Consider the following 61,089-nt stretch of genomic DNA (forward strand, 5'->3'; position numbering starts at 1 on the left):
TTTACAGTGGAATTGCCGCTCTATATTTGCTGCTAGCTTACTGATTTACATTGTCTTTGTTCACAGTTAATGAATCCCCTGATTTAATTTTATTACAAGAATCTTGGCTTGCTCCAGATAACAATTTTCATACTTTAGGAAATTATCGTTCGTTTAGATTAGACCGCCCCTCGAGAGGCGGTGGAGTAATCACAATGCTATCAAACAGAATTTGCCATAAAGCAAAACTGACGTTAATAGCTGATCTCCCCAGAATGTGAAATATTAGTTATAGAACATAACTCTTCCGACTGGTCAGGCTTTTTCGATAGCAAATGCGTACTTTCCTTCAGGCGTACATGACACTCGGTCATTGAGATACTATAATTGCGACTTGTGGAAGAGAATATTTATTAGCAGGAGGACTTCAATTCGCCATCATGTTGCATGGGGTGTAAAACAGACTGATGCGTGCGGCAGCCGCTTGTGGGATTTGGTTTCTCAAGATAATCATTTTACATGCTTAAATTCAGGAAGCCCCCACGCTACGTATGTGAGAGGTCGTACTTCTGTCATCGTTAGGATTTGACTTTTGCAAGTTCCAGCCTCTAATATTTCGGCTTGGTCAGTGGTGGATTGAACTCAGCTACAAATAGCGACCACTTGCCTATATTGATTACTTTCGAAATAGTATGTCCATTGTAGCCCCATCAGTTTTAATGCACGTACGTATATAATTTTACACTACAATTTAAAGATGCTACATTGTGTTCTTCATTGGCTTCGAAACTAACAGATACAAGCATGATGAGAGTCGAAGGCTTTGAGCATATGTTCTGTTTAAAGAGTGCTCGCGAGAAATCTGAATTTGTGGTCTCCTCAGTTAACGCAGAACTCTAAATTCCATTGGTGGAACTGATGATTGTTCGACGTGGATTACAGGCTAAGAAAAGGCTGGCGTGGCGAAAATGTGGCTTTACAACCAATGTCCTCAGAAATTGGATGGATTACCAGTAAATATGCGGCTGCAGTGCTTTAAACGAGGACAGTCGCTACTGCGAAGGCGAGAAGGTTATGATAGCCAACGTTCAGGAGATTCTCTTTCGAAGCCTGGCAAACAATAAAACCGCCTTTATAGATTTCTACGTAGATCCAAAAAGGTAATTCCTGACTCCGCCCATGAACATCCGAATCGGTAGTTTCAACGCCAGAATGAAATGATGCTAGTTTTCTTGGAAGCAATATTGCTAAAGGACTTGAAATCGCTTCAAGACTGCTTGTTCAACTATCCTCTCACGGTCCCCTTGTTACATTAAAGTGATGACTTTGAAGAGGTCACTGGCTTCAGAACTATCACAAGGTTGTTAGCAAATCCTTACCTAATTCTGCGGCCAGGTCCCTGATGGAGTCACATTACTGGCATCAGTAATAAAAATCATACATAAGGTTTCGCCCCAAGATTTACTTGAAATCGTTAACCACTCTGTTAGAAATGCTTGGATCCCACCTGATTGGAGAATTGCGAAAATAATTCCTTTATTAAAAAAGCAAGGATCTGGATATACTTTAGATAACATCAGGCCTATTTCGCTCACTTCTAATCTGGTAAAATTAATCGAACGAATATTGCACATTCGGATAGATAATTGGTTGAATGAACACATGATCTTGAGCCCATGCCAAATTGGATTCAGGCGGGGTTGTTCCATTTGGTGTGCCCATGTTGACTTAGAAAGCAGGATACAACTAGCCCGTGATCAGAAATACTTTGCCGCTTTAGTACTCTGGATATTGCAAAAGCTTATGACAGTGTAGAACATGTTAAATTAATAAATTCACTTACATACGTAGGTCTACCACATTACTTCGTTGCATGGGTACACTCCTTTTTGAAAGACAGAAAGTTTTATTGCTCTCAATCTGGTATATCTTCTTTAAATTATAAACAAACTAGAGGTCTTCCCCAAGGATCGGTATTGTCTCCATTACTATTTAATATTTTATTAAGTACCATTCCTATTCAACAGGCGTACAGGTATATGTATACGCCGACGATATTGCATTTTTTGCTACAGCTGCAGATATACATACATTGTATCAAAACTTACAGATGTATATGAACACTCTTGAAACGTGGTTGGAAGGCATTAATCTGTCCTTGACATTAGAAAAAGCGCATTGTAATTTTCCCGCTCAGCGTTCCCGTGCAAATTTCGTTACTTTATCGCCAAGACGTTATCCCGCGAGGTGGAAATCGATTAGAGTATTTAGGGGTTATTTTACTGAAAAACTTAATTGGCGTCCGCATATACCCGAACACTATGGCAGCTAAAGGAGCTCGGTGCGCGTAGGGATGCTTCGTAGGCTCAGCAATAAGCGGACAGGATTACGACGTGATGTTGCTTCCTTATGATTTATTGCATGTATATTCGCCCGATATTGGAGTTCGGCCTGCGTCTTGTTTTCTGGGGCACCTGCCTACAAACTTCGGCCATTAGTTCTTCTAGAACGCGAATCACTACGTTTATGTCTTGGGCTTCCTAAATTTGTTGCGAATAATATTTTATACAAAGAAGCGCGCCTGCCTTCTCTTCTTACACGCTTTCACATCCTGACAGTACGTACCTTCCTAAAGATATATGCATCACCCCTGAGGATGGTCGCAGTATGTTTTTATTAATCAGCCGATGTCATTTTTTTAACCATCAGTGGTCTATATTACGGTGTCCACAAGTCATTTTCGCACAAAAACTCTTGGCAACATTCAAGGTGAACCTTCGGGAAGTACTTGTGTCGAACAGATCTGTGCACCCAATTAAAATACAATTCGATGACATATTTCCTAAGAAATGCAAAGACTTACCTAATAGATACATAAAGGACATTTTGGAAGACCATTTGTCAAAATTAGATACAAACATCGTAATAGCTACTGATGCTTCCAGTTTGTGAAGAAAAGGCAGGAGTGGGAATTACATCATTATCTTTGGATTGGTCTTTCTCAATTCGTTTGCCTGATTTTACACCTATTTATCAAGCGGAATTACTTGCAATCATCCTAGCTTTACGTAAATTACCCTTATCTATAACAGAAGTAGTCATTTTAACAGACTGTCTGTCTGTTTGTTCTTCATTGACGGCACCTAACATGTCATGTACCTTAGAAGTATTTTATTCTCTTGTCCCAAGACATTACGTTTTTATTCGCTTGGTGTGGGTACCAGGTCACAAAGGTTTAACCCTCAATGAATGTGCGGACGCGCTTGCAGTTGCATCACGCGATGGTCCCCGTAATTTCCTATTTTACCGACGTTGTCCTTTGTCTCTTCGGCGCGATTTGAAAGTTTGCCACGTCGGTTGACATTGGTAAATCTCCTTTGTCAACATCCGAATTCCTTCACCTTGACTTTTCGTGGAAAAATCGATGGTGCTCAGCAGAAGGGCAGAAATATCTATCACCAGACTACGATGCCGGTTCCCCCACTGAATCTTTACCTGCACAGGTCTGGTCTGTCTCAGACACATTTATGCCACCACTGCAACGAGAGTGAATCTCTGCACCATTTCTTTATAACATGCAGATTGTACAAAAATCAAAGAAAAAGACTGCTAGAGGAACCCCTCCGAAGGATGGGATTAAATTTATCCCTTCCGCTGGTTCTTTCCTTTGGGGCAATTGAATTGGGCCACAGCCACAGGAACGTTTTCGAAGCCGTATGCGATTTTCTACGGGAGACAAAGCGAATTGCTTATTAGGTTATTTAATTTCATTTATTTTTCATTCATACTGGCTTCAAAAAAGAAATATATATATATATTTCTAATGTTTTTCTAGCCTTGAATATTAGTGTGAGTTTTTCCCTACATATCCTTTTTACAAACCATATTTGAAATGTAAAACAATTGTATCTCAAAAATAAGGTGCGCCGCCCGTTTCATGGCCGATCCCCCACAGTGGGTTGCGCCAGGTGCGAAGGTCCAACCAAACCAACCAACATTAATAAACCGCGCTGTGTTTTCGGAACCGCGTTTCAAAGTGCTATATTTATTGGTGACCCGGACTACGAACGCGACCTTCCATGGAGCAGCGTGAGAATCTCGACGGCCTCAGCACTGGTACCGCTGCCACTGCACCCGGCCATGTACCCTCTTTGGGTGTTGTTGGAGGTACTACTACCATAGCGCTACCACAGCTGTGGCTTGCCGATCCCTCCTTGTGGTTCATTCAAGTCGAGAACAAGTTCCGCATTCATCGCATCATGTCAGAAGTTCGCAAGCATGAGCTCCTCGTTGAAGCGTTGCCGCCACGGGCAATGACCGAAATACGCGACATCCTCGTGGGCCCGCCTGGTGGGACACTCCATATACGACAGTCAAACAGGCTCTTCTTCACCGACTCGTTCCGCCTAAGCATCGGCGCATTCAGCAACTTCTGTGCAACGAAGAGCTCGGGGACCGACGTCCCACACAGTTTTCTACGTCACCCTGCAACACCTGCTTGGGGACCAGCCGGACGGCTCGGAAACACCATACTACGTGAGTTGTTTCTACAGCGTCGTCCACCTACCGTGCGAATGGCTCTTGTCCCAGCTCTGTATAAGACTCTGTCGGAGCTGGCAGAAATGGCCGATGACATGATGGGCGTTGCTCCGGCAGTCATAAACGCTACCCACACCTCTCCGATTTCCAAAGCAGATTCCCTTCGAGAAACGGTAAAAGATCTCGCAGCTGAAGTTGCCAACTTGCGTCTGCAATTGCTGAGCATTCGCAACTTAAATGACCAGCCTCGTCCAACACTGACCATCTCTCACGTCGCCTGCTACCGCAACGGCCCCTCCACCAGCCCGAGCCCACTTTTCACCCGCAGACAAACACTGCTACTATCACGGCGTTTTCGTGCCGCGGCTCGCAGATGTGTGACCACCCTGCCTCATAGGCTCATGGGAAACGCTCCGGCCGGATCGTCAATAACAGCGGCGGGCCATCAGGCCAAAGCATCAAGCCGCCTCTTTCCACATCACCGACAGAACCACAGGTCTTCGCTTGCTGGTGGACACTGGAGGCAAAGTCAGCATAATTCCAGCGTCCAAACTGACCGGCGTCTCCGCGAGAAGTCAATTCCTTTACAAGCGATCAATTCTTCGGTCCTCGCAACTTAACGGACAGAAGCCTCTGACCTTGATCTCGTGCTCAAGAGGGAAAACTGCAGGGGTTTATTTTTGGATAGCAGACGTACGCTACAGCAATTTAGGCGCGATTTCTTAAGGCATTTCATCTGCTCGTGAATATGAAACAGCTGTCCGCCTGGTGGATAGCTATACCGAAGTTTATCGGTCAATGGTTTTCTGTCACGCGCTACAGCCCTAAACCCCACTTCGTGAAACCGCCTACGTCACATATACAGCTCTGCTCAACGAGTTTCCGGAGATTACAACGCAGTCTCCAATGGATAAGACCCCCAAGCCACTGTGACCCACTGCATCGTTACCACAGGCCCACCGGTTCACTGTCGCCCTCGCCGACTTGGCCCTGAGAAACTTCGAATTGCTCGCAACGAGTTTGAGCATATGTGTTACAGCTGCAGATCATTCGGTCCCTCATCAAGCTCGTGGGTCGTCGGCGCTACACATGGTTCCCAAGAAGAACAATTGGGCTGGCGGCCCTGTGGTGATTATCGGGCTCTCAATGAAGTCACCGTTCCAGATCGATACCCGTTACCCACACTCTAAGAAAAAGAGAGTCAAAAGAGGGTCATGGAACCGTGACTCTCTTCGGGTGTCCATCTGACCCCTTTTGGAAGGTACAGGCAGAGAAAAAGAGTTAGCATATTGAAAGGAGTCACAGGACCCTCCTGAAGCGCGTTTCGATTGGCTTCGGTATTCGCAATGCCCATAGACTGTCGCGCCACCGAGCGGAATTCAGGAGCGTCCTCTCGAGGAGGGTTAGTAGACGACAAAATGGCGGCACTATGCAGTCGCTTCCTTGTTCGGCTGTGCTAGCCTCAGTATTAACGCGTTGGCAAGAAAGGAACACTACGACTTTGCATGTTCCCTGCATCAGTGAATAAACCGGGCCCTCCGCGACACGAGAAATCTGATTCGTTCTTGCGAGACGCGAAGTTTTCGTGAAAATGCGTGGCAACTCGCGCTTTCAATGCTAGCCCACAGTGTACGCATACTATCAGCTTCGCGAGGCTTTCTGTAGCCACGTAGGTAAGTTAAATGTTATCGTCTGACATATTCAGTTGAAGCTCACCCTGTTTACTTGCATATATAATTGGTCAGTGTTTCTTGTAGTGCATGAGTCCCATAACACTGTACGCGGAAGGGAGGTCGCGCGGGCTCGCGATGTGCTCAGCCTCATGTATAACCGAGCGATCTCATGTTGACTCGGAAAACACAAGCGGTGAGAGAGAGAAGGGCTCTCGAATGTCTGAGCACCTATGCGATGCTAAAACACCGCCGCTGACTTAACACCATTGAGATTCGAGCGTTGCGATGGCGTGGGAAACGAAAACGAGAAAGCACTTGCCTCTTTAGGTTTCACAGATCTCAGCGAAGAGAGACAGCGAAGGAAAAAAAAATATATTCTCAGCCACCGAGCGATTAATGGTAGAGAGGAGGGGTAGCCCCCTGGCCGGATACGAAACCCGACGAAGCGTCCCGCTCGCGCGCTTAGGAGAGAAGCGCGCGGCTGCCTAAGTTTTTTAAAATAGGGCCTCTATCCTTTGTCAGCAAAGCGCTGTTACGAATCGTGCGAGCGACGTTTCAATCATTCGAGGACGCGTCTGCTCGACGCCTTTCATGGAGCGAACGCTTTCCATCCACGCCGTCCTTCGCCAGTGTGTTGGGTTTCATAGCCACCGCTGCGCCTCTTGTTTTTGTACGTTTGTTGATAGGTGGCAGCACACTGCAAGCGATTTGCTTGTTGACCGGTCTGAGAGCAAAACGTTCTCCGCGCCCAGACGTCTCTGTAATTGTAAACGTGGTGACGCGGAGTGGTCGAAGTCGTTCGGCGGAGGAAATTCTTCAGATTGCTTTCAGCAGTGATGTTGAAGAAACCATCTTGAGGACGAGGATTTTTCACTGGACGTAGAAGACTGTGAAAGCACCGAGAGTGACAGCGACGATGAACCACCAGCTGCTAACTCACGAGCAGCGAGTTGCACTTCACGTCCCCTCGAGCGCTGATGTTCTTTCACGCTCGTAAGTCACTTTGATTGTATTTAATGTATAATATCCTTGAGCGAGATCAAATAAAAGCATTGTTCCTCTTGTGCATTGCATGTATCACAATTATTGTGGATATTATGGAGCGCCGCATGCCGCCAACACGCTCGAGCTCGACCAGCGAAGCGAAATGGTTAGAGCGATGGAACGTGCAGTCACGGCTACAATCCACGCCTCACGGCGAACTTCTTCGACGTTGCGAAAAGCATACGTGTGCGTTCTTTTCGATATTCATGTTTCGATCGTGCTGATCGAACCTGCAACATGCGAGTGAAGTACACACGGCTAGAGTCTCAGCATGGCTGTGACACAAGCGCTACTGAATGGCATGTTAAATGCTTGTGTTCCGTTGAAGACGTAACTCCGCGTTTCCGACTGCGCAAGCAATGACGACGGGGTATTATCACAGAACACTTTTATGTTTGCAAGCCATCATAACGCGCAGCAGCGATGGCGCTACTCGCTGGCGGCCTACTACTGCGGCAAATCCGTCAGGCAGGCTCGGTACGTACTACCTCGGAGTGCCGTTCAGCTCATACGTCAATTCTAGTTCATACATGTTCATGTATATAGCACGCACAGGATTTCGCAAAGCATCGTTATGCACGATAACGGAGCTGAAATATTAGCTTTCACTTCGCAGCAAATAATTAGGTAGCGAGTACTTAGCACTTTCCATGGTTTGGGAAAGTATTTTAGTCTCATATCCATTTCAGAGAAGCTCGTGACTTCATCCGGTGAAAGTGGCACGGTTCGCACGTCCTATCTGTTCCTATGCTAACGAACGGGTTGACCCTCCTCCTGGCGCCATCTTGAAAAGCACGGCGCGCCACCTATTCGCAATGCCCATAGACTGTCGCGCCACCGAGCGGAATTCAGGAGCGTCCTCTCGAGGAGGCAGGCCCCGGAAAGTCGCAAGTTCCAGCGATCGCCGCAGAGGGCGAAAAAAATCGACCGCGGCGAGTTCCAGCTTCAAACACAGGGAGTGGATCTACTAACCTCTGCGTTAGGATAACATGGCGACGTTGTGGTGGCCGCCATTCGCGCTATTGACTTTTTATGTAGGGGCGCCCTCGTCGGGCCCAAACTTCAAATTAAAATATTCTTGAATAAGGAAGTTTAGTTGTTTGCTTACTGTTACACTTCAATAAACAAATTGCTGTTTATACGAAGTGGCCTTGCCTTGCCAGTTACCACGTCATGAATCTTTTGTAATATTTTTTGCTCCAACAGACTCGTAGTTGTCAGCAGCCTATCGGCATCATTATCTTCATTTCAAAATATACGGCGACAGAGGCGACAGAGGCAACGTAACGGCAGGTAACGGTTCACGGTGCATTCGGATGGGTTTCGCGCTCTTTCGTTTCGCTGTAAAAGTTTCCAGCCACTGCCGGCCGAGACACTCGCTTTTGTTGTTTGTTTTGACTCGTTGAAATGCTTTCGCGAAACGCATTCAGCAGACTTCGGGAGAACGAAGGGACCGTTGAAGCGTTCACCGGATGAACACTCGTTTCACGCCCGAGAATATACGAACCGGTGAGTATAAAAACCCACTGCTTCAGCTTTTTACCAATGACCGTGTGGGTGTCACACGGAGGCGACGCACTTCAATATTAAAATTTTCAACGTGTCAAACTCTGTCGATGAGAAAACGTGCGATCCTTGCGGCGTGGCTTCGAGTGGGAGCAAGTTGCTGAGTTTATCGTTCGGTTCACATTAACCAGGCCGCTGCAGTAAAGAAAGGCAACTGCATCACCAACGTCTCGCATGTATCTTCGTAACTAGCCCGCATATCAGTGCAAAAAAGATACCAGTTATATTTTGCCGCAGTCGCATTTGAGAAGCCAGGTTTAGAGGTCTCATTTCTCCTGTTGTCAGTTTAGGTTATTTTTACTACACATTTAGTGCAACGAAAGCTTCACATGATTGTGAGTGCACATTCACTTTATTGTGATAAAGAAACCGGCACTATAATCAGAATATTTTGTTTTTTTTTCTGCCATAGCCTCCTGGTCTGACAAGGAAACAGCTGTGTGCAATGAGCAAGGCACCTGTTACATGACACGCCTGTAAAGAAGCTAGCCCGAGTGAAACGACATGCATTATAAGGTACGTTTACATATATGTATAACAAACCGCTGTTTTTGTTCACTATGTTTATATGTTTATTTTTGCAAAGTTTAATATTCACTGATAATGCTTATCAATATCTGGTGATGTCATTGTTTTTTCCAGGATTGCCGGGCAACGACAGGATGACTACCCCCGCATGTCCACTCTGCAAGTGCGGCGAAACATGTGAACGTCTGCTACAACAGGTCATCTTGAACCTCACGCTTGCAATGCTGTATTTGTGAATGGTTTACCAGGCATCTCATGGAGGTGTGCCTACAATCGTCCACAAGTATTAGCTGTCTACTGTGTCATGCAATCTACACCGCGATAGCGTTGAAATTGAGCACTAGCTCCGTGCATTAGTTACGTTACCTGGCACTGCTGAGCTCAACGACGCAGGTTTTATACCCAGCCACGGTGGTCACATTTCATTGGGGGCGAAATGCAAAAACACTCGTGTGCTTAGATCTGCGTCTGAAGTTCAGGGAAAGACGGAAGCTTGAAGAGACGAAGAATTTGTTAACAAGAGGTGTCGCTGGAGCAAATGTTTCGACAAGCAGTCTTGTCTTCTTCAAGGCTACAACTGCGTTTGTTTAACTCCAGTGAGTTAGAATCAATCTAGAGTTGCCCACTACTGTATGACTCATAATCATATCATGCTTTGCATGTGAATCATCAGAAATTATAATTTAAGGGTAAATATATAGAAGTCTGTCTGGCTGGGCAAGATTATAAGAATAAAAAACACTCTCCAGCCACATTTAATCATTAGTCTTCTTAATTTAAAAAAAAGCTAAGAGACCAAACGGGTCTCGAAACGTAGGGTTAGTTTTTTTTTAAATTATAAATCACATTACAAAACGAACATCACAGCAGTGAGGGGAATTAACAGTCTTTCCAACATCTAATAATATCTAGGGTTTAACGTCCCAAAATCACGATACGCCGTAGTGGAGGGCTCCGCAAATTTCGACCACCTGGGGTTCTTTGACCTGCACCTAAACCTAAGTACACGGGCCTCAAACATTTTCGCCTCCATCGAAAATACAGCTGCCGCGCAACGTAAATGCAACATTTAGTTGTGCCTTATGAGACTGTTTACACACTATGCTCAAACCTGTTTTGCCTTAATTAACTGTGTTTAGATCATAGAAGTTTACAAAAAGATACGACAAAGCTTTACAAGGCTGTGCTCAATTACATTAGCATTTGCACATATGTTCAATGGGCTCCTTCAAATTATTTACAGCTAATAAACAAATTATAAGTGTGACGAGCACTTCTTCCAGCACAGCTTCACCAAGCACGTTTACGTTGTCGTGATGAGTGAGATTGTGTTCAGTGAGTATGGTAGTGTTTTCTTTTTTACATAGCAGAGAAACGTGCCAAATTTGTTTGAACACACCTACTTCTGCTGTTTGATTAAATTAACATGCCGCAGTTGTAGCACCTACCACTATGAAGTGAAAGTCTGTAAACTACTGTCACGAAAAAAAACCTAGGAAATCGAAGAGGTAATTTAAACACACATGAACTTGGACTTATCCACAGCCACACTACAAGATTTTACGTATTGTCACGGGGTCGTGACGTCGACGAAAGCAGCAGTCGGTGTGTCCAAGACGAAACTTTTTATTCGGCCGAACTTGTGGCCGGGAAACGAAAAGTCAAACTACAGCAATACACACTGCACACTGATAGCGGCGAACAGGTGTCAGCCGTCGATAAACTTATCTGTGGCAAGGCGCGTCGGCATTTATACCTGCGGCATCGAACATTCCAGCATTATCACTGGTGGTTGCGTTTGTTCGACAATAAACTGAGCTGTTTGCAATTGCACGCTCCAGCCTAACAGAAGATCCTAAAATAATCTGGAATGTTCCCAGACATTCTGGCACGGTTTGCGCAACGCAGTAACTACACGTGCAATTGGCCAATAACATAAAACATAGAAAGAAAGGTGCGCATGTGGAAGTATTTCAAGCCGGAGCTTCTAAAAGTAGCAGGGAGAATACATACTTGAGCTCTCAAGCCCAAATATATTGAAAAAGTAAATAACACAATAACAAGTATGCAATATATATATGACCTTTATTTATCCAGCATTGGCGCAGGTTCACATCATGCCCCACAGCTTGATTTCGTGAGTCTGCTTGCAATAGAGTGCTCAAGTTCTATCGACATGTCTATGTGATACAAAGATTGTGCTTACGGCTGAGCAGTTGTTTAGTGTTCTGTGCGAACACCAACAAAGATGTACACTGCATGCCTAAAGCTTATTTTCTTAGAATTGTGCTTCTATAATCTGTAAGCACTCGCCTTATATCTCTGTTTCTTTAGCATTCATCTACGCTGCATACTCAGCAGTCCGATTACTAGCGCCAAGAAATTCTAGCTGTAGAAACTGTGTAACTGAACTATATCGAGGAACAAAACGAGCCTGAAATATTTTCTTCCACCTATTACCTGAATACGTAATACCTATGGTATGGCTTCACGGCCGAGAATTTAGCCGAGAAATTCGTGCCTGCCCTGTAGACACAACGCGATATTCTTTATTTGTAACGCATTCAAGGTGACATCGCAGAGCGAGAAGGATGCAGAACTGTACGCATCCGCGATTGTTTACGTAAAAGATTAATCAAAACTACATTGCTCTCACTGCGCCAACTATCTGTCGGCGTAGCGCACGTTTCGTTTCCGACTCCACACCATGCACTCGAAGATCAACACAACCTGGCAAGCGCCGCATAACTAACGGAAGGATAAGACCCTTGTCCTAAAGCTATGCTGTTAAAACTCGGACGCTGCGACACAACGAGAGCAACGTTCTTTCAGCGATCTCGGTGTTCAGTTATATGCACATATTTGTCAGCTTTCAGACTGATTACACGCGTACGGGTTGAAAGCTTTCGACGTGTATGAGTGACTTGTTTTGCTTGGACCTGACTGTATACATTGCTTGTACCAGCTTGGGCACTCACAATAAACGATGCAAACCTTACTTGATTGACGTTGTTTTTGCCAGTCGAGGCCAGTTTGGTCACCTGGCGATAAATATTACACACGCGAGCAGCGATTTAGCAACGACAAAGAACAAAATACCACAGGGAACAAAAAGCGCAGTAGCGCGACCAGGGCGAACCAACCGTAAAAACGCGTTTTTCTAATGATGATGATAGTACTTGCAGCGCCATCTCGCCTCGCTTTATTGCAGTTCAGTACGCCGCCGCTACCCTTATTTCCGTACTACAGTTACAGTGTACTAGAAGGGGGCAGTGGAACGAACGAAGCGGCCGCGCCGCATCTCGGGTGATGCTCCGACGGGCGACCGTAGCGGCGGCGCTGTAGTCACTTTGTACTGAAGCTGTGGAGAGTGTCTGCATTTGGCGCGCGCTCGTCGCAGCCTACGAAAGCGTGTAATTGCGCGTTTTGAGCGCGTTTAATGCATTACTGAGCTTCAATCGGTGACTCAACGCCGGCTACGCGCCATGGTGCATGAGTGAATATGCAGGCGTGCCAAAATTGCGCCGAGATATTCCCTGTTCTTGGAGCCTGCCGACCCCCAAAGAAGGTGACAATCGGATTTTGCGCACATGCATCTAGCTGCTCACTGATTGCTGTGCGGTTTGCAAGCAGCGCTTCAAGCCGCGCTACACTATAAGTGACGAACACTGACTACGAAGAACTAACGAACCAGCGACGAAAAAAAGCCTACAATTCTTCTTCCGGCAGTCTCTACGATATATCCAGAGCATTGATCTCTGTATGAGCTCCAATGCGCTCGACTGTTTCATGAGTAACCTGAGTACAAATGACTCTATCGCAACATTTATATTAGTGACGGCTGAGTTCTGCCAGTTTTGCGCTGTTTCTTTAATGCCGAAAGGCTATCTTGTTTCAACAGCATGCTTCCGCGGTTACGATGCATCGATTATGCGACCTCTGAGGGCTTAAAATACCAGGAAGGCGAGCCAGGAAGCCGAGCCGAAGGCGCGTGTTCACCTCCGAGGCACAAACTTCATGCATCAGGGCTTATCTCAAGCATATTAAAATGCGCAGATGTAAATGTAGCCCGTCGGTTATTCTGCCTAAATTCATTACAGCCAGTTCTCATTTTCAATGGACAGCTTATATTGCACTTTTCCTGATCTTCTATCGATGCCATAGAAAAACTTGTTTTGACAACGTTTTGTATTATAATTTTATTGCTTATCTGTAAAGTGTCAAAAGTGAAGCCAGGAGGGCGGTGGTGCTCTGTTTTGCGAGATTATATATATATATATATATATATATATATATATATATATATATATATATATATATATATATATATATATATATATATATATATATATATATATATATATATATATCTGTGTGTGTGTGTGTGTGTGTGTGTGTGTGTGTGTGTGTGTGTGTGTGTGTGTGTGTGTGTGTGTGTGTGTGTGTGTGTGTGTGTGTGTGTGGTGTGTGTGTGTGTGTGGATATATATTTACAGCGCATTTGTAAAGATACGCACCGTACACGCAGCTTCGCCAACGCGCGGTAAATGTTCGGTGTGCTTTCGGCACAATATCAGCACACAGCTTACTGAGCACAGTTAAATTCCATTAGAGCAGCTCAGTTACTCTGAATAAACTAGACGCCGAATCACCACCAAAGAAAGCATTAAGTCAGAAGAAATCAGAATAAGACACGCCCTTTTTGTTTCCTCTGTCTTTCTTCTGGCGGTCGTTCGGCGTCTAGTTAATTGAGAGTAATTGTTCTAAATAGCCCAGCAATGAGTTCGGCTCAATTACACTGAGATCGTGAATATTCACGGTCGGTGTCAGCCCGTTTTCATTTTTATATTTTGCGTACTTTCCAGCAGTCACTTCGGCTACAAGAACTGATTTGCAGAATCTCTCAAAGGCATATATGAAGCACGCATTCATTAAAAGCTTTGAAGTGTCGTCCATCAAGGCTTAAGACGACGATTCCTACGCTTAATAATGATAGACGCGCAACGAAAGCCACATCAGTGCCGATTAGCCGGGTGCCGCCGACGCGTCCAGCAGTTCTAGCGGCCCGTTCTAGCGCGCGGCGCCGCGCGCCTTCAGTACCGAGCGACTGCAGCGCCGCCGCTACGGTCGACGCGGAAGGCATCAGGCGGCGAGGCGCGTTCACGCCACTCGACAGTTCTAGTACACTCTACTACAGTCAAAGGTACAGTTTCCGTTCTCTAAAGTGGTAGATATTCGGATATTCTCTGGCAAAACGTTCTCCGCGCCCAGTCTCTCTAATTGTAAACGTGGTGACGCGGAGTGGTCGAAGTCGTTCGGCGGAGGAAATTCTTCAGATTGCCTTCAGCAGTGATGTTGAAAGAAACCATCTTGACGACGAGGATTTTTCACTGGACGTAGAAGACTGTGAAAGCACCGAGAGTGACAGCGACGATGAACCACCAGCTGCTAACTCACGAGGAGCGAGTTGCACTTCACGTCCCCTCGAGCGCTAATGTTCTTTCACGCTCGTAAGTCACTTTGATTGTATTTAATGTATAATATCCTTGAGCGAGATCAAAATAAAAGCAATGTTCCTCTTGTGCATTGCATGTATCACAATTATTGTGGATATTATGGAGCGCCGCATGCCGCCAACACGCTCGAGCTCGACCAGCGAAGCGAAATGGTTAGAGCGATGGAACGTGCAGTCACGGCCACAATCCACGCCTCTCGGCGAACTTCTTCGACGTTGCGAAAAGCATACGTGTGCGTTCTTTTCGATATTCATGTTTCGATCGTGCTGATCGAACCTGCAACATGCGAGTGAAGTACACACGGCTAGAGTCTCAGCATGGCTGAGACACAAGCGCTACTGAATGGCATGTTAAATGCTTGTGTTCCGTTGAAGACGTAACTCCACGTTTCCGACTGCGCAAGTAATGACGACGGGGTATTATCACAGAACACTTTTATGTTTGCAAGCCATCATCACGCGCAGCAGCGATGGCGCTACTCGCTGGCGGCCTACTGCTGCGGCAAATCCGTCAGGCAGGCTCGGTACGTACTACCTCGGAGTGCCGTTCAGCTCATACGTCAATTCTAGTTCATACATGTTTATGTATATAGCACGCACAGGATTTCGCAAAGCATCGTTATGCACGATAACGGAGCTGAAATGTAACCTTTCACTTCGCAGCAAATAATTAGGTGGCGAGTACTTAGCACTTTCCATGGTTTGGGAAAGTATTTTAGTCTCATATCCATTTCAGCGCAGCTCGTGACTTCATCCGGTGAAAGTGGCACGGTCCGTACGTCCGCACGTCCTATCTGTTCCTATGCTAAACACTATACCTATGCTAACAAACGGGTTGACCCTCCTCCTGGCGCCATCTTGAAAAGCACGGCGCGCCACCTAGAGTTCGTGGGCATTGCGAATAGTTCGTGGGCATTGCGAATACGGAAGAGCCGCCGTATACGCCATACATATCGCGCGCTTGCCCTTTGGCGCCTTTGTGTCGCTTTGCTCGCCGACGCAGACGGGGTTGGCGCCGGGGTGGCGCGCCGCTCTCCTCTCTCGGTCGTCTCAATCTCTCAATTGTCTCAATCTCTCAGTCTCCTCGTCTATTGGAATGCGTTGCGTGGTTGCGTTGGTTGCGCGTCTTCGGTGGCGTTGACGCCGGCTCCGTGCACGAAGTGACGCTTGGAGGGCGGAATATTCATGGAGCTGCGGATACCAACAACGGGCGCCAGTTAACGGTGAGTGTACTGCTTTCGTAGGTACTAATTATGCAGCTTTAGCTGGGCGTACGCAGCAGCCTTGCTGAAGTTATCTGCCAGCCATTTCCAACAGCAGCCTGCGTCCGCGGGGCTGTTGCGGATGCCCAACTAAAGCTGTCAGTTAACGAGTTACCACCGTTATGCGCGTTGCTGTACAAGCTCCCATAAAGTGAGCTATGCGAACAATTATCGAGGGTCATTTCTTGCTGATCGTACGTTGTGTCTGCACTACTGAAGGTGCAAGATGTCGTTTTGAGATGCACTTTAGTCTACTTCATAATAACATTTCCATCGACCTTGAGTGTGCAGCGTGCTTCCGCGCGTGGGAACGTGAAAAAAAAAAAAAAAAAAGCCTGTGTACAGAACGCTCAGACGCACTATATATATAATGGTTCTTGTTGGCTTAAAGACGGTAGTTTGAGGTGCAGGTATAGTACGGTGGCTTCCAGAACGTACGCGGTAGTCATTCAAGTTGGACACGCCTCGCCGGTAAAGTGAAAGAGCTCTAGACTTTCGACGGCGCGCGTTGTTGCGGCCGCCGCCGTGCACTCTTTTCCCTCGTTTCTGTTTGCTGTCTTCGTGGTTTGCATACACTGCGATGACGTTGGGCGTTATAACAGAATCGAGTGACTGTACGTGATTGTGGGCGTTATGTGCGCTAATTCTAGCATATTACATGTCTGGTCTCAACTTAGACGGCGTACGCACGCGCTGGGTGTCGATCGGGCCCTCGTAGTCGCATCTGTTTATCTGAGTATTTAAGGATGGGTTACGTTTGTAAAACATGCGGTCAATAACCGCTCACGGCATGCCCCTAACTGCCGGAGGATGTGCTTTGTTGTTTTGTTGTTAGCCTTTATTATGTCTGTGTGAACCACTTATTGTGTAGGTTTTGCAAACCTTTGCTGCAGTTTCATTTTCTCATCATAATATCACGTTCTGCTTTTCAGATACCGTTTTTCATGGTGCTCACGCTGGACAGGAGCGACAACCTAGCAAGCCACAAGTCTGATGCCTCAAGCCGTCACCACTTCGATTTATTCTTAATCATAAGGAATAAATATGGAAACATGATGGCGATTTCTGCTGTTTATTTAGCACCATATGACACTGTGCACATCACAGTCACACATTTTAGTTGGCTATACTCGTAGAAGCATGTAAATGAGGAATACCCAAACTTCTTAATTGGAAATCACAGACCACCTTTTTGCGCTTTCCATATAACTTTGCTGGAAAATATGTGTTGTTTTGACGAGTTTTATTAAAATAATGCTAAAACTGAAATATTCTTTTTTTGCAGTCGCTGGGCAGAACGGCAAGTATTGGACTTGTTTAAAATGAATACTCCACCATTTTCAACAGTAGTCGCGCAAAAGTAGGGCAAGGGTCAAATGAGTAGCTTAAAACACTTGTGGAGTCGCTTGATGCGTCGGTGTGGGTTCCTTGACCCCCCTAGGAGCGTTACCGGCAAGAGTCGTCTGACTCCCCTATAAGTGGTAACGTAATCCTCCCGATGAGAGTCTTTCCACTCTTCCTAGAGGATCAGGGGACTCTCCTAGAGCGAGCCGACCCTGACCCACCAAGAGAGTCACCGTGACTATTTAAAGAGAGTCCTATACGTGGCAAGTCAGAACTCTCCGAAAAGAGTCACGCATACTCTTTTTTTTTTCTTAGAGTGCAATACTTAGGACTGTACTGCCTTTTTAACCGGCACAACAGTATACTCGAAGATTGATCTCGTGAAAGCTTATCACCAGATCCCCGTTGAGCCGTCTGACATTCCCAAAACTGCAATAACTACCCCATTTGGGCTCTATGAGTATTTACGAATGCCTTTCGGTTTGAGAAACGCAGCTCAGACATTTCAGCGTTTTATAGACGAAGTCACAAGAGGCTTGCTGTTTTGTTTCGCCTATATCGACGATCCTCTCGTTGCCAGCAAGGACGCTGAAACGCACAAGGCACATCTACGTGAGCTTTTCACTTGACTGCGTGATTACGACCTTGTCATCAATGTAGAAAAGTGTCAGTTTGGAGTCTCGGAGATAGCATTCCTCGGACATCAGATCACTAAAGATGGCATCACTCCTCTACTTGACAAGGTTCAGCTATCCTCGAGTACCCGCCTCCCACGTCCATACGTAGTCTGCGACGTTTTCTCGGACTCGTCAATTTTTATCGCCGCTTCATCCCTACATGCTCTACACTGCTGCAGCCTCTGGAAGCACTACTCCCGACTTCGCAAGCCGAGTCAGCCGCACTTCCCTGGGACACGGTCGCGGATCAAGCTTTTGCCGCCGTTAAGACCAAACTCGCCCAGGCCACCCTCCTCCACCACCCTTCACAAACTGCTCCCACTAGCATCATGGTGGACGCTTCTTCAGAAGCAGTTGGAGCCGCTCTTCATCAATGGATCAATGGTGCATGGGCTCCAATTTCCTTCTTTTCCCGCAAGTTACGCGACACGGAGCGCCGATACAGTACTTTCGGACGGGAGCTCACCGCGGCCTACCTTGCGATGAAGCATTTCAGGTACTTCCTTGAAGGGTGACAATTTGCCATTCTTACCGACCACAAGCCACTTGTTTCGGCTTTACGTTCCCGCAGTGCCACGCACACTCCTAGAGAACTTCGACACCTTCCTTACATTGCCGAATTCACCACAGACATACGTTATGTAAAAGGCAGCTTTAACAGTGCAGCGGACGCTCTCAGTCGTATTACCATCAATGCCACGACAGGCACCACCGTCCTTTCATTTTCTTCGCTCGCGGAGGCACAGGCATTAGACGATGAGCTTCCACGACTCCGATCCTCTACTTCCCTCCGACTGGAATAAGTCAACTTTCCCGACGACGACGTTACGCTCTGGTGCGATGTTTCACACAACTGCACTCGTATCTATGTTCCTTCACAGCTGCGTCGTGCTGTTTTTGACACCCTCCACTCCATCTGCCATCCAGGCGTAAGAGCTACGCAACACCTGGTCACTGAACGCTATGTCGGGCCGCGCATACGCGCTAACATTCGTGACTGGGTTCGCACTTGCACAACGTGTCAGCGTATCAAGGTACAACGACACACCATTCATTTGGACATTGTCGGGCCTTTACCTCCATGTCGGGGAAATACGTATTTGCTTACGTGTATTGACAGGTACACTAGGTGACCTGAAGAAGCTCCAATGCCTTACATCGCGGCACAAACCGTTGCTCGTACCTTTCTTGCTACCTGGATTAGCCGTTTCGGTGTACCCTCAACGGTGACTACTGATCGAGGCAGACAGTTTGAGTCAGCGCTTTTCACCTCTGTCACATCTCTACTGGGTTGTGCGCGTATTCGCACAACTGCGTATCATCCAGCATCAAATGGCCTGGTAGAGAGACTCCATCGTCATCTAAAAGCAGCACTCGCCTCGCAGCCTCACGCCGAAGATTGGGTATCACACCTCCCCATCGTGCTTCTCGGCCTGCGTTCAACACTTCGGCCAGAACTTGCCTGCTCTGTAGCCGAGATGGTTTATGGCTGCACACTCCGTTTCCCTGGTGACCTCGTCAGCCCCGTTACTACGCAGAGTGTTTCGGATCCATCTTCTTTCGTCCAGCGTCTGCGGATCTTCATGCAAAACTTGCGCCCATCACCAACTTCAGCTCACACTAAGAACGACGTTTTTCTGCCGGCAAACCTACAGACATCTTCACACGTTTTTGTTCGTGTCGATGCGTCTCGCCGTGCTCTTCAGCCCCGCTATGACGGTCCTTTCTCAGTCATCAAGCGTTCTGAACATCATTTTACAATCCTGCGTAATGGGATTTTAAAATCCTGCGTAATCCTGCGTAAGTCAGCATTGAAAGGATCAAGCCGGCACCCATTCTGACAAGCTCCGTCTGATCATTTTTTTTCTTCAAGTGCCCACGGCCACTTGTCTGCAGGGGGGGCCAACTGTGGCATACTTTTCTTCTACTTCTGGCACGACACACTTGGGACATAAACTAGTAGTGGGTAGTCTGCTGAGGAGAAGGAAGAGGTAGTTGGAACAATGGCGGAGATATATTAATAAACCGCGCTGTGTTTTCGGAACCGCGTTTCAGAGTGCTATAACGATATTAATAACTATTGCGACTTAACGTCCCGAAACCTTAATATGATTATGAGGGACGCCTAGAGGAATGCTCCAGAAATTTTATGAGCTGCAAAAGCTTTTCGCCTTTAAAAAACGGATCGCAAATCAAAGGTCTACGTTCAATGAAGTCGTTGTAGTAGAACCAGGCCCCGGAAAGTCTCAAGTTCCAGCGATCGCCGCAGAGGGCGAAAAAATCGACCGCGGCGAGTTCCAGCTTCAAACACCGGGAGTGGATCTACTAACCTCTGCGTTAGGACAACATGGCGACGTTGTGGTGGCCGCCATTCGCGCTATTTGACTTTTTAGGTAGGGGCGCCCTCGTCGGGGCCAAACTTCAAATCAAAATATTCTTGAATTAAGGAAGTTTAGTTGTTTGCTTACTGTTGCACTTCAATAAAACAAATTGCTGTTTATACAAAGTGGCCTTGCCTTGCCAGGTACCGCGTCATCAATCTTTTGTAATAGTTTTTGCTCCAACAGACTCGTAGTTGTCAGCAGCCTATCGGCATCATTATCTTCGTTTCAAAATATACGGCGGCAGAGGCAGCGCAACGGCAGGTAACGGTTCGCGGTGCATTCGGATGGTTCTCGCGCTGTTTCGTTTAGCTGTAAATGTTTTGAGACACTGCCGGCTGACACACTCGCTTTCGTTCTATTTGTTTTGATTCGTTAAAATGCTTTCGCGAAGTGCATTGAGCTGACTTCGGGGGAACGAAGGGACCGTTGAAGCTTTCACCAGATGAAATTCGTTTCAAGCCCGAGAATATGCGGACCGGTGAGCAAAAACCCATTGCTTCAGTTCCTTTACCTATGGCTTGTGCGGGTGTCACAAGAAGGCGACGCAGTGAAATATTGAATTTTTCAACGTCATACTCTGTAGATGAGAAAACGTGCGTTCCTTGCGGCGTGGCTTCACGTGGGAGCGAGTTGCTGAGTTATCGTTCGGTTAACATTAACCAGGCCGCTGCAATAAGAAAGGCAACTGCATCACCAACGCCTGGCATTTATATTCGTAACTAGCCCGTATATCAGTGCAAAAAACATATGGGTTATAGTTTGCCGGAGTCGCATTTGAAGAAGCCAGGTTTAGAGGTCTCATTTTTCCTGTTGTCAGTTTAGGTTATTTTTACTACACATTTAGTATAACAAAAGCTTCACATAATTATGAGTGTACTTTCACTTTAGTGTGATAAAAACCGTCACTATAATCAGAATTTTTTTTTCTGCTGTAGCCTCCTGGCCTGACAAGGAAATAGCTGTGTGCAATGAGCAAGGCACCTGTTACATGACCCTTCTAAAGAAGCTAGCACGAGCGATACAACATGCATTAAGGTACGTTTACATATATGTAAAGCAAACCGCTGTTTTTGTTCACTGTGTTTATATGTTTACTTTTGCAAAATTTAATATTCATTGATTATGCTTATCAATATCTGATGTCATTATTTGTTTTTCCAGGATTGCCAAGCAACGACAGGGTGACTACCTCCGAACGTCCACTCTGCAAGTGCGGCGAAACATGTGAACGTCTCCTACAACAGGTCATCTTGAACCTCACGCTTGCAATGCATTATTTGTGAATGGTTTACCAGGCATCTCATGGAGGGGTGCCTACAATCGTCCACAAGTATTAGCTGTCTACTGTGTCATGCAGTCTACACCGCAATAGCGTTGAAATTGAACACTAGCTCCGTGCATTAGTTACGTTACGTGGCACTGCTGAGCTCAACGACGCAGCCAATGTGACCCAGCCACGGTGGTCACATTTCATTGGGAGCGAAATGCAAAGACATTCGTGTGCTTAGATCTGCGTCTGAAGTTCAGGGAAAGACGGAAGCTTGAAGAGACGAAAAATTTGTGAACAAGAGGTGTCGCTGGAGCAAATGTTTCGACCAGCAGTCTTGTCTTCTTCAAGGCTACAACTACATTTGTTTAACTCCAGGCAGTTAGAATCAATCTAGAGTTGCCCACTACTGTATGACTCATAATCATATCATGGTTTGCATGTGAATCATCAGAAATTATAAATTTAAAGGTGAATATATAGAAGTCTGTCTGGCTGGGCAAGATTATAAGAATAAAAAGACTCTCGAGCCACATTTAATCATTAGTCTTCTTAATTTAAAAAAACTAAGAGACCGAACGGGTCTCTAAACATGGGGTGTTTTTTTAAAATTATAAATCACATTACAAAAGGAACATCACGGCAGTGAGGGGAATTAACAGCCTTTCCAACATCTAATAATATCTGGGGTTTAACATCCCAAAACCACGATATGATTATGAGGGACGCCGTAGTGGAGGGCTCCGGAAATTTCGACCACCTGGGGTTCTTTAACGTGCACCTAAATCTAGGTACACGGGCCTCAAACATTTTCGCCTCCATCGAAAATACAGCCACCGCACAAATAAATGCAACATTTAGTTGTGCCTAATGAGACAGTTTACAAACTACGCTCAAAACCGTTTTGCCTTAATTAACTGTGTTTAGATCATAGAAGTTTACAAAAAGATACGACAAAGCTTTACAAGGCTGTGCTCAATTACATTAGCCTTTGCACATATGTTTAATCAGCTCCTTCAAATTATTTACAGCTAATAAAAAAATTATAAGTGTGACGAGCACTTCTTCCAGCACAGCTTCACCAAGCACGTTTACGTTGTCGTGAAGAGTGAGAGTGTGTTCAGTGAATATGGTAGTGTTTTTTTTTTTATATAGCAGAGAAACATCCTACATTTGTTTGAGCACACCTACTTCTGCCGTTTGATTAAATTAACACGTCACAGTTGTAGCACCTAGCACTATGAAGTGAAAGTCTGTGAACTACTGTCGCGAAAAAAACCTAGGAAATCGAAGAGGTAATTTAAAACATACATGAACTTGGACTTATCCACAGCCACACTACAAGATTTTACGTATTGTCACGGGGTCGTGACGTCGACGAAAGCAGCAGTTGGTGTGTCCAAGATGAAACTTTTTATTTGGCCGAGCTTGTGGCCGGGAAACGAAAAGTCAAACTACAGCGATACACACTGCACACTGAAATTGGTGAACAGAGCGTCAATAAACTGATCCGCGGCAAGGTGCGTCGACATTTATACCTGCGGCATCGAACATTCGAGCATTATCACTGGTGGCTGCGTTAGTTGGAGAATACACTCAGCTGTTCGCGATTGCGCGCCAAACAGAAGATCCTAAAATAATCTGGAATGTTCCCAGAAATTCTGGCACGGTTTGCTCAACGCAGTAACTACACGTGCAATTGGCCAATAACATAAAACATAGAAAGAAAGGAGCGCATGTGGCAGTATTTCAAGCCGGAGCTTCTAAAAGTGGCCGGGAGAATACATACTTGAGCTTCCAAGCCCAAATATATTGAAAAAGTAAATAACACAATAACAAGAATGCAATATATATATGAGCTTTATTTATCCAGCATTGGCACAGGTGCACATCATGACCTACCAGTTGATTTCGTGAGTGTTTGCTTGCAATATAGTGCTCAAGTTCTATCGACATGTCTATGTGATACAAAGATTGTGCTCGTGGCTGAGCAGTTGTTTAGTGTTCTGTGAGAACACCAACAAAGATGTACACTGCATGCCTAAAGCTTATTTTCTTAGAATTGTGCTTCTGGAATCTGCAAGCACTCGCCTTGTCTCTTTTTCTTTAGCATTCATCTACGCTGCATACTCAGCAGTCCGATTACTACTAGCGCCAAGAAATTCTAGCTGTAGAAACTGTGTAACTGAACTATAACGAGGAACAAAACGAGCCTGAAATATTTTCTTCCACCTATTACCTGAATGGCTTCACGGCCGAGAATTTCTCTGAGAAATTCGTGCCTACCCTGTGACACAACGCGATATTCCTTATCTGTAGCGCATTCAAGATGACATCGCAGAGGGAGAAAAATGCAGAACTGTACGAATCCGCGATTGTTTACGTAAAAAATTTATCAAAACTACATAGCTCTCACTGCGCTAGCTATCTCTCGGCGTAGCGCATGTTTCGTTTCAAACTACCCCACCATGCACTCACTTAAAGATCAACACAACCTGGCAAGCGCCGCATAACTAACGGCAGGAGAAGACCCTTGTCCTAAAGCTCTGCTGTTAAACTCGGACGCCGCAACACAATGAGAGCAACGTTCTTTCAGCGATCTCGGTGTTCAGTTATATGCAGATATTTGTCAGCTTTGAGACTCATTACACACGCACGGGTTGAAAGCTATCGACGTGTATGAGTGACTTGTTTTGCTTGGACCTGACTGTATACATTGCTTGTACCACCTTGGGGACTCACAATAAACGATGCAAACCTTACTTGATTGACGCTGTTTTTGCCAGTCGAGGCCAGTTTGGTCACCTGGCGATAACTATTACGCAAGCTAGCCGCGATTTAGCAACGACAAAGAACAAAATACCACAGGGAGCAAAAAGCGCAGTAGCGCGACTAGGGCAAACCAGCCGCAAAAATGCGTTTGTTTATTGATGATGATAGTACTTGCAGCGCCATCTCGCCTCGCTCTATGGATGGATGGATGCTATGAGCGTCCCCTTTGTAACGGGGCGGTGACATGTCTGCCACCAGGCCCGAAAAAAAAAAAAAAGCTTCCTTGTTTTATGTTGGCCTAATACCTTATTTACATTGATTAAATCTATGTTATTATACCAAAACAATATAAATTCACGGGCTATCTCTCTGCGTCTTAAGGCAGAATGACCCTATTTTTCCCCCCATTATTTATTTTTGTTCTTTATCTCTACTTTTCTGCCACCAATACTCCAACCGTCTCTTACTTATTTCTATCGCGGACGTGTTCAGCTTTCCATTGTTGTCTCTAAAACCCAAGGCTTCATGTAGACTCGTGCCCACACGTATACCTGGGTGAATATCGCCACATTCAATCAGTACATGTTCCATCGTTTCCTTAGTTCCTCCGCAGCATGTACATTGTTCTTCTTCGTTACTGAATCTCGCTTTATAACTACGCGTTCTAAGGCAGCCCGACCTTGCTTCAAACAGTAAAGCGCTTCCCCTTGAATTATCATAAAACCTTTCCCTCCTTATTTCGTTTTTTCCCTTTCGGTAGTTACTCAGAGCCGGCTTCTTTTCCATCGCTGCCATCCAATAAGTCCTCTCCGCCTCTCTGACCTTCCGCTTAATGCTCCTTGTTGCCATATCGCCCGCACTGCTAGCCGTATATTTACTGGTGAGCCTCCTAGTTTTTTTCTCCACTGCGTGTCAACGCTTTTTCTATACAAATACCTGAAAACCTTCTCTGCCCATCTACTCTTCTTCATTTTCCTCAGCCTCTCTTCGAATCTCATTTTGCTCTGAGCTTCCCGCACTTCAAAGCCTGTCCATCCCATATCACCCTTTACAGCCTCATTTGTCGCCTTCCCGTGAGCGCCCAACGCGAGGCGGCCCACCGTCCTTTGATTTACATCCATTCCTGATTGTACCTCTGACTTCATGCACACCACTGAGTTCCCAAATGTAAGCCCCGGGACCATCACACCCTTCCACAGCCCTCGAAGCACCTCGTACCTATTGTACCCCCATAAAGCTCTGTGCTTCATAATGGCAGCATTCCTCTTTCCCTTTGCTACCGATGCTTTCTCTTGTACCTCCATATATCTATCCCCCTCATTTACCCATACTCCGAGGTACTTGTACTCGCTTACCCTCGGTATTTTTTGGCCCTGTATAAAGACCACATGGTCTTCGTGATCATTGAATACCATCAATCCACATTTTGTTGCACTAAATCCTAGTCCTAGAGCGTCACATTCCCTTCCGCATATATCTGCCAGTCGCTGTATATCATCTTGACTGTCCGCAAATAAGACAATATCATCAGCATAAAATAGACCTGGAAGCTTCTGCTCAACCATCGTGCCGACCTGTTTGTGTGACAAATTAAATCCAATGTTGCTACCTTCTAGCGCTTTTTCCATCCTCACCATGTACAGCATGAATAACAGCGGGGACAAAGGACATCCCTGTCTCAGCCCCTTGCTGATTTCAACGCTGTCCTTGCTACTTATTCCTTCCCATTCTATACAAACTGTATTTTCTCGGTATATTTCCCTCAAAAGCTGTATACAGGCGTCACCTATGCCCCACTTCTTTCAGTATATCCCACAAAATTTCCTGATTAACGTTGTCATACGCCCCGGTAATATCTAGATAAGCTACGTATAAGGGCCTGTTTTCTATTTTCGATATTTCTATACACTGGGTAAGAACAAACAGATTATCGTCTAACCGCCTGTCGATTCGAAATCCATTCTGAAGTTCTCCCAAAATATCATTTTGTTCTACCCACGCTTCTATTTTTAATTTTACTGCCTGCATCGCCAACCTGTATAGCACCGATGTAATGGTTAGCGGTCTATACGAGCGAATGTTATCCTTTTCTCCCCTGCCTTTATAGATTAAGTTCATTCTACTTTTTCGCCAACTGTCTGGTATTTCCCTCTCCTGTAAGCACTTTTCTACGGCTTTCAGCAGTGCTTCTTTAGTGTTATGTCCGAGTTCGTTAATGAGGCTGACGGGAACCCCATCTAAGCCGGTGTAGTGCGCCTAGGAATTTTTCCTTCGGCTTTCTTCCAATTGAAATTCTCTAGTACTACATCTTCGTCGGTTGCACTCCTTTGCGCACTTTTACTCACCGGGGGAATCCCCTGGGCGACCTTTTTAAACGAATCGGCTGTTATCTTTCGGATGTAACCTAGCGCTTCATACCCTTCCAATTGATTTCCTTCATCTACCATATGTTGTTGCATTGTGACAGACTTCCTACCCAGCGCTTTTAGGTGGCTCCAAAATATCCTAGGCGCGGCCTTCTTCTTTTCGCGAATCTCTGTCATCCAGCGTTCACTTTCGCCTTTAATTTTTGCCTCGACTAATTTCTGCACAATGGATTTTTGCTCTAAATATATTTCCCATATTTTGTTGACTTCGTCCTGTGGCCGCTTCTCCTTTTTTGCTTGTCTGTGCTCCCGTGATGCCTCACGTCGCTTCTCGATCGCCCTCCCGGATTTCTTTGTTCCACCAACTTTTTGGCTTCTCTTTCCTTTCCAACAAATAGTTTTCTTCTCTTTTTCCATTTCTTTTGTGATTATATGTAGCAGCTCACTATACTTCCAGTCTTTACCTGGTAGGTCGTCTACTTTTTCCTCGACTCTTGCGGCTATATTTGTTATTTATTTGTCATTTAGATACAAGCTGCCAAACTTTGATTCTATGTTCTTATTATCAGTTTTATATCCCATTTGTAATATTATGCGTTTATGATCACTACCCAAGCTGTTAATGCCTTCCTCGTCTATTCTCATCTCTCTAAGTTTGTCATATATTCCTTCTGTCATGAGACAATAATCAATGCTCGATTGCCGGTTTCCGACTTCCCACGTGATCTGCCCCTCACACTTAGGCCCCACGTTAACTATCCCAAGACTATGTTGCTCGCAGAGATCTAGCAATAACTTGCCATTGGTGTCTGAATATCCGTCAAGGTCATGAATGTGAGCGTTCATGTCCCCTAGAAGGATTATTTCGGCATCAGGACCAAATTCTTTAATATCGGTGCTTATGCATTTCACTATCTCCAGATTCTTTTCTCTGCAGTTATTCCCCGTCCACAAGTAAGCTACACCTAGCCACGTTTTCTTTCCACCTACTGTGCCCGAAACCCACAAGTGCTCTGAACACGTTTGTTTCACTCTATCCAATTTTGTTCTGCTATGGATCAGCATTCCAACACCCCCACCTCTCCTTTCTGATGTGATCCTGTTACATCCTTCCCAAATATAATTGTCAATATGTGGTGGCTCTTCCAAGTCTCTAAGGTGTGTTTCTGTAACCGCATAAACACCTATCTGTTCCTTGCTTAACTGTTCCTCAATCTCTAACCATTTTGCCTTTTTTCTGCCACCCTGCATGTTTATGTAACTAATTGCAACACGCGCCTTCTCCCTTCTTTTACCTTTTCTCTGGTTTTTCGCTATACTGCCTGTCAAAGAGTCCCCCTGGTTGTTTTCCTCATTACAAGCTACCCTGGGCACCGAAGGGCCCGCGTGCCCCCCAAAAAAGCTACTGCGCGACCTGCAAGTCGCCAACCCACCTCATGACCAAGCCTCTTATCGAAGTGAATTTTGTCTCTTTGGAAACCGCCCCACCTGTGCACCTCCCTGTTTATATCCACTACCTCGAAGCCCTTCTCTCGACTAATTCGCCATATCTCTTTGTTTGCGTCGACAACCGCTCTTTGCAAGTTGATATTCCTCACTGGTACTTCCGGTATTGTGCATACCACTATCTGCACCTGAGGGGAAATGGCGCGCATGTCATCGACCCCTTTCGCCAATGTGGGCGCTAGTTCGGCTGATTCTTCATTCAAGACGTCGTTTAGACCTCCCGCGATTATCACGAGGTTACGTCCATTAGCCTTAGTTGCGAGTTTTGCGCTAGCTTGTCTCATCACTGATCCCAGCCTATGTCCCGGGAACTTCCCTATTAAAACTCGTTTGTCGCCTCTCACCCTTTCCTGACTGCTTCTTCGCATCTAACTAAAGTCGAGTCCCGGCGACTATCACGTGCTCCGACTCTTCTGCTGGACCGTCCCGCACCTGGCCACTGCCTCGGTTATTAGCGCGTGTCACTGCTGCTTTGTCCCCCTCCCCTTCCCAAAACTACTTCGCGGAAGCTGGGTCCTGTGACCCTTGCACCTGTCTTTTCCAAACCTGTTTCCCCCTTCGCGTCTACCACTGTGGGGGTCGATGCCCCTCTGTTCCCGCTGTCGCCTGCTTCCTTGTTCGCCATGACTGCCTTTGCTAACCCCTCCTCGGCTGACTTAAGCCTTTCCCCCATAGCCATCGTTTTTTCCCGCTCTGTCGCCAACGCGTTCTCCAGCTCGGCGATTCTTACCATGAGCTCATTCTGGGCAGCCATCATATTTCCATTTTCGCCTCTAACTCGCATTGCTTACACTTGGCGTCAGCTCCCTCTGTCTTCTCATCCGTACAAACCTCTATTTTCCATCCCATTCCGCACCCTGTACACTTTACGGTCTTTTGACCATGGCTAGATCGTTCACACGGCGAATTAGTTACCTTAAAGTCAAATGGTATCACAAAACTCTGCAAGTATGCTATACTTCAAAGCACATGTGTGCCTTTCAGCCACGTGGTACTTCCGCCGCTACCCTTATTTCCGTACTACAGCCAAAGGTACAGTTTCCGTTCTCTAAAGTGGTAGATATTCTCTGGTAGAACTTCATTGTAGGGATCTTTCTTTTAGGAATCAGAGGTTGCACAATTGTCTCACTCACTTTCTGGCGTGCTCATCTAAAGCTACGATCTTTTACGTAAATAGGAAAGTCACAATGCTTTTTTTTTACAAAGAACACGATACCTTATTCGAAATTCTTATATAGATGGACGAGATGTACAAGAATTCCTTCAAAGAGAAAGAATTTTTCTCGTATTGGTAAGCTACCATTTCACAATACCAAAAGTACCACTCTTGCCTCGAGCAGGCACGTAACGTGAGCAAGAACACGCGTAAAAAGAAAAATACAGGAGGTGACGCCAGCTTAAGTTCCCGAAACAGCTCATCGTGACGTCACTGATTTTGACGGCATCTTCTAGGACTTATTCGGCTACAACGAAGCGTATTGCTCTTTAATGGGGTCATAGACCTAGGATACCAAGTTTCAGGAAACTTTGTTGGGCTAATGTCACTAATGTAGGCTCTGTTATTCTCTGGGCGAGCGGTGCTTGCGGTCGGACACATCATGTCGGTGACGCCCCGCCAGGCGCAAGTCCGGCCTCCACTAAAAAAGGCTGTCAATTGCGTGACGTCACGAGTGCATTCAGGTGCATAGTTATCGGCGCGGAAATAATGATACTTTGACCTTGATTTTATCCCAATATAACAAACATATCATCGTGGAGTCAACGACAGTCAAGTACTCAAAGAATAATTTAACAGTCTATGACTCATTGTTTACCCCGCCACGATGGCCCAGTGCTTATGGTGCTCGACTGCTGACCCAAAGATCGTGGGATCAAATTCCGGCCACGGCGGCCGCATTTTCGATGGAGGCGAAAATGCTAGAGACCCGTGTACTTGGATTCAGGTGCACGTTAAAGAACCTCAGGTGGTTCAAATTTCCGGCGCCCTCCACTACGACATCTCTCAATGATGTCGTGGTTTTGGGACGTTAAACCCCGATAATTATTGATTTATTGTTTCACTTTTGTGCTCCTTTAATGCTTGGGGCTCATTTAAAGCTTTAGTGCTCCTTTAATTATTTAATGCTGCTTTATGATGGGTTGCGGGAGTGGCGTGAGGGCAAACCATCTCAGCTGGCATCGTTACTGATCACTCATGTTTCAGCGCTGGGGCCGGAACGTGAGGTCATGCATTCTCATCCAGGCAGCAATCAAATGTGGCAACGTGAAATGACAAGCGACAACGATAAAAGGTGAGATTGTCATAACAAAAACGTCTGATCGCCAGAACCCCACTATCGAGAGAGCATCAATTATCGAAAGACGGCGTATAGAAATACACGTGTAATCGGCGCACATTCGAGGGCCTCATTATGCCTAGGGTTTATCGCGTACAATGCCGCGACCGAAATCTATAACTCAAAGGATGCTTCACCTGGAAAAGAAATCACATTATCGCCGGGAAGGCGAAACAGTTAATGCGATAGCAACGAATTGGAATGTTATACGAAGAAAGGCTAGCAGCTAACTCTTTTGGATCCGATCTGGCGTAAATTTACAAAACGCTTGTTTAAGCGAATACGGCCGTTGCGAGGGGCGAAGCGCCTTTCTTGCACTTTGTCGTTCAGCGCAAAGTAAGGGGCAAAAGCATTGCGCGTCTTGATGTCTGTCGAAATAGCGCGCGTGCCAGCGCTCGCGACCTCACCCTTACGAGCAAAGTTCGCATTTGCGGCTCGAGCGACGCAACAACCGCGAACTTTGCTTTGCGTGTCTGCGAAAGGTTGAATTTGCCAAACGAATTAAAGGACCATAAATCACCACAATATATGCAGATTTCTATGCAAAGTCTCTTTATCTAAGCCACACCCATCAAAGACATGCGCGAAATATTAATGAAGCAAATTAGTAAAAGAATTGAAAATTGACGATGTTTTTGTTTCATTGTATGCTTTGTATGGTATTTTTACTGTCGAATTCAATTTTATCCATTTCCAATTACTCTTTAGCATTCTGAGGTAAGTTGAACAATTATAATATGACCTTGAGAAAGATTCAATAATTTCTGGAATTTGACTTGCCTTAAACAACGGTATGATCAAAAGGCTAGCTATAATAAGTGGCTCCGGATTAATTTGAGCACCTTGAGGTAACTTATCGTGAACATAAATCTAAGTAAACGGGCGTTTATGCATTTTGCCCTTATCGTCTTGGCCGGAAATGGAACCGGGGTCCTTGAGCGCGACACCTCACATGTTAAGCTACTCCGCCGGGTCACCTTGAAGAAGAAACCGCTGTGTAAGTCGATGTACAATGCTATCCAGTAAGGAGGTGTATTACCTTGACGCGAAGAATTAAACGCGATAGCTACGTGTATCTGGACACTTGAGATCTGTGTTGGGTGTTCTAAGAACCCCATATGGCGACTTGCAGTGGGAAACAATTAACCAGCAATAGTTTAACGATTACAGCCAATTTTTCTCAGATAGCTTTAGTGCTCGGAAGTGTTTCTGCCTCAGTTCAGCAATTAATTGCTCGAGCTACGCACTCTCGCACTAAGCGCAGTATTAGCCTTACGTACCAGACTGAAACTTTATTCCGAGATGAGAAGCGAAAATGTAGCGTCTACGTTGGTTCATCAAGGCCAAAGCCTTAGATGCATTGTCAAACGCGAAAAGTGACAGTCGGCAACGGCGGCGTCGGCGTCCGCACGAAGTGCAAGAAAACAGCATGGGCTGACGTCATCACTGGTGTCATATTACGTCACAGATCGCCAAAGTTCGTGACGTCATCATTATCTCATTATGGCGTCACATAATGGAAGTTACGTGATTACATGATTCCATGGCATCGTCGCTTGGTCATAGGTGGGCTGATCCCGGAGGCAATGCAAAATCACATGCGGTACAGATAGCTTGCAATGCCTCCGGTCCCGGAGGCAGTGCGAAACCATATTAGGTGCAGAAAGCATTCGAGGGCATGAATACAATCGACTGCGAAGAGAAAGGACAAGAAAAGATGGCTTTCGCGTTCGAGTACTCTTATCAGTGACTGCATAAGGGACTGTGTCTCTTTCTTTGCTCATGACTGCGCGAAGCAAGAGATCTTAATTTTTCATTGGTTTTTTTTAATTCCAATCATTGAGAAAACAGGAGGATGTCTTCGTCCCCATGTAGAGGAAGACGATGCCACCGAGTTGCATAATCAGGAAAGTGAGGAAAAGAGCGGTGTTTTGATGTCGCATCAGAAGAAAAAGAAAGGGGGGGGGGAGTCGTAAGCATAGAGAACTTCGTGCATGCTATTCCCAGATAGCGGGGGCGTCTTAGATACTACAATGTTCCAGCTACAAGGAACAGGCCAAGAAATGACCACGATGACAAAGCCACAAGGGCTACTCATTAAACGAAACTGTGTGCACCAATAGCTCATACTGATTTCAGTGAAAGGAAATTTTGACGAAAAGCAACTCTTGGGCGAGTGCGTCCTTTCTCATGGTCTCGCGTGCTAGAGCTCACGTGAACGATCTAAACTTGCTATTTGACAGCAACTAGAACAAAAATGTGTGCCTGCGAGGGCGAAATTGAAGCGTCTATGTTGTGTGTGTGTGCGTGGGAGGGGAAGGGGGGGAATTGCGTGTATGCATATGAGTCAGTCTGCGTTACCAACTGTACAACTTCCCAATATTGTGTGAAATAAAATTCACCGTTTCACCGCAAGGCCTAAGCAATGAGTGCGATAGCAACACATTGTAATGTTATAGGAAGAAAGGGTAGCCACTAACTCATTTGGATTCGATCTCGCGTAACTCTACAAAACGCTGGCGTAAGGAAGAACGGCCGCTTCAGGGAAAGAAGCAGTTTTCGTGTAGTCTGTCGTCTCAACACGAAGCAGCGAGAGATCAGCACGTAGAAAGGCATACCAGCCATTTGATGATGTATGCCGAGATAGCGTGTGCGCCAGAGCTAGCAACCGCGCCCTTATTATCAATGTTCGCAGTTTCTGCTCGAGAGACGCTGCCCCCTTCCCTCCCCCGGCGTCTTTTCGTGCTCCTTCGCCCGACGAGAGACGAACAGCGCGTTTCTTCTCTGTTTGAGGAGCAATCGACGACACACCTCGCACGCGGGTTAATATCCCATCCGCCCTCCGTGCGACGGAGATGGCCGGCTCGTTTCATCTCTGCTTCAGCAGCGTTCGTCGACAGCGATCGCGAGGTTTTACTCGCGGGTTCAAGATGCGATGCGTGGAGTGGGGGTGTTATCGATTTGTAGTTTATAAGGAACATGACGGCCAAGGCAAATAACTGTGGGGAATGTCCATATAATTGATGGAATTGATAAAGTTTGACCAGCTGGTGTTCTTTAACGTGCACTGACATCGCACAGTACACGGGCCTCTACCACCACGCCTCCATCGAAATGCGACCGCCGCGGCCGGGGTCGAACCCGCGAACTTCGGGTCAGCAGCCGAGCACCGTAACCGCTGCACCACCGCGGCGGACTCTTACTTTCTCTAGCATTAGCAAAAAGGTTGCTCGTGGTGGTGTTGCACACGTCACCGGTCCCAAGAAAATTAATAGTCGAAACAGTGCTACACTCCAAGAAAAAAAAAAGGTCAAAAGGGGGTCACGGCAACCGACTCTCTTCGGTAATTCATTTCACCCCTTTTGGAAGGTAGAATCAGAAAATGATATTTAACTTTTCTGCAAGAGTCAGTTGTCACTCTTGCAGCGCGTTTCGATCGGCTAGCGTGTCGAAGACGCCGCCGTATGCATCATATACATCGCGTGGTCGCGTGGGTCAGGGGCGTAGCCAAGGGGGGGGGGGGGTTCAAAACCCCCCCCGAAATTTTTCAGTTTTGCTTGCGTATATATGCACGCACACATACAAACGCACGCGCGAACATACATAAAGTATGGTTGAACCCCCCCCCCCCCCCCCCCCCGAAAAAAATTTCTGGCTACGCCCCTGGCGTGGGTGCCTGCCGTTAGGCGCGGTTCACGCAGTTCGCGTACGCTGCCTGGCGCGCCGCCGGGGCTCGCCGTCGCGTCGGCACTGGCTATGCACGAATGAAAGCACTTCTTTTCTGAGACATCGCTTCAAAATTTGGTTTCAGAATAAGCACGGCTTTGCGCCAGCATATTCCGACACCCAAGCACATCCTCCGGCAGTCAGGGGCAGGCCGTTAGCGGTTACTTACCGCATGTTTTACAAACGTAACCCATCCTTAAATAATACTCAGCAAACACATTCGAGTACGAGACCCCGAACGACACCCAGCGCGCGCGGACGCCGTCTACGTCGAAATCAGACATGTCATATGCTAGAATTAGCGTACATAACTCCCACAATCACATAAACTCACTTGATTCTGTTATAGCGTCATCGCAGATGTTGGCGAACCACGAAAACAGCAAGCAGAAACCAAGGAAAAAAGTGCACGGCGGCGACCGCAACAACGCGCGCCGTCGAAAGTCTCTCGCTTTTTCACCTTACCGGAAAGGCGTGTTCAACTTAAGTGACCAACGCGTACGTGCTGGAAGCATCCTACTCTATCTGCATCTCAAAGTAGCGTCTTTAAGCCAAGAAAAACCAAAATATATGGTGCGTCTAAGCGTTCAGACGGGCTTTCTCTTCACGTTCCCACGCGCGGAAGCACGCTGCACACTCAAGGTTGATAGAAATATTGTTATGAAGTAGACTAAAGCGCATCTCAAAACGACACCTTGCACCTTCAGCAGTGCAGACACAATGTGCGATCAGCAAAAAATGACCCTTGGTATGTTTGCATCGCTCATTTTATGGGAGCTTGTACAGCAACGCGCATAACGGTGTCAATAGTTGGGCATCCGCAACAGCCCCGCGGACGCAGGCTGCTGTTGGAAATGGCTGGCAGATAACTTCCGCAGAGCTGTTGCAGACGCCCAGCTAAAGCTGTATATATGTGCCTACGAAAGCAGTACACTCACCGTTAACGGGCGCACGTTGTCCATATCTCCATGAATATTCCGCCCTCTTAGCGTGACTTCGAGCACGGAGCCTTGCGTCAACGCCACCGAAGATGCGCATTTTTGATCGAACACAAAACTGCACAACAGGCAACTGACGCAACCCGCGCAACCGACGCAACGCACAACGCATTCCAAGAGACCGAGCAGACTGAGAGAGAAGGCCGAGGCCCGGCGCCAGCCCGCTTGGCTCCGTCGCCGAGGGAGGCGAGCCACCGCGCCAGAACGGCGCCGAACGGCAAACGCGCGATACGTATGGCACATACGACGGCGCCTTCATCGCGGAAGCCAATCGAAACGCGCTTTAGGAGAGTCCCATGACTCCAGCCCAAATGCTCTCTTTCTCTCATCTACCTTCCAAAAGGGATCAGATGGACACCCGAAGAGAGTCACACGGCCCGTGGCCCTCTTTGACTCTTTTGTTCTTAGAGTGTACTCAGTTACTCACACTAATAGTACCTTCATGATGTGCTCACTCACGTTCAAATCATGACTACTCACACTCATGAGCACGCACTCACGTTCACACTAACCCTCATGAGTGCTCACTGACGTTCACACTCACGTCCACTCACACTCATGAGCACTCACTCACGTTCATACCCATTAATTCTACTCACACTCATGAGTACTCACTCACGTCCACTCACACTCATGAGCACTCACTCAAGTTCATACTCATATCCACTCACACTCATGAGTACTCACTCATGTTCACACTCACGCCTACTCACCCTCCTCAGTGCTCACTCACGTTCACACTCACGTCCACTCACACTCATGAGCACTCACTCACGTTCACACTCATGTCCATTCACACTCATGAGTACTCACTCACGTTCACACTCACGCCTACTCACCCTCATGAGGGCTCACTCACGTTCACACTCACGTCCATTCACACTGATGAGTGTTCACTCACGTTCACACTCATGAGTGCTCACTCACGTTCACACTCATGTCCACTCACACTCATGAGTGCTCACTCACGTTCACACTCACGACTACTCACACTCATGAGCGCTCACTCACGTTCGCACTCATGTCCACTCACACTCATGAGTGTTCACTCACGTTCACACTCACGACTACTCACACTCATGAGTGCTCACTCACGTCCACTCATACTCATGAGTCTCACTCATACACACACTCACGTCCACTCACGCTCATGAGTATTCACTCATACTCACACTCACAACGTTCAAATGAGTGTGAGTGAGTGTGAGTGAGTGCACTCATGAGTGAGTGTGCCGAGCTATGGCCGTGACCCTCTTTTGACTCTTCTTTTTCTTAGAGTGTACTCAGTTACTCACACTAATAGTACCCTCATGAGTGCTCACTCACGTTCAAACTCACGACTACTCACACTCATGAGCACTCACACACGTTCATACTCACGCCTACTCACCCTCATGAGTGCTCACTCACGTTCACACTCACGTCCATTCACACTCATGAGCACTCACTCACGTTCATACTCACGACTACTCACACTCATGGAGTGCTCACTCACGTTCACACTCACGTCCACTCACACTCATGAGTGCTCACTCACGTTCACACTCACGACTACTCACACTCATGAGTGCTCACTCACGTTCATACTCACGACTACTCACACTCATGAGTGCTCACTCACGTTCACACTCACGTCCACTCACACTCATGAGTGCTCACTCACGTTCACACTCACGACTACTCACACTCATGAGTGCTCACTCACGTTCACACTCACGTCCACTCACACTCATGAGTACTCACTCATAGTCACACTCACGTCCACTCAACACTCATGAGTACTCACTCATACTCACACTCACAAGTTCAAATGAGCGTGAGTGAGTGTGAGTGAGTGCATCATGAGTGAGTGTGCCGAGCTATGCAGCTGGGAGAACCTGACATGCAGAGGCGTAGCCAGGGGGGGGGGAGGGGTTCAACACCCCCCCCCCGAAGTTTTTGCTTTTGCTTGCGTATATATACACGCGCACATACAAACGCATGCGCGAACATACATAAAGTATGGTTGAACCCCCCCCCCCCCCGAAAAAAATTCTGGCTACGCCCCTGCTGACATGTGCTCTTCTTGGGGTATAAATAAAGAAAGAAAGTAGGGGGAGGGGGTGTCAGGCCATCCGGGCCGCCCCTCTGAATTCGGCAGTGATAGCACATGAAATGCTTGAAAAATACGCATAGTGAAGCAATACGCGCGGAAAGCACCCCGCCAGACGCTACCTTTTTAAACTACACAATCGAAAACAAACTACAAACAACACGTTCCAGCACAATCGTTTCGTTCGCTGAGAATCGATGCTGAGAATCGCGCACTAGCTACCCGTCTAACATGTAATTGTTATCGCAATAGAATAAACAAAGTAATGCTGTCAACAGCAGCGCAGGCATGCGCGAGTAGCCGCGATGCAGCTTTGGAGCTCGTACACGAAGTCGGTTGGTCTGTGCCTGCAAAAGTACACGGCGCGAAAACTGTCTCGTTCCGGCATGACACGAAAGAGTGTTCTCCGATGAGTGCCGATGCTGTCACATACCGCATCTATTAAGAACGGAGAACGTAAACACGGCGTTAATCGTAAGCAGTAGCCGGAGCAACGGAACGATCTGCCACTTCCCGTCGGCCGCAAGGAAATCTAATAACAGATGGAGGCTAGTTTCCTGCTAACCTTTTTTCAGCATCCCGTTTTCCTCAATCTCAACAACACGGCACACGAAAATATGTCGGCATTACCGTTCCTATCAGCCGCCACACGTCGATAAGTACGCTCCGTGTGTGCACATGCGGAGCGCGCTTAGCCTTCAACATGGCGGAAATGCGCTCTGCGGCCGCTAGATGGCAGCAGATTTTGCATAAGGTCTATAAGGTGGGAAAGAGAGGTGAGAGGGTAAAAGCCTAGCCAAGCCAGGACCACCTAGGTGACCACCAACCCTACTGTGACCCAGCTTTGTGCCACTTGGTGCAAGCTGGGCAATTTTTTTTCACGTGCATTACTCCTCGCGATTCCACGATTCACAAAAGATCTGAGGAAACATGGTGAAGACGACGTCATAAAAATGGCGAAGAAAATACAATCCCATGGTCATGTGGGTAAACTTAATGCAACTTCAAGCGAGTACCTTCGTGTCATGCGCAGGCAATCTACGGAAAGGATTAGTTGAACGCGCTTGCCAGTAAATGAGTTAGACTCACTTCACTACAACCAAGCGTTTAGCAGTGCCGCAATACCAATGCTTACAAAATAAAACGCACAAGACTCATTCAGCGATGATACCGAAACACTTTTTAAAGTGACTGAGTTTGTGCTCTTCATCGAAGCGAGTGTCGCCATGGTGACACTCGCATTGGTGGAGAGCTCTGGCTCAGAAGTTTCACTAATTTTACCAGTCAAATTTGTACGCCACTTCTTGAGAGTTACTCCCACGAGGATTTAGAGCACGGCTCCGCTACGGCTTCAGAGCACGGCTCCGGCAGGGTGCCCCGCTTCTAGTGGGCACCTCTGCGCAGCGCAAGAGAGCCGGGTGCGCGTGGCTCCCACAACCTTGAGTTTCGGATAAACGTTTGCAACTTCCCCATTCGCCCTCTGCAGCTCTGCATTCATTGGTCTTGTGCGATAATGAGGCATACATACACACATGCAGTATTGGTCTTGCGCTACTACCATAACGAGCGAGCGTCGTCTTTCCAAATTTCTCACTTTCAATTCTGCTTATTTGCTCATTTATAAAATGAACATCCCCTGTTCCACAGCACCACGAGAAAATAAAGCAGCACATAAACACTGCTTTCCCAACGTTGTGGGACCATTACGTCAGTATTTTAATAGAAAGGAAATGTAAAGTGTGTGTTGCGAAACGCAGCTTATCTTACTGCGAGTAAATTAGAATTTTAACATTTCGGCAGATTTAGCAGCTTACGGAGTGACGTGGATGACGCAAGTTAGCGTCTCCCAGCTAAAAAAAATCACATGATCTACCACTTATTGTCATGCGCAAACAGTTAACTCGGTTACCATTCTTTCATTGTCTCTATTACTGCGTATCATATTTTTCTCACAATCATATTATGCCTGCAGTCCACATATAGCCAGGTGTCGACCACGCACACAAGGTAGAGCCTTTTCGCTCCCGCAGAAAGAAATGAAAAAATAAACGAAGGAGAAAGAGAGAGAAAAAGGCATTAAAAGCTTGCCGCTTACATACCAGTTGAGGAATGCTCGATTGTTTGACATGAGCTTTGAACACGGAATACATGTGAACAAGGTCAAATCACAACCTGGGTGGACAGAATGAGTTCCTGAAATAACTGCTGTAGTTCATCACAACCCTTGAAAGCCTATGCTCGCAGTAGTGGGCAATGTAAATTAAAAATATGCATATAAATAACAGAAGAAAATAGAAATCTAGTTATTTTAGGACTCAGACGAAACAACTTTTCCTGCTTTTATTTCTCGTCTTTTCCGGCACATTTTACGTCGAAGGTGCGACTACGTCAAACCAGTGGCACTGGACACCGCACGTGAGAAGAAGCGGAAAAGCCCGTACCCCCAATTACGAGAGTTCACGAAGGAGTGCTTTTTTTTTTCGTTTCTTCTCGGCATGCGTGTCGTGGGGTAACGAGCGACCATTGTTCTCCTGCATCAGGGAAGAAGTGCGAATTGTTGTTTCTCGTGTTTTATTCCTCGTTTTCCTCAGACCGCACTTATCATTTAACGAGAACCACCTGTATATGTCTAAGTGTACTGTCTTTCGTTTCTCCGTCCCCTATTAGTTTGTTGCGTCATTTAAGACTCCCCTTCACAAATTTTATTTCTGTCCGCGCTTAATATTTAAGAACTTGAGACATGTGTTCGCAACGAACGAGGAAACAAATATTTTATGGAGATGTTAAACTTCACTTTATCCTAAAACCAAATTAGTGACATAAATGCTATGTGTTCAAAAATGAATATCGTTGTATGATCTTTATGAGAATGTTATGAGAGAGTGATAAAGAGATTTTGCAATTGTCAAGTGAAATTTGGCTAACACAGTTTTCATTTTCTTCGCAAATATGCATGAATGCATGTGTGACTGTTTCTCAGGAAGCCTGATATTTACGCCTCGTGTTCGCGAAACATTTGCTGGTTGCGGCAACCCCGTTCACGTCAACATTTATGCTTCTTATGTGAATGCCTCGATAAACCCGTCACTTGCGAGTACAACAATGACAGTGTGTGCCATCCCTGTCTCTGAGGGCTGTGTTGTATATCTAATATGAAGCGTTACTAACTCGCGCTTGTAAAACCTGCATGACAAGGTTGTGTGCTGCGAGAAGTCGCAAAGCGCTGCGTATTACTTATGTGATGTTCACTATAGAATCTCATCCCGCTGTATGGCTGAAACCTCACTTAAAAAGGCACTTCGTTTCTCTCTGCGTAGAGATGCGCAGTCGAAGCTCGACAGTCTCCGTGGCTTGCTGCCGCAGACACTGAGCGAAATTGTGACGACGCCAGTGATCAGAACGAGTCGCTGCGTTTTCGGAACCAGACACGGAGTCCTCCCCTCGCTTTGAGGACGACCTCGTAGGCTGGCTTCACGTCTTCGATCGGCAGTGTCGCCTCCACCGTGAATTTCGAGAGAAGCTTCGCCAACAAGACCTTTGCTTCCACCATCACGAATTTCTGCCCTGTTGAGAGAGTACACCATCAGTAGAGTTACTGTATATGGTATACCTTTAGAGAGAGAGAGAATAAGAATAAAAGAAAGGCGGGGAGGTTAACCAGGGCTGAGCCCGGTAAGCTACCTTGCACAGGGGAAGGGGGGAGGGGGAAAGAAAGTTAGAGAGGAGGCAGCAGAGTTGCGCATAGGTCTGGCTAGCAACCACAGCTATGCGGTGAAGACGCACTCCGTCTTTGCAGGCGACATGCCTACCAGGCCACCAATCGACATGTTTGGTGTGTCGAAGACCCGTGTTTAACTTTGCTGTGAAGGCTGCGAATGACTAGTGTCAATACAGTTCACTGCAGCGGCGTCATCGATAAATACAAAAATTGGCCCGAGCGTCAGCTCCTCCGAAATGCATGGTTGCTAGCGGCGTTTGGAAGACAGATGCGCAACTCTGCTACCTAAAGATAGCATATACAGTAATTCTAATCATTAGGACATTTTAGACGACTGGTCAGAACATGGGAGAAAGAGAGAAACACCCAAAAAGTACAGCAAGAGAAAAGTAAGAAAAATTCCACGGGTTCTCTTACACTATAGTAAAGAAGACTTGAAGGTGAAAGCTACTAGGTCTGGCTATAGCGTCCTGCTTAAACACTCTTTCCGTTATCCCGCCACGCCATCGGGCGCCCGCTAACGGTTGTCTGCATACACATAGCCCTTTATTTATGCACAAGCCGGCGTCGCCGCCTCTGAGAAAACTTTCCATGGCGCGCACCGCGCCGTCGTCACGTGTGCCGTTCGTGTTGACTCCGTCACGTGAGAGTGTGTCATGACCACTGACGCGGGACGTCAGGATTTTTTACCTCATGAGCTATATAAGGCTCTCTCCTTAATAAAGGTGAACCATGATGCATCACTTTTCGCCTTTACATGCCGCCTGTCAACCAATCAGAAAGCAAACACGCATGACGTTGAAAACTCTCAGGACACTGCGACAAACTTGCATGCGTCATTGACAGTTTGGAGTGACGGCGCTTGTTTGTCTGATACGTGATGAAGGAGCACCAACTGCTCTAACTGAAGATGTCGAAGTAGCGTTTTGGTTCGCTGTGCTGAATTTCTCACACAGACGGCCACTCAAGAAAGAACACGACTCTGTTTAGGAGTGCTTTGGTCTGGGCAAGCCGGTGCGACATCTGCAAAGTTAAACAGCACTGAGGACGAGAACGCAAGAAACATGAACACACAGGACCAGTGCGCAGTCAGCACTGGTCCCGTGTGTCCCTTGCATCCTCGTCCTTCGTGCTGTTTCACTTTGCAGTTGAACATGGCTGTGCAAATGACACCTGTTCGCGCACGCGCGTCGTTTATTCGTATAATTTGTAACGAGAAAACAAAAAAGCGCAATTAAACAAAAAGAGACGGAAATGAGCTTACTCTGCTGCAACGCTTAATGTTCTATGTGAATTTAAAGATTGTCGCGTCGCACAAGCTTATCATCAAATAACACTACATTGCTCTCATATTAGGTACGCGCTAAGCCTGGAAGACGCAGAAACCACAGGCCGGTGCGCTGTGGCTTCACTGGCATCACAAAGCGCGGGCGTTATTTACAAATATGTCTACAAGGTCTATATTGTATGGTCTATATGTCTATATATTATGAGACGACGCCCAGTTCAGTTATCGAAAGGTTATATTTCAATGTCCAAAGCGGCGCAGCCCGCGTGACAAACGAAGATGATGATTACAATGGTTTCTGTAGAATGATTACAATGGTTTCTGTAGAGATGAAGATGAACTATATAGTCAGCGCTCACAATATGTCTACATTTCTACAAATATGTCTATACTTACAAATATGTCATGTATGTCTACATGAAACAGGTACGAATGTTTCCCAGATATGGACACGTGTACAATAATTATGCAACGAAGTAAATATGCATAGGCACGTTACATGCTGTAGCGAAAAGCACACAAAACGAAATGTTAAAAAAAACGAAAGACAGCAGAATGGGCAAGGGGACAAGTGCAAGTAGCCGGTATTTTAGTTGACATTGAGCGAAAGAAGTGGACCTGAGCAGGCTACATGTAGGACAGGCAAATGGTGATCAGTTAGAGCAACGCACTGGATTCCAAGGAATGGGCAACGCCGTCGAGGATGGCGGAGAGTAAGGCGGAGTGATTAAACTATGGAGTTCGCCGACATAAAATGAAACCAGCTTGCGCATGGCAGGATGAATTGGAGATCACTGCAGTGCACATAGAATAGGCTAATGATGAGAGTATACTTCAGCGAGATATATAATTTATTAGAAGGCGGCTTAATGAGCTAGTGCGCTCATTAGTCTGCTGCTCTTCACATGGAAAAAGGGGAAAGCGATGAAAGTTGATGATGGGGAGAGGGTGAAGTGATGCGACCGTCGTTCAACTTACCCAGGCACACTCTGACCCCACTGGAGAAAGGAATGAAGCTGAACGGGTGCATGTTCTTGCAGTTCTCCGGCAAAAAGCGCTCGGGAACGTAGCTTTCTGGGTCGGCGAACTGCTCCTTGTTCCTGTGCAGGCTGTGAATGTTGATCATGCACGTCGTCCCGGCAGGCACGGTGTAACCATCTGCGAGACATTTCAGCAGTACCTCCCTCTGATTCCGTTACGCCTCACGGTGAGTTAGATAAACGGCTCAGGATAGAAATATCAATTACCGACACGATATGTGTTTAACCAGTGTCATCATTTCATGGAGTATCTTTTTCGGCAGGAAAACAGCCTAGTTCGTGAACGTTGCCAGAACAGCAACAAAGTGTTGCAAAAAAAAAAAATGATGTGAGGGGGAAGGAAAGATGTCTCGCGTTGTAGAAAGAAACTACGTCAATGAAAGGATGGGGCCTAGCTGGCCCGAAATCTGGGGGCAAACAGAGTGAAATAAGTGACACCAGAGTGCAATACTGGCACAAAACCTCCAACCAACACAACAATTCCAAGAAATAATCGAATAAACGATGCATACAGAGGTCTTTGAATATGTTTTGAAAAAACACTGGCGTACATTTGACTCACATTGGTGTCCTTTAAGAATGCAATTCGGAAAAGCAAGCCGTATCATGCAGTTAGTTTCAGCAGCTGCATTGACGCCCTTTCCTAAAAAATGTTGAGCTATTTATGCACCATAGGCTAACGCATAAAGATCATACCCACCAATGACGAGTTCCTCATCTAGTTCCCGGCCTATCAACGGAAACGGTGGACAGAGGCGAAGCGACTCCTGCACGTTACAATAACAACTTAAATAAGCAGAGCAGATTATGATCATGATGATGATGAACAAACGTCTATTTCAGAAGCAGTACACCGGGGCAAGCACCGGCTCTGCTCTACGTGGGAGGTTTCCTCTTTCTAGGATCCCTCTGGCCTTCTCTGTAGAACAATATAATTTTTCAGTTATACCTTCAAATACCTTATTCTTACGCCTACAGGCAGGTATGTCCAGCAATGATAAATACTGGTATTCTAATAAAATTGGCTCGCTGCATTACTTCAAGTTTACGACGGCATTGTACTTGTGAGATGTATTCACTAAGATTTTCTTGATACTACCATTAAATATTCTTTATTCGCTGTTAAGATTAGACGACCTGCCACTAATCTTAGTGCCGACTGTCAGGAGAGCTGGCCTTTGCACTTTAGATTTGCCAAATGATGGAAAATAAAGTAAAACTGAGATTATGGCTCAATATTGACTAAAAACGTTGCATACCCATTTTGCTGATTAGGTAGGAAATGTGCAAAAAGAATAAAATAACTTCACTATTCCCGACCAGGTTTTCGTCACCACACTAGAACGACCCCATACAAGTACGCTTATACTGTATTACAATATAGCCCAGACACTGAAAATGAACGCAGCAAACTAAAGTGCAGATAACCCCTATACATATCCATTTTCTGTTTTATTCTTATAGAAGAAGTTATAAGTTAACTCATCACAACAATTACATTCTCCCATGCGCATACCCCGATCATAACATTTTCTCTCTCTTTTTTTTTCCTTTTCTTTTTCTGCCCTCCTTCTCCTGGGGCGTTTCTGTCCTCGATCCCCTTCCCCTGTACAGAGTAGCACGTACACGCCTTAATATACGCCGACATAATTCTCTGTTCTTCCTTAAATAGTTTTTTTTCTCTCTCTATGATTTCAACTCGCACAATAATTACGTTTCTTCGTAATACTCGCCTTGATGCAGCACTCGAGATAAGGCAGTTGCTTGAGGTCGCTCGTGGTGATCTCGTGCTGGCCATCTCGCCCGAAGGCGTCGTCTAGCTCCTTCTGCAGTTTGGCCTGCTTACCTGGATTCAAGCCGAGAAGATACAGCGTCCAGCTCATCGCCGCTGACGTGGAATCGGCAGCCTGCGTACAGTATCTTGGCCATTTGAATACGCTCTTTTTTCTTGAAGTTTACAAGAAATGTGCTCGAATATTATTGTTTCTTTGGTGTTTTAACAGCGGAGCCGTTTAAGGCCGAGGTAAATCCCTGGGGATCAGTCGTCCGCGCTTTCTCGCCCAACTGCGAGAGCGAAGCGTGACGAGAGGGAGAGCATTGGTAAAGCTAAGTGGGTGAGAGGGAAGCTTAGTGTAGCGAGTTGAGCCTGGTAGAGAAAGGGTGGCGACGTGGAGAGGGTGACGCTGGGTAGAGAGGAGAAACGCAAAGGCGAAGCCATGACGGAACAGAAGTAGCTTGTGTGGAGAGGAGGACTGGCTGATAACCATCGTGGAAAAGATGAGGGTTCCGCATTCGTTCTGGAATGTTCGGCAATGGCCAAGCTAAAATCGGATGCCACCAGCTCCGTTGTTTAATCAGCCTTCGCGATGTTCAGTTGAAGCTGCGCGTAATTTGTCTTATTATTGTTTTAACACAGCTTACGGTCAAGCATAATTTGCGGCGAGTACCTATAGGCAGAGCCTCTGCATTTAAGGAATAGCTTATCTCAGTCGGATTCCAAAAAAGTGGAAGGCCTTCTTAAGACATTTTCTGATTCGATCGTGATTACTGTGCAAACCACCCCACGTATACCGAACGCACACGATTTCTGAGATGAACGAGTATATAGTTGAAAATACAGCTGTGCATGCTTACGCCAGCTGTCACTTCTAAAAGTGCAATTACACCATGTCAGATTATAGAAGGTGCGGCTCAACCGTGACAGTAGCAAAGTATCGCGATGGATGTTTTTTTTATTTGGCTCATTTCGTTTCGTTTCTATTGCCTGATGTGAGACCCTCAAAAACAGAGTGCGCCTCTACGTAAGTCTAGGCAAGCCAAGACGCAACAGGTTTGACGAAACTTACGGCAAATGTGACCGAGGTCGTGTCCTTTTCCAGTTCGTCCAAGGTGTACGATGATGGTGCAGATATATGCTTCTTTATGGCGGCATCTACGGCTGCCGGGAAGGACAACTCGTTGTCATGTTCGTCGTTGAAGCTCTCGTCTACAAGCTTTTTCATTATCGCAGACTTCCTCTTCTCTATCACCTGCAGAAAAAAAAACCAATACAGGGCACATCGAGTCAAGATCCATCAAAGCCTGTCCCAAGCACAACAGCATCATGCAGCTGCAGTATATGTTCGTTCACCGACATTCATTCACTAGCTTCTGCTTACAGAGCAAAATGAGCTTTTTTTTTTTCTCCTGAAGTTTCCATTTAGTATGAATATGGGTTCGCTCTCTCGTCTGTAAGCGACACGTGAAATATCGCTATCACTTACTCTGCACTCATGTGTGTAAAGGTCACGCTGGAGTACACGCAACAAGCCTAATCGGCGCTGGTATTCGTTCATTCCTATGACCTCTGTTGATCGCTTCTTCTGCCAGAAGACCCTTCGTATATTTTTAGTCACCATATTTTCATTGATATACTTAAACTTTGTCGAAATATAATTTATTTATTATTTATATTTTATTACATACTGCAGATGATAAATTATTCTAAGCAGGACAGACACTAAAGGCAAGGGGCAACTAAGCACAAAACTAAAAGATCATGTCTAATAATTAGCAGGCGAATTGCAAAATCACATCAATTAACCGTACTGGTCAGGGCTCTAATTTACATAAAATTGGCTAATATTGGTTAGATGGTTCCACTCTGCGTCAGAGAGTGCGTGAAAACAATGAAAATTGAAACGTTCTCTTAAAAAATAATATCACGGGTTCTACGTGCCAAAACCGCGATATGATTATGAGGCAGGCTGTAGTGGAGGGCTCCGGAAATTTCGGACCACCTGGGGTTCTTTGAATGCACCTAAATCTAAGTACGCGGACTTCTAGCATTTCGCCGCCATCGAAATGAGACAGCCGCGGACGCATAAGCGTGCGCAGGGTTGCCCTTCAGGGGGGGCGAAGGTTCGTCGCAGCGCCCCCCCCCTCCCTATTATGTCAATGTATGCGGCTGCCTTTGCGCCCCCCCTATCGCCCCCTTTGCCCCCCCCTGCGCACGCCTATGCGCGGACGGGATCGAACCCGTGACTTTCGGGTCAGCAGCCAAGCACCTTAACCACCACACCACCGAGTCGGACTGAAACGTAGGAAAAAAAAAAAGAGAGGCTTAGAGAATGGGTTTAATTATGTCGAGTATGTCTGGTGGCGAGAGATGCTTGGGCTAACTTCTCGTTAACAATTAAGTAAAAAAAGTTTATCTATCTATCTATCTATCTATCTATCTATCTATCTATCTATCTATCTATCTATCTATCTATCTATCTATCTATCTATCTATCTATCTATCTATCTATCTATCTATCTATCTATCTATCTATCTATGAGTATATGATAAATATGACTGACAGGTCACAACATGAATAACATGACATGTCTGTCACGTACTACGTCATGAAACCCTTTCCTACAGTCACGTGTAGCGCTACCCGCATACCACGGCCCATGGTATGCGGGTATGCGCCACAGGTGATTCACAGTCTATATCGACCCTCGAAAGCGAAAACAGAAATGAAAAACTTTATGAGACATTTTGCGTGGACGATTAAACAAGAGAAAGACACCGTCTGTTATAGTCGGCAATTTTAATGTAGCACGCAAACGCTTACATATGTATTCTAGCTGGGGCTCAAAAAGCGATAGACTTGCGTTGCTCGTCCCTCAGGAATACGCCAAGGCCAACAGTTGGTTTCGATAACAGTGACGCCCGCGCTGTAATGTCAGTGCCAGCGTTACGTGAGACAGTGAACTACCCTTTAGACGCTAGTGTTGTCAACGTGCCTGATAAGCCCACGACACGCACACTACGCGTATTACTCAAAGACGCAAATCCACTTTGTACGATTTCGCCTCCCGGCTGGAACGAACCGAGGCAACGCCAGTTTGCTGCACCGGATACGTCTGGGAGTTGCATTCACTCGCCGCTATGCACACCTCATCCGCCGTGCGGACAGCCCGAACTGTGAGCGCTGCCAAGTGCATGAAACAACAGCACTTGTGATTGCCCACTTTTTGTGTCGCAACGTAATACGCTCGCTTCAACGTTGGCAGGAATCTGTGTGGCAACACTAAGTGAGACTGATATTTTGTCAGCTACGTGCGACCAGACAGAGTCACCAACTGCTATCAGGGCTGTTATAGATTTTCTTAAGAGCCCAGGACTGGACACCAGACTCTAGCGAAAGCACTGTGTTACGTGGTATTGTATATACGCATGTCCCTTTCCTCTCCCCATCATCACCCCTCATCACTCGTTTTTTCCCCCTTTCCCTTTTACCCTGTGTAGAGTAGCAGGCTGGAGCGCACTAGCTCAGGCCGACCTCTCTGCCTTCAATTAAATTCTCTCTCTCTTTCTCTTGGCTCAAAGTGCGACATAAGCGGCTATTAGCTTATTGCTTCGCATAAAATTGATTCCCACAATGAGTGGGACCTCCTGAAATATTTCTTTTATAAGTTACTTTGATACTTCGTTTCTCTTGTGTGAGCAGCTTTTATTTGAACGGTGAAAAAGTTTACCAGCATTGCGCGACAAAAGTAAGGTGCAACTAAAGATAAACCTTTATGATACATACATATAGTAGCTCGTTAGGCCAGTGTCGCTGCCAGGCCCGTAGCCAGGAATTTTTTTCTGGGCGGCCCACTTGTTGAAAGCCTTGACTATTTGAGAAAAACGCCTATTCTCATTATTTGTTTTTGGTAAAACACCATGTATCATAAAAATTTCGGAAGGGGGGGGGGCTGCCCCCCCTCCCCCTTTTGGCTACGGGCCTGGTCGCTGCCCATCTATATGGCCACAATGCACAGCTGCAGTAGACAACAGTGTGCCATTTACGTAGGCCGCCCGCAGTTGTAAACACCTTCTATTGTCTGGCTTCCTCGTTGCGCAATTTTCTCGGAGGCGCCTTTCGCAGCGTTTTCTTGCTACCTTATACTTAGGTAAACACATGACTCAGTTTTTAAGCATACAATACTCCTTCCTAAACAACGCGCTCCATTCTTCTTTCCTTCTAATTTCGAGAACAATAGCATTACGTAAACTCTATCCTTCAGGGCGCTTACGAGCTTAAACGGTGTGTGTGCGTGTATCATATATATATATATATATATATATATATATATATATATATATATATATATATATATATATATATATATATATATATATATATATATATATATATATAACTAGCATACACATGCTAAAATAAATAATGCACATGGTACAGACTTGTTTCTCTGGGTATACGTGTTGTGCAGACGGCCCTCTAGCACACTGTGCCAACGACGCCATAGGCTGCTCTCGGGCGTCCATACTTCCCATTGGGCCCGCCAGGCAAGCTCACATTTTAACACGAATTCATTACTCGTCGCCCTGACATCAACGCCACAAGACTTTCGACCACTCACGAGCCACTGACATATATCTCGCATCTTGCCGCTGCCTGTGACGAGTGTCAGCTGCAAGGGCTACCACGTGCTTTGCGGCGAAGCGCCAACAAAATGAAATGCAGGACGCGTTCGGAGGGCCAAATTCAAAAATTATTTTCTTCCTTAAAACAAAAACTATTTAATTAGACTTTCTTCATTACTTAACGATGTAGTGTACTATCAAACTTCGCATGACGAGGATTTTTACTAGGACCGCATCAGTATGAAAAATACGGTCAAACATGCGACAAATCGCAAATTTTCTCTAATTTCACATTTTGTTTTCGGGAAGATCTGAAGTCTATTTTACCCCTAAACATTTTTGTACTAAAATACACTTTCCTAAAAATCATATACTATTATTATTATTGGTTAGGAAGAGTTCCAGATAGCTCAAAAAAGAATCACGAACTTTCAAGATTTTTGTAGTTTTTGAAGATACGTAGCTGGTAGCGAAACACAAAAATTACGGAATTAATGAATAGGACAACTAAACAGAACCTCTGCGATAGCGCAAGCGTGGTTTCGAAGCTCAACACACAAAAATAGATTTTATACAGATTTTTCTATTATTCACAGTTTAACAAATACCAGCGAACTTCGAGGGGGCGCCACGATCGTCAAAATTTTTTTCGAGCAAAAATGTTTTGTCACAATACTCTATGCGGTACAGGAAAAAGGCACAAATTTTATCAGAAAAATCTGCGATGTGCGAGCGCCACGTCTGGGACACTTGGCATGGAATGACCCTATTATTATTATATTATTATTATTATTATTATTATTATTATTATTATTATTATTATTATTATTATTATTATTATTATTATTATTATTATTATTATTATTATTAAAGTGCAGCCTGCTCTTGGACTTTCTGGCGTTTAATTCCCTACTGCAACATAACTCAGTCGTCAATTCCAGTGGCAACGTCTTAGACCTGTGTGTGTCAAACGATCAACCCCTTGAAGTTTCCCGCTCCAGCATCTCTCTTGTACGTCCTGACAAATTCCACCCACCACTTAACGTAAGATTATCCGCATCAGCCAAAACAACGAGCTACAGCAGTTATGTAAACAGATCTCCAAGATTTGCTTTCAAGCGAGGTGATTACACGGGCCTGTATCATTACTTGTCCACCGTTGACTGGTCACAGGTTACTGACAAACCAAATGTTGATGACCAGGTTGATCAGTTTGCGGAGCTTGTACTGAGCAGCATGCGTAATTTTATTCCCCAATACACACATAAACAACGTAAATATCCCCACTGGTTTTCATCTGAACTTATCAGTGCACTGAAGCATAAAGATCGCGCACACAGGAAATCTAAATGTTCTCCATCGAGCGAGTGGAAGGAAGAGTTCAGCTTTTTTCGAACTCTCGCTAAACGCCTATATAAACGGGATCATAGTTCGTATATTGAATTCTTAGAAAAAAGCGCTTCTGACAGGCCAGCTGAGTTTTGGAAGTATGTACGTAAACGGTCCAGCAAAAGCGGAGAGTCTTTCAGACTACTAGACTCAAATGGGGTAGAAGTGCATGCCGTCGCTGACTGTTTTGCCGCACATTTCTCATCCGTTTATAAGGCCTCAGACTCTAGCACTGATATCAGACCGCCTAAGGCAGTTCGCTCACCCAGTGCTTTGTCGCTGGATGAAAATCTTATCTGCGAATGCATTAAGTGCTTAAAACCATCCTTATCATGTGGCCCAGATGGCATCCCCTCCGCCATACTAAAAGCTTATAGTAGTATATTTGTCCCAGTACTGACTACGATATTTAATAACTGCCTGGACACTTCCACATTTCCTAGCATGTGGAAAACTGCTCGTGTTTTCCCAGTATTTAAGTCGGGCTCTAAAACAGATGTTTCTAATTATCGCCCGATTTCTCTACTATGTGCCACATCAAAGATCTTCGAGCTGGCTCTTCACAAAATATTGTCTTTTAGTGTTAAAAGCTCATTGATTCCTAATCAACATGGTTTTCTCGCTGGCCGCTCAACTACCACAAATCTTGCTAGTTTCATGACGCAGATCTCCACACCTATTTCTCAGAGAGGACAGGTTGACGTACTCTACTGTGACCTGAGCAAGGCTTTTGACGTAGTCAGCCACACACTGATTATGGTTAAACTTGCGCAATTTGATGTTGACTTGTCGGTTGTGAATCACCTGCAGAGCTATCTGCTCAATAGATATTGTTATTTAGCGGTAAATGGCCAATCATCTTCTTTGTATAAAGTGACTAGTGGGGTCCCTCAAGGGTCAGTATTAGGCCCACTCCTATTTTTAATTTACGTTAATGATGTTTCTTTTGCCATTCGTAATTCTTCTTTCCTCTTGTATGCCGATGACATCAAGATTTTTAAGGAAATTCATTCAGTTAACGACTGTCGCTTGCTGCAGTCAGATTTGCGCTCTTTTTCCGAATGGTGCAACGCTAATAACCTTTCTCTGAATGCCTCGAAGACAAAATTCATGTCTATCACTCGCAAAACATCTAGCGTGTCATTTCAATACTCTGTCAATTCTGTGTCCTTATGCAAGGTTTATGAGATCAGTGATCTTGGTGTTGTTGTTGATAGCACGTTAAACTTTTCTGCTCACGCTAAGCGTGTTGCTTTGCGGGGTCTTCGCACCCTAGGCTGTGTTTGCAGATTGTCTAGAGAATTCCGTTCTCCTATGCCCTTCCGAAAATTGTACACCGCGCTATGTCTTCCTCAACTGGAGTATGCGTCCGTGATATGGAATGGCATTGCTCAATCCAGCGGTAACACCATTGAACGAGTCCAGAAAAAATTCCTTAGCATATATAACCATCGCTTTGCTCAAAAATCTCGTTCAAATACTGCTGAATTATTATCGTTGCCATCACTTCACTGCCGACGAAATCGTTCTGATCTCTTGTTTCTTTACAAGCTAGTCCACGGTATCATATCCTGCCCTGTACTTCTCAATTGTGTTAATTTTCGAATTCCACGTAAGTTAACCAGAGAGAACAGACCGTTTCATGTACCCGCCTGCTTCTTCCAACACTCTACCGTTCACAGAATACAAAGTCTCTATAATGTTAATTTTCTTGATCTTGACATTTTTCATAGTCCACAATCATTGTTTTTATCCGAGCTTTGTACTGTTTTGACATAGTATGGCACAATGTACAAAGTCTTCCCTTCTCCGTCTTTCCGCATAGTTGTATATATGCAATCTAATTTTTCATTCCCCTTCAATATTTCTCGTGTTGTCTTATTTTACTCCTCCCCTTTTGTGTTCATTTCTCTTTGTCTACGTGTATTTGCTCTTTTTATCTCTGAAGACTGTCTGTATTGTATAGTTTATTTTTATTGTTTTTTTTTTGCGTGCGCCTGCACAAAGACCTTACGGTTGTTCCTGGGCACGTTAAATAAATGATTGATTGATTGATTATTATTATTATTATTATTATTATTATTATTATTATTATTATTATTATTATTATTATTATTATTATTATTATTATTATTATTATTATTATTATTATGTGTATTTCGCTTGCGTTGTGTGACGCTTCGATTTACGGCTGAACACATGTGGTTGTTAGTCAGCGCCGTGGTCTGTGTCCTGTCTTTGTCCCGTCTTTTTAGCGCTGTTTTTCTACTGGTCCCTTACGCGTTCGGCCAAGATGACTCGAAGGCGAAAGCCATCCGGTGTGGCTGTCTTACCGCGCAATTTATATCGATGTCTTACCCCTACTAATTAACATTCACTAATTCAATTTCACTAATTAACCCAAAATTCACTTAACTTGATGTGATTACCATAATATATATGTACAGTGTGCTTTTACTCGCATTCCTATGGATTTCGCTATGCTAGACGTCACGTAAACTTTTTTGCTTTTCTTTCAAGGCTGCGTTCGAGCCTACAGGTACTGAGGTGGCAATACCTGACTGCACAGCATTTGTCAGCAGGTATAGAGCGCGGCGTCAAAATGCCCCAACGTAGAAATACTTCATGGCGGTCACTTACGGAAAGATGCAACTTGCCGATGTTGTCGACGGTACGCTTCCAGAACTTCCCTTCATGCGTTGCGTCGTAGAGGGCCTGTATCCACAGCCAGGGCCGGAAATATCGCACCGTAAGCAGGTACGTCAGGCTTCATGAGAAGGTTGCAAGAGGACGACGTCCTTTGTAAGTCATTTTCTTAAAACGCAGATAAAGAGCTGCAGCGGCGCATTCAAAACGCCTGTCAATGCAACCAACTGCCTTACGCCTTATTTCAATTCTCTTAAAGAGAAAGGCGTGAGTACGAACGTGTTAGTGAGAGAGAGAAACGAAATGCGGAAAGGCAGGGAGATTAACTGGGAAATAAATATCTGGTTTACTACCCTGCGCCGGGGAACGGGTAAGGGAAGTGTGTCAGTGAGAAGCGAATGAGGACGTATGACGGAAACTTCTCTAGCATGTTGCCACGCCCACTGACATTTTATCGAACGCATATGCAAAGATACAAAGCATTAGTTCCATCGATAGCGTTCGGGATTTTTCTGTACTCATATTATAGTTTCCTGGAGTTTAATTAGGGATGCTGAATTGGAACCCTCATAGTATCATCCCATAGTATCGGAGTTTTTTTTTTTTCTTGGATCGTCACTGGCGAAGCAGGAATAAGACACAAGAAGTGTTAATTTTGTTTAAGTGGGACAGACAGATAGAACATATTTGTCAGTTGAGTTTGTAGCAATTACTGGATTGATCTGTCTAAATCATGCCTTTTCTACGACCATTCCTGTTGAGGCTGCGACATGCAGAGGTTTTGCAATTAAAGTAACTCACTAGTTGAACCAGCGGGCGTATTCTTTCCTATTTCCATTCTGCAAGCCTAAGTGAATTCCAAATAAAGCACCTGGGACAAAAACAGATAGCTTACTTAGGCGCTTGCGAGTACAAAACATACAATTAACATGCTACGCATAAAGTGCGTGATAAACGGATCAAAGTTCGTTATCGAGTGGCGCATTACTCACGGCCTATGATGTCGAGAACGCAGTTCTGAATGTTGTTGTAGCAGACTATTGGTTCGTCCGGTGACTCTGATGCCATGGTTTCGATGCGTTTCTCAAGAACATGACCGCTCTCGTTGAACACAGCCATGCAGCTTTCCAGATGATCGTTGTTGAAAGCGTTCTTGAAGAGCTTTGCCTTTGCTTTCCACGGGTCCCCTTTGCTGTAATGTGTGATAATTAATTTGCCTCATGCAATGTTATTTCTTATGCTCTGACTGCATTCATTCGGCGCTTCATTCTTTGTGAGAGGAAAGGTTCGACGTACATAAAAAGCTAAAGTAACGAGCGCTTAGGATGATCACCTTGTCAGCAGATTCTTCGGGCCCAACCACGACTTCAGGAACGCGTACGAGTTTGGTTTCCCGGTGTTCTCCTTTGCAGAAAGTAATACCTGCAATGCATAAGGTAAAAATAAGAAATTGTAAAAGTAGCACTGCTTTTGAGATCATTAAAATAAATTCTAAACACAATAAAACCACGTTTTTAAGATGAACCTAATGCGCTGTCTCATCCCATAGTACTTTTACAATTGTTTACTGAATGCTTGGCACCTTGTGCCATACGTGCGTCACCCAACCAGAAGTGATGAACATGCAAGGGCAGGAATCCAAGGAATATAGACAATTTAAACAAGAAGAACGAAAATGTGACATAATCGTATGAACACGAGACCTATCGCATTGTATTTTCAAATTATATGTGATGGTCACTTGTCACAGTTATGTTACGTATTGGACTAAGGTATTAAGTTTGCTTTATTTCTTACTAAGACATTGAAAATAATAATGAAAATGTTTCGTATGCTTACCTCTGCTGCTTCCGGCGTATGCAGAACGACTGTGGGGCTCGTTCCTATGTACACCTTGAAAGTCTTGCCTTCATACATTTTGGATACTTTTCTTATAACCCTGAAAACCACTGTAACAAGGGGACCTCTTAAAATTGCTAACACACAAAATGAATCAGAATATGTATGTCAAGCAGACGCGGCGCCAATATGAAATAATTGAAGTAACACAAAAAAAAGAAGCCGTTGCAGGCACAAATGAAGCAAGTGTATTACTATTTTTCTTCCGTTAACTAATCAGTAATTGCATTACTAAGAACCCTCTAATTTGTTTTCTAAAGTTTGCATTAACGTGGTCCAGGGTGTAATATGTTTCTTGGTTATGCTGATTTAATATTGCGTTATTAATATTCCTTTATTATCTTTTATTTTTCATGCTCCTATTGTTATTTTGTCTAAACTACAGCCTGATTCCCTCCTTCGTAGTTGCGTGGGATATTTCAATCAGGACTGAACTACGAATAGACGAACCAAGTGCTGCTGAAAGCACGAGGTTGCTGATGCGGTAAACTCGATTTCACTGCTGAGTGTCATATGTACATTCTTTTTAAACAGTAACTGAATCTGAGACTTTGGTAGAACACTGAAGTGAGCCAGATTAGCTTGTGGTGTCTCTACACATTCACCTGATGTCGACAAGTTTCACAGAGACAGTCAATAGCTATTCCCCCCCCCCCCCCCCTTTCTCTCTTGTGGAGTAGCGAAGAAACGAGCGGGGAAAACGAAGTTGCACCGTTCAAAAACCCAACCAGGAAAACGCCCAAGTAACAGGTTGACGAGCAAGAGCGGATGCTGATTACACCCTGAATTGCACCATGGCAGGCTCTCGCTCGACCGATTGTGTTCTCCAGACAATGCTACCGAGAAGACTCAGAAATGAAAGGTTTCAAGCCGTCTGCTGATGTTTAGACGCAACTGTACCGCGAAGCTGCAGCCGTTACCCTTGCTTATGTGTGCGCTCTATATTGCGGTTCCTGAGATGAAATTTGTGTATCAACATGCTAGCGGTATTCGCATTTTATAAGTACAGCAAAATTTCAGCTAACCTGCCTGGCTCAAATAAATCCGCGTTTTTGCAACACTTATAGGTTTTTGCATACAGCGCTAGTTTCTAAAGAGTTATATGGCAAGTTCTTGTAGACCAACTTGATTCCCATGTAATTTTTTTCACAACAATGCGCGACTACACGGCAGCTTGAGTACTTTAAGAAGTATGGATAGGTCCTCAGTTTAGCTCCTTTACTATTAATTGTCATTTGATGTAATTTCATTCTTACATGGCTTCGAATAAGTGAATTATTGTTCACCTGTGGTGAAATCTCAGAAGCAGGATCAAATCGTTGTGATTCATTCTATATTTAAGTAAGCAGTGACAATGTATCGGATCACGTTAAAGAACCCCAGGTGGTCGAAATTTCCGGAGCCTACGGCGTCTCTCATAATCATATCGTGGTTCTGGGACGTAAAACTCAATCAAATATTATTACAATGTCTTGGTTAATGTGAAAGATACGACCACAATATACCAAAGCCTCCATTCAAACTTTTCTGGCAGTTGAGATTTCCCAAACGAGAGATGGAACAAGTTTATGCAATACTGTGGAAGATATGAATCAAGTGATTTATTAATTCATATACGCACTTGACTTACTTAGAGGGCTGCTTGAGCGGCAGTTTGCTTAACATGTTTCTCACAGTTTGTCCGGCGATAACTGCACAATTATACCGGCGTCTGCGTCAGTCGTCAGTATTTCAATAACCTAAATCCAGAGTTTGACGGAATCCTGTCTGGTCGGGAGGAGGCATTGTAAAAAGGAAGAAACGCCGACCACAATAAACAACTCGGAGGACGCTTGAGCTTCGCCTTCAGGAGTACAACCCGGTAGCGTAATCAGACCCCGTGCGCATCGCCTTCACAATCGCTAGTCTCGCTTCGGTTCTCGGTGCATACCTCAACCTTGCCGCAAGGAAGCGAACGCCCGTGCCCGTATACCACTGGCCGTTTCGAACTATCCTAGAATGCATACTGCAAGTACAGTTGCGAAGTGCCCACTACGCCATAAGTCTGCCTTTTGCGAATCAGCGAAGTGCCCGCTACGCGTCCGTAAGGCAACACGCGAACCTACGGAGCTGCTCACGTTGTAGATGATTTTGCTGCTGCTGATGACTAAATATGTCTGAGCGCTTTGTAATGGGTGGGCCTTTAAAACACCCACTCGTTGCGCAATTCACATGTTTTGACGCGTGGCGCGATTCTACGCTTCTGCCACGCAATATTACATGCATTGAGGAGACTCCTCCCACTGCATGACATTCGTATAGTGTTTTTTTCCGAAGAAGTTTCAAGCAATGGTGTGGCTCTGTAGTAGAACACCTGCTTGCCACTCTGCAGGCGTGGGTTCAGTTCTCACTCAAACCAAACATTTGTATTATTTATTTCATTTACATCTGTCTTGATTTTTCGGTCACAAACAACGCTGATTTCTTGCTCACAATCACCGACGCCGCGCCGCCGCCGACGCCAGCATTTCTGCGTAACGAGCGCTTTAACGCTATCGCTTTAAAACAAGACGTTCCGGCTCCCCCACGGGAGCCTTGTTCACAATGAAGTCGAAAAGTTACGACAAGCTAGGTACGTTTCAATCTACGTTTCAAAATGCGTTTCAATCGACGACAGTACAGATTGAAACGTACCTAGCTTGTCATCACTTTTCGATTTCACATAAATCGAGAGAGAGAGGTATTTGGCCTACCCTTGTTCGATTTCATTGTGAACAAGGCTCCCGTGCGGGAGCCGAAACGTCTCGTTTGTTTTAAAGTGTTTTATTGTGGTCGGCGTTTCTTCCTTTCTAAAATTTCAATAACCTAAAGTGCAAAAAAAAAAAAAACTGGTCGTCATCATCACACCTTTGCTACTTTCGTGTCCTTAATGTCGCCTAATTCTGACCTTACTTCTACGACAAACATTTTTCACAAACAAATGAAACTATTGGTGCAGAGACTCGAAAATTGATTCATGGGTGACGCGTTACAAAGAATAATAACAAATATTCAAACGAATTATGAACAGGTAAAGTTCAGTACACTCGAGATTAAGTTAAACGATCATTGAAAGGCATTCCTGTAAGCAGGCCACAGCGTATGGTCTCACCCGAGGTGGCACTTTTGGACAGGTGCCTCCTGTACTGCCAGTATACGGAGAGCAAGAACAGCGGCGGCAGCCAGTCGGTGCCAGGCCCAGGGATGGGGCGCAGTGTGTTCCACGTGTAAAACCACCGACGACAGTGCATAGCCAGCAGGGCACAAGACAGGAGCACGCTGACCCATGGCAGCGACGACAGGAGCGCAGCGTCGAAACGCGAGGGCGCGAAGAAATTCCAGCTGACAGCGGTTGACAACGGGGCGGTCATGGTTCTGGCACTGGCAGCACAAAAGATCAGCGCACGAGTGGCGAAAGTTGCCCACTGGACGTGGCGCGCGCGACGACAGCCTTGACGCCTTAGGCGCTCGACAAGGCTAGGGAATCCCGCGCAGGTGGATTTGAATACAAAGGGACCAATTTACGCAGGCTCACGTCACGGGCACGGCTTGTTTAAGAGGGCAGCCGTAACTAAGAGGTATTTGGCCTACCCTCGCTAGGGAAAAGGGCCTTCGTTGCGCACGAATGCTCGAGACTAAAGCAGGCTTTCGCTTCATCTGTCCTTGATGCAGTCAGGAACCGAAGAGGACTTCTTTCGCCGTCGCGTTGGCAACGAGAGTGACCTATTCAGCGCTGCATAAAAGTACTCAAAGTATCACCACCGTAATTTGGAAGCGTCGTGGCCGGACGCTGCCTCTGTCTTGGACAGCGTTTAGTTGCTGACCGGGCAAGGGTTTGCAACACTCGTGGATAAAAGCGGAACTTTCCTTAAATGAATGTTTTGGCTTTCGCGCTGAGAAGCCTAATTAACAGCTGCAGAGACGGTGTAGTTTTCCTCGAGTCACGTGCGTCGAAAGCACAACCCTATAGTAGCTGAAGAGGGTGTTCGCAGAAGTCGAATGACGTAGTGAAATGTGCCGTGTTCGCATGACTTATGACTAGCGTTTTCGTGACCCCCATAGCAAAGACTTAATTCTCCTCCACAACCATTGAGTAAGCTAGACTCGTGCATAAAAACGCTGCCATGAAAAGCAGCCGCTGCCTTGACGAAGACGAGTACCCTGGCCGAAATGTTGGCTGTACAGCAACTTACGATCACTTCGAGTACCTACCCTGCACGGAACTTTCGTCTGACAACCAATAAGGTCATATCAACCAATAAGGCCACTTCTTGGCTTGACATCAAAAATGTAGGGTGCATATTATCACTACGGCTTAAACTACCGTATTAGCTTGGATGTTTCGTATAAAAGAACTTCCGCTAATTGTTTATGCTCTGGCGCAAGCGTGAGCATAGGCGTGCGCAGGGTTCAGGCGGGGGACGAAGGTGGGCGAAGGTTCATCGCAGCGCACCCCCCCCTCCCTATTAACTCAATGTATGGGGCAGACTTTGCGCTCCCCCCCCTCCTTTTTAGGTGACTGGGGGGGGGGGGCAGCCGCCCTCCTGCGCACGCCTATGAGCGTGAAGTCATAAACATAATATAAAAAAAGCATGGCTTATACCTCCGTCAAAGGAATCGGTATAACACGAAAGTGAGAAGTGCCTTCACAGAGGTAGTTGGGCGTTTATCGTGCGTTGATCTCTCTGATCACTCCTACTTTGCGCAATTGCTGGCATTCATGCTATCTGAAAAATCGTTAAGCCACAGCGTATCGCTTATTGCGTACGATATCCTCAGCTGCCCCGTTTCGATAGCGACGCAGTTAGACATAATTGAGCGACGCAGAGCAAATACTGCCAGTAGCAATACATCGCGTGAAAGCATGACATAACATTTTTCTGACACGACCCACCTCTTACAGTAGCGCAAGCATGTGCATGAATTCAGGTAATCTCAATTTTGAATGCCATACACTGTGATCTGTATCCGGTGCAGCTATGGAACGAAGATGACTACATCATATATTTGTGGCAGGGTTTCAAGTTAGATTAAGACACAGAAGCTTAAAGTCTGACGGAAGCCCGTCTGGTTGGGAGGATACGGGGCGAAGCTAGAAAACCCGAGGCACTGAGC

The 61,089-nt window shown here is 45.6% G+C and overlaps 2 protein-coding genes across 2 annotated transcripts; both read right to left on the reverse strand.

The window, feature by feature from the left end:
* Positions 1-39,168: 39,168 nt before the first annotated feature.
* On the reverse strand, positions 39,169-44,399 carry LOC125758689 (cytochrome P450 4c3-like). Its single transcript, XM_049416138.1, has 3 exons — positions 44,320-44,399; positions 43,558-43,737; positions 39,169-41,137 (listed from the first exon to the last, which is right to left on the reverse strand). The coding sequence occupies exons 2-3, from the start codon at positions 43,703-43,705 to the stop codon at positions 40,968-40,970; spliced, it is 318 nt and encodes a 105-aa protein (XP_049272095.1). The 5' UTR covers positions 43,706-43,737; positions 44,320-44,399; the 3' UTR covers positions 39,169-40,967.
* Positions 44,400-45,298: 899 nt separating this feature from the next.
* Positions 45,299-59,389, reverse strand: LOC119393194 (cytochrome P450 4V2). Its single transcript, XM_037660041.2, has 8 exons — positions 59,087-59,389; positions 55,897-56,006; positions 55,391-55,479; positions 55,050-55,249; positions 54,859-54,928; positions 54,052-54,178; positions 46,466-46,648; positions 45,299-45,526 (listed from the first exon to the last, which is right to left on the reverse strand). Exons 1-8 carry the CDS (start codon positions 59,343-59,345, stop codon positions 45,314-45,316), a joined length of 1,251 nt encoding a protein of 416 aa, XP_037515969.2. The 5' UTR covers positions 59,346-59,389; the 3' UTR covers positions 45,299-45,313.
* Positions 59,390-61,089: the final 1,700 nt, after the last annotated feature.

The sequence above is a fragment of the Rhipicephalus sanguineus genome, chromosome 5 (genome assembly GCF_013339695.2).
Source record: "Rhipicephalus sanguineus isolate Rsan-2018 chromosome 5, BIME_Rsan_1.4, whole genome shotgun sequence".
Taxonomy (NCBI): Eukaryota; Metazoa; Arthropoda; class Arachnida; order Ixodida; family Ixodidae; genus Rhipicephalus; species Rhipicephalus sanguineus.

Bases quoted from the DNA above. Each gene is read 5' to 3' on its own strand.
- LOC125758689 (XM_049416138.1), bottom strand. From the start codon at position 43,705: ATGATCAACATTCACAGCCTGCACAGGAACAAGGAGCAGTTCGCCGAC. The intron at 41,138-43,557 runs GTAAGTTGAACG...CTCTCTCAACAG, and splicing joins TGGGGTCAGAGTGTGCCTGG to GGCAGAAATTCGTGATGGTG.
- LOC119393194 (XM_037660041.2), bottom strand. From the start codon at position 59,345: ATGACCGCCCCGTTGTCAACCGCTGTCAGCTGGAATTTCTTCGCGCCC. The intron at 55,480-55,896 runs GTAAGCATACGA...TATGCATTGCAG, and splicing joins ATACGCCGGAAGCAGCAGAG to GTATTACTTTCTGCAAAGGA. The intron at 54,929-55,049 runs GTGAGTAATGCG...TTTTTGTCCCAG, and splicing joins CGTTCTCGACATCATAGGCC to GTGCTTTATTTGGAATTCAC.